The sequence below is a fragment of the Beta vulgaris genome, chromosome 7, assembly GCF_026745355.1.
Source record: "Beta vulgaris subsp. vulgaris cultivar EL10 chromosome 7, EL10.2, whole genome shotgun sequence".
Classification (NCBI taxonomy): Eukaryota; Viridiplantae; Streptophyta; class Magnoliopsida; order Caryophyllales; family Amaranthaceae; genus Beta; species Beta vulgaris.
The window spans coordinates 27,162,583-27,234,671 of NC_079208.1; the positions used below are offsets into that span (position 1 = coordinate 27,162,583).

At 38.6% G+C, this 72,089-nt stretch overlaps 3 protein-coding genes across 5 annotated transcripts in view; 2 read left to right on the forward strand and 1 right to left on the reverse strand.

Moving 5' to 3' along the window:
- The window catches only part of LOC104899080 (probable E3 ubiquitin-protein ligase BAH1-like 1), an 8,167-nt gene extending 595 nt beyond the window's left edge, over nucleotides 1–7,572 (forward strand). The window contains exons 2-7 of one of the 3 annotated variants that reach the window (XM_048648116.2): nucleotides 1,882–2,120; nucleotides 2,229–2,483; nucleotides 3,602–3,739; nucleotides 5,225–5,283; nucleotides 6,604–6,701; nucleotides 7,164–7,572. In XM_048648116.2, coding sequence (XP_048504073.1) covers nucleotides 1,882–2,120; nucleotides 2,229–2,483; nucleotides 3,602–3,739; nucleotides 5,225–5,283; nucleotides 6,604–6,697 — 785 coding nt within the window. In that variant the 3' untranslated portion in view covers nucleotides 6,698–6,701; nucleotides 7,164–7,572. The remainder of the gene's footprint in view (nucleotides 1–1,881; nucleotides 2,121–2,228; nucleotides 2,484–3,601; nucleotides 3,740–5,224; nucleotides 5,284–6,603; nucleotides 6,702–7,163) is intronic. The other 2 variants (XM_010686214.4, XM_019250846.3) reach the window with 2 other exon arrangements.
- Nucleotides 7,573–22,544: 14,972 nt separating this feature from the next.
- LOC104899082 (nucleolar protein 16) lies at nucleotides 22,545–30,139 on the reverse strand. The gene is made up of 3 exons (XM_010686216.4): nucleotides 29,721–30,139; nucleotides 23,152–23,273; nucleotides 22,545–23,065 (listed from the first exon to the last, which is right to left on the reverse strand). Exons 1-3 carry the CDS (start codon nucleotides 30,061–30,063, stop codon nucleotides 22,949–22,951), a joined length of 582 nt encoding a protein of 193 aa, XP_010684518.1. The 5' UTR covers nucleotides 30,064–30,139; the 3' UTR covers nucleotides 22,545–22,948.
- A 30,725-nt stretch (nucleotides 30,140–60,864) lies between these two features.
- LOC130589514 (uncharacterized) lies at nucleotides 60,865–61,532 on the forward strand. Its single transcript, XM_057390781.1, has 2 exons — nucleotides 60,865–61,106; nucleotides 61,151–61,532. Exons 1-2 carry the CDS (start codon nucleotides 60,865–60,867, stop codon nucleotides 61,530–61,532), a joined length of 624 nt encoding a protein of 207 aa, XP_057246764.1.
- The last annotated feature ends 10,557 nt before the right edge of the window (nucleotides 61,533–72,089 follow it).

The window sequence follows — 72,089 nt, forward strand, 5'->3', positions numbered from 1 at the left end:
TAATTAAATAACGCATTAAATTTTTGTATGTATATGTTTTTAAATTATAGATCTAATTCACATGAATTTTAATGAAGTAAGATTATAGGCATGCAAGAAATTTACTTTTTTTTTTTGGAATTTCATGTAGCCTTCATATTTTTTAATGCATGCATAATATCATTCATCTTTTTTCTGGGTTTCGCTAGCTGGATATATTAGCCCAGATTTTTATTGTTTTCTTGAATGTTTAATTATTTTTTTTACAGTTCCTAAATTCAAATGCATTTTTACTTGATGGACGAGAATATATTATAAATAATAAATGGAATTTTCAGGTGCTTTGCAATGTGAAAAAGTAATTCTGTATAGTTTCTCGAGCCTCCCTTTATTTGTCCTTTACTCCTTTTGTCCTTATCCTTTAGTTCATCTTTTTGTTGGAATTACCAGGTGTTTGGTTGAACACATAAAGTAGTATTTGCTAGGAAATTGGTCTTTTGGTTGTTTGGTTGTTTGGTTGGTCATAGATTTCCATGAGAACTTCTAATTACCTTCCCTTATGTGAAGAAGTTTCATTTCCCATATATTTGATGTCAACTAAACAACATCTAGGATTATAAAGTATTTTAAGTATGAGAATTAGGACGAATATAAGTTATTATGAACTTGTAGGATTTCTTTTACCTTCCTCCCTAGTTGTGTCTACTAAAGAAAATTCTTCTATCAAAAAAGTAGGACCCCCTGGATTATTACTAGGTGGAATTGATGGGTTACATGCTGCGGCTGCCCATCTAACATAATGCTATTGAATGTTTAGTGTCATAATTGTGTGCTCATTGTAATTCAATTAACTAATGATAATCTAAATTATGGTCGTTTACATAACTAATGGAAATACTAACGTGGGGTTTGAGACACATGTTAAAGATTGAGGTAATTCGATAAAAGTTGGGGTACAACATATAATACCAATCGGAAAAAAAAGAAACAAGGGTATATCATAGAAAATACGCAAACTTTTTTCAGCTAAATGAATTTGGTTCAACAAAAAAGTTAAGGTTTAGCAGAAATGAACCAAGACTAGTATGAAAGTTAATAGTTATTTCAACAAATAATAGAAATTATGAAATTCGAAAAAAAAAGAACATCTTTAAAAGATAATGTGCTAATTTCGGGTTTACAAGTGTAAGATGAAAATTTTCACTTTTTTCTTTTTTTCTCATAGGATTTCGTTGATATCGTATGGAGCCACCGTCGTGAGCTGTATAGCATGTGAAGGGGGTCTCAAGCTTATAAAGTAAATAAAATTTAACTACCTCAAAAATATGTTGAGGAGAACAAAGCGTTAGGAATGACATAAAGGGTTTTGCTAAACGTTATGTGCATTGTTATAGCAACAAAGATTTTGAATTGGTATTAGAAACTTTGTGATGAACTCATAGGCATCTCGGCATTTTTAAATGCTTCTGTTCATTCTAACTATATTTCAGAATAGGAGAGAACACGGAGAAAGAAGGGAATGGCTTACAAGTACATACATGTTTACGCTAAGTCAATTGTTTCTTTAAGCAAAATTTTTAAATGAAGTTGGTTTAAATGCTAATTGGAATTTAGGGCTGGTTTTATGTAAAATTTGCACAAGATCCTTCTCGTAAGAAGTCTGCTTTCTTTTCTCCATGGCCCTGCTCATTGAAATATTGTTCTTAGATAGGAAAGAGAATTTGAAAAACGAACAGTTCTCACAAGTAAGACTAGATGTGGGTTTTTAAGTTAATTTCATTGATGATTGACTGATTCTGTTAAAAGATGTTGATTTAATGCAAACTGGAAGGTAAGGGTGGTTAGCTACTTAGTGTTCCATGTTATTGTTGTTTGATATCGATTGATAATTTATTTTTGCAGTATGCGATGGCACATTTTTCCCATCACTTCTCAAAGAAATGTCTGATGTAGTGGGTTGTTTCAATAAGCGTGCTCAGAAGTTGCTCGAGTTGCATTTAGCAACTGGATTTAAGAAGTATTATGTATGGTGTAAAAGCAAGCAGCACCATATTTCTCTTATACGAGAGGGACGAGACCTTGTTACTTATGCCTTGATCAATGCTATTGCAGTTAGGAAAATTTTGAAGAAATATGATAAGGTAGAATCTTCTCATTTAAGAGATTCTTTGGGATTCTACAGCATTAATTTATTATTAAAGAATCAGTTGAGTGTCTTATAGTATAATGCTGATGTGATTTCCGAGCAGGTTCATTACTCTAAGCAAGGTCAAGCATTCAAATCACGCGCTCAGAGTATGCACGTTGAGATCCTCCAATCTCCATGGCTCTGTGAGCTAATGGCTTTTCACATCAATCTGAGGGATAAAAAGGCAAAGACAATAAAGGGGTCTTATTTCTTTGATGGCTGCTTTCTCAAATTTACTGATGGAAAGCCATCTCTGACTTGTGAGCTCTTTGATTCTGTGAAGGTCGATATAGACTTGACTTGTTCTATCTGTTTGGTGAGTAATACTCTTGTATATAGTAATGCTTTTTTTTTTGTTCTTCATTTCCACCATGTCTACCGTGCAATTCTAAACACTTCCATGTGTATGCCACTGAGATTAGCACAATATGATAAACATGCAAGTTGTGTTATATAATCATAACTAGCTGTTTGATTTCTGTCTTCATTAATATAAAAATACACCATTGGCATATTCAATCAGCGTCGTCATAGTTGACTCATGTAAATACTCTTTTATAACATCAAAACAAGAAAAACACTGCAAGGGCTAGCCTTGTGTGCTATTTCTTAGGTGGCTGCCCTTACAACATTTTGAGTCATAACAGCCTACTTTGTTATCGTTATCCTTTGATACATATTTTTATGTCGCTTTAGTGTTTTGACTTTTTAAAATCAGCTTGGTTTTGTGACGTCTTTGTAATTTAATATGCATTTTGGTGATCTTTGAACAGAATAGAAGTCTTTATGGTCGAATTTTCAGGTTATCCGCTAGGTTATCAGCCTCTATGGTCGTCATAAAGACATAAACTACCTTTTATAGCAAATTCCTTTCAAAATACTACCACTCAACGGTTTTAGTTAAGTTTTACCGTTAAAACGAGGTTTGACCATCACCGCATCACGTGAGCACATTACCAGAAGTTTCCCTCCCTCTCAAATGACCCAAGACCTCATCGGAGTACAATTCTCATCCCTCCCGAATGACCCCCATCCTCGTCGTAGCCCAATTACAATCCATTTAAGTTTGGTAACGTGCTAACGTGCTAACGTGAAAAGCACATAATTGTCAAACCTCGTTTTAACTGCCAAACATAACTAAAACCGTTTAGTAGTAGTGTTTTGAATTTATTTTTTAAAAGGTAGTTTTATGAACTTATTTTTTAAAAGGTAATTTTTTGAAAAAAGTTTGTTATAAAAAGTAGTTTTTTGAAAATTTTCCAATTAAAGTTTTTTAGGTGGACACCATATTCCTCAAGAGTTGGCTTATATTATAGAGTTTCTAGTCTTTAATGCTATATTATCAATACTATTAATCCTGAAGCTTTTCCTTTTTCCTTTTTACAAAGCTGATTGGGGATATTGATATTGCTGTCTTTTTCTTTTAATATACAGGACACAGTGTTTGATCCTGTTGCACTTAATTGTGGTCATATTTTCTGTTATATGTGCGCTTGCAATGCTGCATCAGTGACTATAGTTGATGGACTGCAAGCTGCATCTCTGAAGGAGAAGTGTGCTTTGTGTCGAGAGGTAATGATAAATTTTCTATCAATATCTCTTTGTGTTGTCTCTTCCTCTCTTTACCTGATCATTCAGGATACCCACAAATTTTTGAGCTTCTGCATGTATGACTTAGTTTGAGCTGTCAAGTATATATGGCGTTGCAGACAGATTAATGTCTTTATCATTCTCGCAGATTCAGAATATATGATGCTTTTCGGCCCTTGGTGTGGTGATAAATGATAATGTCGTTTTTTTGCTTGGACTCTTATCCTAGTATCTTACCCCAAGTACAAATCTATATATATATCTAAAACCCAAGACAAACAAATGTCATGCTGCCATATGTACTCTCCCCCTCCCCAACACAATCAAATGAGACATTAAGCTATAAAAATGTGTGTTTCAAGACTCGAACCCATGACCTCTCATTTGATATGCTAATGCACTAACCAAATACGCTATAATACTGATGTTGGTTGTTGTGAGGGAAAAAATCATTTAAAGACAAGATATTATTTCTATTTTTGAAGACTTAAATACACGGTAAATATTTCGGGACGTATCGCCCGGGACAAGTTACAATCCCAAAATCAAGACATGAGTATGGACACTTGGCACTTCATTTTGGACCAAATTCATTATACATCTCTACATAATAGCTGTCTTACAGTTGGACATGTACCAATGTCCAACAAGATACCAAGTTTGAGTAATATCGTTAATATGTGCTTCCGATTTGATGTTTGATGTGTGACCAAGCTAATCTTATATCTTGTCAGCGGCATATGTTGTATGCCATATTCGGGCTTTTCATAACACAAGTTAGAATAACTGTTTTTGGCTTTATCATACTTTACGCAGTTTTGGCTGGCATGTTTCCATTGTTCAAGTAGGATCCTGACATACTAATTTTTTTTGTTTTCGTTGTTCTATTTTTTAAGTTATGATTTGAAGAGTTATAAACAAGATGGGGAGTAGGTACCATTCTTGTTATTCCTCAAAATTGAACAAGACACGACTTAATTTCATAATTTGTGAGTTGAGTGAAACTGGATTAGTTGGTGTCTTTTTGGTCGGATACTATCAACTTAATTTTAGCTGTATAATGAACTTGGTAAAACCTTATCTAAACTGATTAACCCTTATATGAATTTCTGTCAACTGAAATTTAATATTTAAGCCGGAAACAACTAATGTGAGCAAGTCTATAATATACTAGATAGAATGATGATTGTATTTGAAATTCTGTTGACATTGCGGAAGATAATTGTTTTCTCTGCACTTGCAAGACACTACCATATTTAATTTTCATTAGTTTGTTGCCCCTTTCCAGTAATATATTTTTTAGTTGCTATGAAAGGCAAAGGTCTCTTAGACCACCTTCAACCCATGTAGGAGTATTCTTTAGTTTTTGTCACACGGCAAGGATATAGCATTATGTATCATCTGCACTAAGTAATACTTGGAACAACTCACTTTGATGTTTTCTTTTTCATTTGCCATTGATTTCAGTTGGGAGTCTATGTGGGTGCTCTACACTTAGAGGAGCTTAATATTTTATTGAGCCGAAGGTATGCTCCATTATGAAATATTATATTTGATATTGATTATTAACCCCTCACCACCCACCAAAAAGGTGTTAGTAATATGTATCGTAAGCTCTAACAAATCAAGCAATTCAAGTATAATATATGGAGGAATTAAGAAATAAACAATAAAGACCACACAAAGATTTAACGTGGAAACTCTTGAATAAGGAGAAAACCATGAATATTGTACTAGGACTTTGAATATGAGATGATGATATAAGGAGAATTCTCTAATCACTCTAGACTCTCTAACCTTTCTCTAGGTTCTATAGTCTCCCTAGATCTAAGAAAAATCTCTCGTCACATTGGCATGACATTAATAAACAATAAACGACTAACAGATTTATACTAGGGTTATTATTAGGACTCCTAGCTAAACAAGGAAAACAAACTTAGGAGTAAAAACCGTGTAGCTGCAACAAAGCCAGAGACTAGCGCTCAATCTCACGGGAGAGCTGCTGCGCACTATCGACAACAGCCACAGGAGCAGGCTGGATCCCCCGGGCAGGCAGACGCGAGTGTGCTAGCTGGACTGCTAGGCTGCGGTAGCGGGCATGAGTCCTAGCCAATTCCCACGGGCTGTTGGCCTACCATCTCCATTTACCATCTCCACACAATATACCCTACAATCTCCCACCTCGAGATCAGTAAACGTGAAGAACACACTCCCAATAAATATGTAGCCACAATCTCAACTTGTCATCATCACTCTTCATACATCACCTAGTGCATAATCACTTTCTTCTCACACAGGAAGGAAGCAACACCGAGGTCTCACTCGACCCCCCAAGTCTCTATCATCACAATTCACAACACGAACCATAAGGACTTGTTATAGTTCTACGAGCATCCCAACAATGCTACCACCCAAACAAAACATCCGTCTCTAGGCTCGATTTCTCACGCATCACACTCATGTGTGCCTTCTTCACCTTGTTCCTTCCACGATCCACTTTAGCCGAATAGACACTGACTTTACGACCACAGATCTTCTTCACAGGCCTACGGTGTACAAATTTTTTAACGAATGAGACTCTTTGTGAATTTTTCTTCATCCTTTCCTTAGTTACCTTTGTCGTATTTCCCATGGGGTACGTTGTTCTGCTTGCACCTTGAGCTACTACAGGAACCACCCTCGAACACTACGTTGTAGCCGGACTTGTCAAGTTGACTAATTGTTATCAGGTTTCTTCTTCAAATCAGGAATGAACTTGACATCCTTAACTCAAACATATCCTCACTTGCAATCTTCATGCTCATATCTCCCTTGCCTTCAACCTCTAATGGTTTATCATTTGTAAGGTACACTTTTTCGAGTTTCTCAAATTTCAGATTTTTGAAACAATTCCTTGCGGCGCGAAGAATGAAACGAAGAACCAAAATCCAAGATTCATGAACGAGTTGAGCTCTTTAAATATTTTGTTTTAATACCACTTCAATTTATATCCACTTTAATAAACATAAATACTACTTTAATTTATGTTAAACCTCCCATTAAAACTAATGCCACCCATTGTACCCTCAACCCCCCCCCCCTTCCTTCTGGTGTTAAACATAAAGGTTTGTTTAATTAACAAATTTACTCTTCAATTCTCCACTGGTCACTTAGGGTATGTGCTATAAATTTTCCAAACCTAGGGTTTATATCTTCAGAAAATAGTTTGGGTCATACAGAACATTCTTTGAAACCTTAGTATATGGTGAAAACTGAAAACTCCCAGCTACAGGAAAATAAATACAAAAGCCTTAACCCTGAAAGACAGGTTAAAAATCATAATAAGAAAAAGATTAGATACGTAGGTTTTGATGCATCTTACAGATCACAAACATCTTGTAAGCTCTTATTGGTCACTTCTGTGTAGGTGTCATGAATACTGGGAAGAAAGACTTCAGTCAGAGAGGCAAGAGAGGGTAAAGCAAGCCAAGGAACATTGGGAAACTCAGTGCCGAGCTTTCATGGGTGTCTGAACTCAAATGCAGCTTCTGGTTTCGTTAGCCTTGTTTATGTGGTGTGTCCTTCGGACTCTGATTCGGACTAACTTAAATTTGATTGATGGAATTCTGGTGCTTCCCCTTGTGCATATTTTCCAGTAAAGTTCCGTTTGTAAAATAAACTTTTTTTTTAGCAATTTAGATACTGCATAAACTTGTCAAACAGATTTTTCTGACTGAACTTTGGAATGCTTTAGGCAATCTTTATTTTTAGATGTTCTGTAAATCACTCGCTTTCAGCGTTTCAGGTGTTATGAGAATCATGTTGTTTTTTAGAAATTTGGGGAAAAACCTTGTTTACCAATCGGGTAGTCTACTTAGTAAGATAGACATTAATTATTAGTGGAGTTCAACTCGGTAGAATTAATTATATTTTAATTCCCTATTTCTAATGAGTATTTTACCCAATGGGTAGATGTAGCAATCTCCAAAAATTTGGCGTGGAGAAGAACTTTTAAGTGAAACCCAACATTAATGAGCTTTGAAATGGTAGAAAGACTATCAACTTAGAAAAAGTTGTCTGTAGTCTCTTCGATCTCCTCCCCAAAGCTAACAACCAACAAGATAAGCAACCAATATCCTTTTCCCGGGTATCCCATATCCCCAACGCCAACACAAATAAACACCATTTAACAACTATTTAATAACTTATTAAATTGACAACCATTCAACTATTCAATTCTTCATCCTATAGTCCAGAATTAAAGGTGTGTATTTTCGAATATCGGATTGAATCTGATCAGAAAGTTTGGATATCTGAAAATTCGAATCCCAAAAAATGTGAATTTGTATACGATCTAAAAAAACTAGATATCCAAAAATTTGGATATTCGAGTTTTCAGATCAAATAACCGGATATTTGAATTCAATAAGTACTTTTTTATTGCGGAAAATACCAGAAATGGTATTGCTAAAGTGCCCAACTCATATACCAATGCACCGTATTTAAATTCCCAAAGTATATTTTGAAGCAGGTCAACTCCTTGCTACTAAAATTTTGGTGGATGGCAGAAAGCCAATATACTGGAAGAAAAGGACTCTATTGGAGAAACATAAATCAAGTGGAGGCTTGGGCTTTCGTAACATACAATACCTAAACCAAGCCTTATTGTTTAAATGAGCCTGGAGAATGGAAACTAAACATGACTTGCTAGTTAGCAAAATATTTGGTGCAAAATATTCAAGTAATTAGTTTGGGAAGAGTTTAAAGGGGGTTCTGCCAAAGGTTAGCTCTAAGCTCTTGGGGGAGCAGGAGCATAATGAGCTTAGTAGTAACCTGGGAAAGCTCATTGAAAATGGGGAGAATACAGAAATTGAAGACGTTATTTGGACAAGCGATAAAGTTAGAGTAGGGTTAAAAACAAATATAGACTTGAACAACATGGAACGACCAAGATGGGTGAGGGATTTGATAACTACTGCTGACACTTGGGATACGTTGAAGGTTAGACAATGGTGCAACAAGGATTCCGTGCGAGATATAATAGCGACGCACATCCCTCACGAAGAGCATATGGATCAATTTATTTGGCTGAAAAATACCAAGGGGGAATATACGGTTAAGTCGGGGTATTGGGCACAACAAGTAAAAGATGGAGCAGACAATAATGAGGAGGAATTTTGGAAACAAAAAATTTGGTCGAAATGGAAGTACTTCTATTGGAAGCTAGTTCATGGTGCTTTAGCCACCGGAGGCAACCTTAGAAAGGAAAATCCTAAGTGAAAGGCCCTATTGTTTTTTGTGGAGAACATATGGAATCAAATACTCACATTTTCAACGATTGTGAATTGGAAATGCATATATGGAAAGCTTCGAACTTAGGAATCCATGCAAAAAAACCAAGGGAATGCACTGTTGCAACATGGTCAAGAAATTGGCTTTGGTTCTTTATGCAAAAATATCATGATGGAGAACAATATGTGGTGGAGTTCCTAGCCACCTTATGGAGCATATGGACATACATGAACAAAATAGTTTTTAACCTAGATACGCAGATACACCCAAGCAGCATTATGGAACAAATAAAACTCCGGAAAGGTAGATGGCAAGAGACCTATGGGACAAAGACAGACAAGGAAGGAGGTAAGATTAACACATGTAATCATGCTCTCACATATGGGGAAAATTGAAAGGAAGAACACAGAAGATGGTGCTTGAAAGTTGATGGAGCCTATGGCTGGTCTTTATTGGACAATGGCCAGGAGGAAGCGAGTAGGGAGAAACCATCCAAACAATCAAGCAGAGGTGAATGCTATTCTAAAAAGTCTACAGAGTATCATGCACAAGGCCATACAAAACATAGAAATTTGGACTGATTGCAGAAATATCGTTACAGGATTGAGAACTCCGGCCGAAGCCCCGCCACAAATCCGTACAATTCTCTGGGACATTCTCGTTTTACTTAGTAGTTTTGAAAGTTTTAGTAGACCTCATGACCTTGCGGTGAAAGCAAGGGCAGCTCCTAGTTAACTTTCTTTGTTTTTTTATGCCACTATCAAAAAAATAAATATATATATATATACCAATGCACCTTGTCCAATCTCCTTCTCTCTTCTTCATCCTCTCGCCAGTGTTGGGGTAATGGTAATTTTCTCTCCTCTTCATCTTTTATCGGATTTTTGTAATTCGATTTCATTTTTTTTCCAGCAAAGTTTCGTTTTCATATAGATCAAATTTGCATGGATTATTGCTTGATTTTGCTAGAAAAAGAAAACGAATTCTCTCTTCTTCTTTTTTTTTTTAAATAATATGTAGCGATACAAGAGGAAAGAACTGAGAAACCATTTCATACAAGATTAGATGCAAGAAAACTGAGAAGAGTTGATTAGCCATGGAGATTTACTTGAAAAAAAAGTTATGAAAAGTGGAGAAGAAGAATAGAGAAGAACATTTCAATTATACTACAGTATGTAGTAGTGTGGCGGCCGTGAATGATGTTTAGAAGCTTTGCAAAAGGAAGTATGGGCTCTAGGCTCTAGTGCATAGGTAACTGAAGCCCAGTAAGAACAACTCATATATACCGGATAATTCGAATTTTAAAAAATTTTATATGCTGTGCATAGTTCATTCTTTGGTTTCTTTATTATTAGGGCCTGTTCTCTTCGGCATAAAACAGCTGGACTGAACTGAACTGAATTGAACTGAAATGAATTGAACTGAATTGAATTGAACTGAACTAAACTGAAATGAATAGTGATATGTGAGAGTAAAAGTATTGTCAAGAGCTGAACTGAACTGAACTGAACCGACCTGAATTGAACTGAACTGATCTGAACTGAATTGAACTGAACTGAACTGAACTGAACTGAAAATAAGCTGGGGAGAACAGGCCATAAGTTTTAAGATAAAGCATATTGCTAGGGCATATGGTCATGGGTGTGTGATCATAGTTGAGTTCTATTATAGCATCCTTATTCACAAGTGAGAAATAAGATCAAGTTGATGATCATGAAAAAAATGCTCTTAATCACAATTGAGAATAAGATTGTGAGGTGAATGGAGGTGATTGGGGAAAAAAAGACGGTTGGGTTGAGTGAAAAGATGATCAGGCGTGGGAGTGGGACCCACTGCCTGATCTGACGAACAAAATTACGGTTTTTTCACCATATACCCATGACAAATTTTTTTTTGCACCGTATACCCTTTCAACTTTCCAAATTCACCATATACCCCTCACTTTTCCAAAAATACATTCACTTACCCTTAATGACTAACGGCGTTAAACTCCGTTAGTCATTAACCCTTAAACTCCCCTCTAATCCTAATTAACTAACTTAAATCTAACCCTAACACTAACCCTAACCTCTAATCTAGTATTCTAACCCTAAACACCCCTAACCCACCCTAACCCTAACCATCCCTCTCCAGCGCCGCCACCACCTAACCCCACCACCACCTGACCCCCACCAACCCTCCCTAATGCCACCACCTGACCCCCACCAGCTCCCTCCCCCGTAAACCCGCCTCCCCCTCCCCCTCCCTCTCCCCCTGAGCCTACGCACAAAACACACACTCTCTCTCCTCTGTTTTTCGCCGGAAAAACGCACACTCTCTCTCCTCTGTTTCACCGATCAGTTTTTCGAAGGGGAGGGTCTCGCCTCTCTCCCCTCTATTTCGCCGGTCTGTTTTTCGAAGGGGAGGGTGTCGCCTCTCTTTCCTCTGTTTCGCCGGTCTGTTTTGCGAAGGAAGGGGTCTCGCCTCTCTCTCCTCTGTTTCGCCGGTATGTTTTTCTAAGGGAAGGGGTCTCGCCGGTTTTTTGTTCGAAGGGAGGGGGTACCGCCGGTTCTTTGTTCGAAGGGGAGGGGGGTCTCGCCGGTCCTTTGTTCGAAGGGGAGGGGGGATGTGGGAAGGGTGGTGGAAAGGGGGGATGCAGGCTGGGGGTGTGGGAAGGGGCAGGCTGGGCATTGTTGGGAGGGGGGATGTGCGGCAGCCTGGGGTGGGGAGAGGGATGTGCGGCAGGTAGGCTGGTGGTGGGGTCAGGTGGTGGTGGCGCTAGGGAGGGTCAGGTGGTGGCGCTAGGGATGGTCAGGTGGTGGTGGGTCAGGTTGTGGCGCTAGGGATGGTTAGGTGGTGGCACTAGTTAGGGTTAGGGTGGGTTAAGGTTAGGGGGTGGGGTGGTGGGATGAGGGTGGGTATGGGTTAGTGGGCTTTTAGAGTTAGGTCTTTTTTGGTTAGTTAGGTTTAGGGTTGAGGGTTAGTATTAGGGTTTAGGGTAGTTAATTAGGATTAAAGGGGCGATTAGGAGTTAATGACTAACGGAAGTTTAACGCCGTTAGTCATTAAGGATAAGTGAATGTATTTTTGGAAAAGTGAGGGGTATATGGTGAATTTGGAAAGTTGAAAGGGTATACGGTGCAAAAAAAAATTTGTCAGGGGTATATGGTGAAAAAACCGTAATTTTTTTTTGGCTTTCCCCCAGCCAAAACGACGTGTTTTGGCTAGAGTTCAGCCAAAACGCATCGTTTTGGCTTGGGGAAAGCCAAAAAAAAATATCTTTAGTCAGAATTCTGGCGCATGTGTTAGATTTTCTGACGCGCAAGTCAGAATTTGACACTTGTCAAATTCTGACAGGTGAGAGAAATAATACAATTATAAATACTAAAAATGCAATATCTTAAAAAATACAAAGCTAAAAAATAAAAAAAATACCTGTTTGGGCCCATTCCTTGGACCGGCCCATCTACGACGAAGTTACTAAAATACCCCTAACATCAGGGGACATAATCCTCCACCAGCTGGAGCCGACTAAAATGCCCTCATTCATTACAGGTCTCACCCTCTATAAATAGGGGTTGTCTCATCAGACAAAGGTATTCAATTCTCATAACAAAACCAGAGCATCTCTCTCTAGATTGGATTACTTTCTCTCTCTACCTCAATCTCAACTGACTTGAGCGTCGGAGGGGCTTTTCCGGGAACACCCCCTGGCCAGTTTTTCCTTCTTTTGTAGGATTGGAGACTACGAGACTCGGGATTCTAACCTAACTCGGGATATGACTCTCACCCTAAACTTATTACTCTTTTGACTAGTTTCTAGGCAGAAACAGTTTGGCGCCGTCCGTGGGGATACTACATCTCAAAGTCACGTACTGAGAGCAACATGGCACCCCGAAGGAAAACCACCCGAGACTCACTAACTCGTCTGCCCACACCTCTCCAATCTCACCTAGGCCTGTCAATCAGGTCGGGTTGGGTCGGGTTCGTGTTCGGGTCAAGTAAAAACGGGTTGAAAACCCCCCAACCTGAACCTGATCTGTTTTAATTTTCGGGTCAATGTCATCAATCATAACCTGATCTGAAAATTATCGGGTCAACCTGACCTGATCTGTTTGACCTGAATTTTTTTTAAACGGGTTGTAAATGGGTCAACCTGAACCTGTTTAACCCGGTTTTTTCAGGTTGACCCGACCCATATAACCTGATTTTTTTTTTCAAAACAATTGCATAGTTCATAATTGGCACTTGGCATTTGGGCCTTGAAATTTCATCAAAGTATTAGGCTATTAGCTAACCAAGTTTATACTTGGCAATATTACAAACCAATTTAGCAAAGTTTTATAACATAAACAACATTAATGTATCCTTAATGTTTTAGACTTATACAACCACAAGTCCACAACTCAAACAAACATTGTTGAGGTTTCACAGCGTTTGTAGGAGTGGAGTCAATCTCCTCCTCTGCCTCTGATGAGAAAACAGGAAAAAAAAAACAGAACATTAATACTAATTGGTAGGAAAAATAGCATAAAAAAATAAACAGAAAATAAATAACATTAAACTGGAAAAACATCATAGAAAAATTAAACAGAAATAAATTACAGAACATTAAACAAAAAATTAAACAGAAAAATAGCATAAGAAAATTAAACAGATAATAAATAACAGAACATTAAACAGAGAATTAAACAAAAAAAACAGAAAATTAAACAAAAAAAAGAACATTAATACTAATTGGTAGGAAAAATATAAAATAATATAGAAAAATAACATGAAACAGAAAAATAGCATAAAAAAATAAACAGAAAATAAATGACATGCAGAACATTAAATAGGAAAAAAATAGAAAATTAAACAAAAAAAATAGAAAATTAAACAAAAAAAAAAGCAGAATACTAAACAGAAAATAACATAGAAAACTAAATGACAAAATACGAAAAAAAACGAAAGACAAAATACGAAAATCACATAAATAACAGAAAATAAATGACAAAATACGAAAAAAAAGGGTCAAAATACGAAAATCACATAAATAACAGAAAATAGCAAAAAAAAAAACGAAAGAAAATAAATGAGAATAAGAAAATAAAGGACAAAATAAGAAAAAAAAATTGACAAAAGAAGAATACCTTGAAGAAGAGCAACGAAATTGCGACTTTTCAAGACGAAATTGAGAGACTTATTGCGACATTGCGAGACGAAGAACATCAAATGTTGAAGAAGAGCATCGAAGAAGACTGAGAGAGAGAGTGAAAGACTGAGAGATTTCACTATGAGAGAGAGAGGCGTTAGAAATTAGGGTTTAGAGAGAGAGACTGAGAGAGAGAGAGAGAGAGAGAGAGAGAGAGAGTGTGAGAGTTGAGAAAGAAAGGGGCTGGGGAAATCTTTTAGGGTTAGGAGTTAGAAGACAGAGAGAGAGAAAGACAGTGTTAGAAATTTAGCTATTGGGCTGGGGAAATTTTTTCGGCTGGGAAATCTTTTGGGCTGCGCAAAGTGGCAAACACCAATTTTTTTTTTTTTAGTTCAAGAATTCGGGTCAGGCGGGTCATTGTCAGGTCAGAAAATTCGACCTGAACCTGACCCATTTATCTTTCAGGTCGACCCATTTAACTAATCAGGTTGAAAACCTCAACCCAAACCCGGTATTTTCAGGTCGGGTTCCGGTCGGGTTCCGGTCGGGTTATCGGGTTGGGTCAGCTTTCCCCGTGTCTTGGTCGAATCCCTGGCCCTAGACGACGAGGGATCAACCCCCCGGCGATGTCGAGCTCTCTGCATCACGGGACGACCCAGTCCCAATTACCATGACCGACATTGAAGGATAGCCCGACAGCTGAATAATAACATGCAAAGGAGTATGCAGGAACTCGTAGCCGGGATCCCTCGGTTCAATCAAGGGGGAAACAGAGAGTTGACTCGGGGAGAGTCTCGAGGCAGGGAGGATCCCCAAACTCACGTTCCTAACCGGGACGGGCAGCGAGTGAGGGGAGAAAGGTCCCGGCAGGCCAACTCTCCAAGGACCCAGAACTCAAATGCCAAGCGCATCATTGAGGAAAATCGCAGGCGCAGAGCGGAACAGGACGCTCGGGAAGAACCAGCTCATTAGGAGGATGAGTGATCTACCTCTTGGGATAAGCAGAACAGCCTTAACTCTGGAGCTAATTTCCTCTAAAGCCACCCGCCTCCACTCAAAGCGGAAAGGAGGATGCTCGGGAAAAAAGGACCGAGAAGGTATTTCACATCACAAATCCTCATAGAAAATGTGAAGGGACCCCTCTCGGATCCAACAAGCACAAATAAGAAAGATGCGACTCGGGCCCTCAACAGGTGCTCAGGATTCTTCCTAGATATCATCACAAATTGCCCATCACTCGACACTTCAATGTCGAGCCGGCGGCACATAAGCCTATCGGCGAGAAATTACGGAAGCAAAAGGAGAGGCTCCCTCCTGAGAGTCCACCACCAACAATCATAATGTGAACGCTCATTAATCAGAGGAAAGCTGAACCAACTTATCCAAAAAGGGCTAAGTATCATTTATTGTGCCCTACTTGACATCCGAGTAGCGGCGTTCCGGCGAAAAGGACCTTTTCGGGAAGTTGAGGCTCATTAGCCTCCCGAGTCGAGAATATCTCCAATGGCACCCCCTCGATCGTGAGAGGAGTGCCCCAACCAACTTAGCCAAAAAATGGCTAAGTATCGCTTATTAGGACCTACTCGGCATTCGAGTAGCATCGTTCCGACAAAAGAGACTTCCTCGGGCAGCTTGAATCTTATTGGCCCCAGCAGGGGGCTCGACACTTAGCCTAAATTTGGTAAACTAGCTCAACACCCAACTCGGGATCATCATGGAGGGCTCATTGGTCCCCCGAGTTGGTGCTCTATTCTTCTCGACCTCAACAGGGGGCTCAACACTTAGCATTAATTTGGCTAAGTACCTTAACACCCAACTCGGGATCATCATGGAGGGCTCATTGGCCCCTGAGTTGGTGCTATATCCTTTTCGACCTCAGCAGGGGGCTCAACACTTAGCATTAATTTGGCTAAGTACCTTAACACCCAACTCGGGATCATCATGGAGGGATCTTTGGCCCCTGAGTTGGTGCTTAATCCTTCTCGACCTCAGCAGGGGGCTCAACAATTAGCATTAATTTGGCTAAGTATCTCAACACCCAACTCGGGATCATCATGGAGGGCTCATTGGCCCCCGAGTTGGTGCTCTATCCTTCTCGACCTCAACAGGGGGCTCAACACTTAGCATAAATTTGGTTAAGTATCTAAACACCCAACCCGGGGTTACTACGGGGGGCTCATTGGCCCCCGAGTTGGTGCTCTATCCTTCTCGACCTCAACAGGGGGCTCAACACTTAGCATAAATTTGGCTAAGTATCTCAACACCCAACCGGGGTTACTACGGGGGGCTCATTGGCCCCCGAGCTGGTGCATTATCCTTCTCCGCCTTGCCAGGGCGCTTAACACCCAACTAGGGATCATTAGAGCACCTAGATAGAAGACGAAATCTCGAACCCTTCCCCCCCCCCCCCCCTCCCGGGACTGATATGGCGCTCCAGACAAGGAATCTTTCTCAGGTTCCGCTAGACAATCGCTTCGGGAAGGAATGAGGCTACCCTATCCGTTCGTCCAGCGTGGGGCTAATTGCTTGAACCTCCCGAGTCGAGCATACACCTCGCGGTATCTCCTCGGCCATTGCCAGGAGTACCCCATCACTTAGCGAAAAAAGCTAAGTGCAAACGAATCAACCTCCTCGGGAAACATGGGGCTCATTACCCCCGAGTCGAGCGTACACCTCGTGGTACCTCCTCGGCCATGCCAGGAGTACCCTAACACTTAGCGAAAATACTGCATACAAATCAACCTCCTCGGGAAATATGGGGCTCATTATCCCCCCGAGTCGAACATACACCTCGCGATACCTCCTCGACCATTGCCAGGAGTACCCCATCACTTAGCGAAAAAAGCTAAGTGCAAACAAATCAACCTCCTCGGGAAACATGGGGCCCCTTAGCCCCCCGAGTCGAGAAACTCATTCATTGGCACCTCCTCGGTCATAAGAGGAGCGTCCTATTAACTTAGCTGAAAAACGGCTAAGTATCGACAATGGACCTACTCGGGATCCGAGTAGCGTCGTGAAACCTCCTCGGGAAACATGGGGCTCATAGCCCCCCGAGTCGAGAAACTCATTCATTGGCACCTCCTCGGTCATAAGAGGAGCGTCCTATTAACTTAGCCGAAAAACGGCTAAGTATCGACAATGGACCTACTCAGGATCCGAGTAGCGTCATGAAACCTCCTCGGGAAACATGAGGCTCATTAGCCCCCCGAGTCGAGAAACTCATTCATTACACCTCCTCAGTCATAAGAGGAGCGTCCTATTAACATAGCCGAAAAACGGCTAAGTATCGACAAGGGACCTACTCGGGATCAGAGTAGCGTCGTGAAACCTCCTCGGGAAACATGGGGCTCATTAGCCCCCCCGAGTCAAGAAGCTCTTTCATTGGCACCTCTTTGGTCATAAGAGGAGCGTCCTATTAACTTAGCCGATAAAAAAGTATCAACAATGGACCTACTCGGGATCCGAGTAGCATCGTGAAACCTCCTCGGGAAACATGGGGCTCATTAGCCCCCCGAGTCGAGAAACTCATTCATTGCACCTCCTCGGTCATAAGAAGAGCGTCCTATTAACTTAGCTGAAAAACGGCTAAGTATCGACAATGGACCTACTCGGGATCCGAGTAGCGTCGTGAAACCTCCTCGGGAAACATGGGGCTCATTAGCCCCCCCCCCCCCCCCCCCCGCGAGTCGAGAAGCTCTTTCGTTGGCACCTCCTCGGTCATAAGAAGAGCGTCCTATTAACTTAGCCGATAAAAAAGTATCAACAATGGACCTACTCGGGATCCGAGTAGCGTCGTGAAACCTCCTCGGGAAACATGGGGCTCATTAGCCCCCCGAGTCGAGAAACTCATTCATTGCACCTCATCAATCATAAGAGGAGCGTCCTATTAACTTAGCCGAAAAATAAAAAAGTATCAACAATGGACCTACTCGGGATCTGAGTAGCGTCGTGAAACCTCCTCGGGAAACATGGGGCTCATTAGCCCCCCCCGAGTCGAGAAGCTCTTTCATTGGCACCTCCTCGGCCAAAGTGGAGCGTCCTATTAACTTAGCCGAAAAACGGCTAAGTATCATCAATTGGACCTACCCGGGATCCAAGATTCAGCATCCACGGGTCGGGAGAGCTTCCATAAGCCCCCTTGCAAATCATAGACTCGGGATTATTCAACATCCCCGGGTCGGGGTTCAGCATCCCCGTGCCCTAAGAGAATGGCTCACCATCCCCCGAGTTGGTCACCTTTCATTGGTCAATCCAAGGGGCTCAACACTTGGCTAAAAAATAGCTAAGTACACTCGTGACTTACTCGGGATCCAACGGTACGGTTCATTTGCCCCCGGGTCGCCCCCTACTTGCCATGGTCCCACCAAAGGGTTCAAATACCCTAGCTACCAATCAGTAGGACCATAATACCAAACTCGGGGCCCGTCCAGAAAAGCTCCTCATACCAAGTCGAGTCCGCACACCCGACAACGCTCGGGGTCGGGACCTCGCACGCGAGATCAAGCGCCAGAGCCGTCGGGGTCTCATTCTGCTATCCTGAATCCTGCCCCATAGCACCATGACATCCCTGAGTCAGGGTAGTCCACCTGAGAGTTTCGTTCCCACTCGAGGCATCGCAGAGGCCATCTATACACACTCGGGGGATGAGGCTACCCGTCGAGGAAGTTTCAGCTCCCTCAGGACTTGCTCCAAACACAGGGAACTCAAAGTGGGTCGGATATACTGAGTCGGGGTAGCCGACGTGAGAGCTCACTCGGGACTTGCTGTATGTGCATACTCGGGGGTCGGGGGTCATCCACCCTCCACGATCAACCTACTCGGGGCCTCGCAAGTGCTGTTAGTGCACACACTCGGGAGTCATCCACCCTCCACGAACAACCTACTTGGGGCCTCGCAAGTGCTGTTATGCACACACTAGGGAGTCATCCACCCTCCAAGGTCAACCTACCCGGGGGCATCTGTGCACACTCGGGGGCATCCACCCTCAAGGGTCAACCTACCCGAGGCCATCTGTGCACACTCGGGGGTCCCCCGTGTTTGGTTAATCCTAGCGCCAGATAGCTAACTCAATATTATTTAACCTCGGAACAAGCATTATTTTTCCGCCAATCAACCGCACTAAGAATGGCAGATCTTTACTCCGATTACTTGGCGTGGGGCTAATTGTTTGGGCCCATTCCTTGGACCGGCCCATGTACGACGAAGTTACTAAAATACCCCTAACATCAGGGGAAATAATCCTCCACCAGCTGGAGCCGACTAAAATGCCCTCAATCATTACAGGTCTCACCCTCTATAAATAGGGGTTGTCTCATCAGACAAAGGTATTCAATTCTCACCTAACAAAACCAGAGCATCTCTCTCTAGACTGTATTACTTTCTCTCTCTACCTCAATCTCAATTGTCTTGAGCGTCGGAGGGGCTTTCCCGGGAACACCCCCGGGCCAGTTTTTCCTTGTTTTGCAGGATTGGAGACTACGAGACTCGGGATTCTAACCTAACTCGGGATTTGACTCTCACCCTAAACTTATAACTCTTTTGACTAGTTGCTAGGCAGAAACAATACCCATGGCTCTATTTTCAGAGATCTACAATTAGAGACCCATTTTGTAATTTTTTTTTCTAGCTATTTACTAATCTTCTATAATTTTGCTTATTTTATATGAAATATCTTCCACTTTTACACTTAAAACAATAAACAACATTTTTGTACATTTAATTTAGTTAATGCTAAAAACGCTAATTATGTATTTATAAATTAATTTTTTATCAATTAGTAATGAATATTTAATATTATCAAAAAGTAAATAGTGAAACTATTGTATGATTGTGGTTGGGTGATGAGAGAGAAAAAGTAGTTGGGTGGGGTCAAAAAGTAAGAGAGAGAGGAAAAGTAGTTGGGATGATTGAAAAATGGTTCATTGTTAAGGAGATGAGTGGAAAAAGATTGTGGGATGTTATTTTTTAGAGAGAGAAAGTTAGAAAGAGAGTGGGATGATCTTTTTTTCAATTGTGAGTAATGATGCTCTTAATACTCTTCATATCTTAGTATATTTCTAGTTAGATTTGGTTTATAAGTTTTTACTATTTCTAGTTCTATTAAGAATTCTTATAGGAGTATGAAGCAGGAATGTCCTAAACTATAGTAGGATTATTATTTGTATTTCTTTTATTTTCATTGAATAATCTAGTAAGTTAATTAATTTGAGTGTTTAACACAAATCATTTGAAGTTGTTGGCTTTGCCTTTATGCTTCGAATCCGTCCTTAAACTACATTGTGGTGCTTTGCTTAATATATTTTGTTCAAGTACAATCCATCATTGTTCCTCTCGCTTTTTGCAACTTATATTTGATCCTCATAAGATTAGATATATTATTATATCTCCATCCGTTACTCAAAGATCTTCCTTGTTACTATTACTACAAATATCAAGGTAAGGAAGAGCGAGTTTTCAAGTAGATCATTTTTGTTTATTTAAATATGTCAGAATATATGATTGTGAGAGTGCAGAATTATATCGGTCTAACAAATAAACAAAGTAATGTGAATAAGGAACCATATTCTACCAAATAAGGAATAAATTAAAACAGAGAAGAACTTGAGGACGGAGGTAAACGAAAGTAAGAAGATCTTTGAAGAACGGAGGAATTAATTATTAAGTATTGTTTCATTTTAGTAGCAATGTTGTAAGAACTAGTGTTGTTATCCTACTTCTACCACCATGAGAACTATTTTTTCAATCTTGACTTGTATGGACCCGATTTATTAGAGTGCACCAAATTAATGTATCATCTTTGAACAATCCACTATATCATTCAAAAACCCACTATGTCATGCACAAACTCGCTATATAATTTAGAAACATACTATATCATGCACAAATTACATCATTTCTAAACAATTCCTTGTATCATTCAGAAACTCAATATATCACGGAGAAATTCAATACACAAATTATTAGAATAGGCGGTCTAATTTTAGCATAAAATTAGACAAATCCAAAACTGAATTTTTCTAACAAGCCTATTCCATTTCACTTTAACCCAACACTATCCTAGTCATCCCTCCTTTTCTCCTTCCTTTTTCTTGATTATCGAACTATAACAAATAATTTCAAAAAAATAACTCGATAGTTTTACCGAACGAATTAAACTAAATATTAAATGTATTAAACTAATCACTGAGTGGATTAAAAAATGTCATTCCTGAATAGATTAAACTGGACACTAAATAGATTAACCTGATCCCTAGATAGATTAAACTAGTCACTATATTGAAAAAAAGTGGCATGTTCTCCTCTTAATAGTGGGCTTGGATCGTGCCTAATTTTAAGTTGAAATCAAGCGGTCTCTTACAAGACCAACTGAATTCAATATATCATGCAGAAATTCAATATATCACTCATACACTCATTATGTCATACAAAAACTACATCCTTTTATATGTTAAAGCATGTGTCACAGTATATATTATATTGCCTACATTTTCCTACATGTTAAAATATTAAAATCTATTCCCGCTAAATCTCTTTAAAACTCACTATATGAGTTAATATCAATTACCAACCCGTTACACACCAAGTTAGTGTGTGCCATATATTTAAGTTTTTTATTTTTATTGTTATTTTATGCATTCTATTAAGGCCTTTTTACAATATAGCAATTTGTATTGTTTAGTGTGTTTATTTTGACAATTTTGTATTAATGTTAAATTGTATTCCCTCTGTATTTTTTTATCTTTCTCACTTAGAATCTTGACACTATTCACAAGTAGAGAGAATCTTTTAGATTTTTCTCAATATATAAGAAAAAATATAGTCATGTGGAGTCTTGTTTGATTCGTCTCAATAAGTACTTTATTAATATTCAATTATTATAATTTTTACTAATAGGTAATTAAAGATAATTAATGTAGAAAAAATGCATTGGCAAACGTGCAAAGTAGGAAAGATAAAAAAATACAGAGAGAGTACACTTATGTGCCGACTATTTAAAAAATTATATACATAAATTAAGTAAAATATAAATTAAAGCTTGAGTATCACTTAATGATTAACTGGAAAATCATAACAAAAAACAGGTTAACCATTTTGAACGGTTACGACTACACTTCACAAAAATGGCAAACCAATAATTTCGATTGCAGAACCAAAATGCTATCTCTAGACTGTTAATCACCCATGAACACCCTTTCAGGTAACTAATATTTCGATTGCTAAAGTCCATCCATTAACACTAACCAGTTGGATCAAGATCCTCCGAATAATTACTAATTTAGAAAACTGTTGTCCAAAGACCCCTACTTTAACGGGAAGATGATCACAGCACTGTTCATTATGAACTTTTCAATTTGATATATGAAGCACAGCCTATTTTCAAAGTTGAAAAATAGAAACACACTATGACAGGAGATCGCACTTTCTAGATTTAACACACTTGATAATACAGGTAGCATAATCATTTATAACTTACAAGTTGAACATAAAAACTTGAAGCTATAACACTTGAAACCTCGAAGTCAAGAGAGAGAACTTAAATGAGAACTACTTGAAGCTATAAAATTGTAATAAACAGTAAACATGATAAAAGTCCCAACGTTCCTAAATTACACAAAACTTTCGGGGCAGTTTTCTTTTGTCCCCAGTGTTAAGTTGATAGACGATAGTGTTGTATAACTTCTAAAAGCATAAAAAGACAAAATTGATTCTCTAAAAATCACCTCATCATACAATGCACTAGAAGTTGAAACTTTGAGGCCGTGCCACCATTTTGGCCGATAAAATGCAAGCAAGATTTCACAGATTCTTCACTTGGACAATATCAATGGATTTTTGTCCTTCCACTGATGGTATCTTTGGCACAGATTCTTCAGTGTGGCAATAGAGTGCTGCATAGCATTAAGTTTTATATCCCGAAACATGCTCTGTTACAAGAAAATAAGTTTGTGAGCACACATAAACATGAAGTTGAGTAGCAGGTATGTAGAAAAGCAAGTACACATGCACATACCTCATAATCATCTCCATACTTCTCAATCAAAGGTCGAAGATGAGCACGCTGCATAGTTGTCAACGGTTGTGATGGTGCACCTTTTCCATCCCTTCGTCTCTTTCCAAGTGCTGATTTAAGATCTATATATATACAGCAAAAAAGTACCACATCAAGTAAAGTATTTGAAGGATTTTTCTCAAACATATGCATGTCTTTCTAGATCCTGATGAAACATTGCAAAATAATAGCATGCTTGCCTTGAGTTTAGCAACAATCTATTTCTCTGTTCGAGACTATGATTCTCTAGCAGCTTCTTGTAAAAGGAATAGTTTAGCCATCATGTTTATCTATGGCAATAAATTAACTCTATTTCTCGTGTTCAGCTGAAAAGAGGAAAGGGAAGTTGTCTGCGCATGTACATGTACCAAAAAGGGAAAGGACTCAAAACAACCATTCCATCTGGTGCTTAAAAAAGTAGTCCTCATCGATCAGCATCCAAAGGCTACCGATAACACATCAAAAAATCATTACTTGAAACCAACTAGATCTCTAGTACAAGTTTTATAACTAAACAAACTTACCTATAACCGAAATTGCCCAATCAACTTGACCCTGAACCCTAATGATATTACAGAAACTTGTTTATTTCACCATAAACATAAAGGCAGAAACATGCAATACTTTTTATAAAGTAAGACAAGTAATCAACATCAAAAAGTGGACAGGCTTGCCATCATATTATACTTCCTCCCATTCTAAAATCAAATGAAACACTTACCATTTAGGCCGTTTAAAAAATAAATGGAACATTATATTTGGTACTTACTTCTCTGTATCTCTTTTCATCACATGGGTCCCTCTATCTCTCTTTTCTCCTAAATCTTTGTGCCAAGGCCCTACGTTTCATTTAAGATAGAACGGAGGAAGTATAAAGTATCAACTCATGGGCAACATGATTTGAAGCAACTTTTTTGTTTGACAAGCACTTTTCTTTTAGTGGGCATATGTAAATTTAAGTCCCAATAACTAAACTAAATGAAAATATGCACATTTCAAGGGTGATGTGTTATATACTTGTATATGTGTGAGTGCATGTATGACGTAACCTATCCATGACAAGTAGCATTCTGCATCTCCATTTGTAACCACAAATCAAATCAGTCTGCTAGCTTATTCTACCCAAAATTAGGGTAATCCAACTCAACCCTTTTTAAATAGTGAGAAAACCCTAGTGCAAGAATTCTCAAATGTTGAGTACAACATCATTTCTTAAATGAAATCTAACAGTCCACAAGCAGCTATCATCCTCAAAATAGACTGCTCGCAAAATGACTAGGACTAGAAGAAAATCAATCGGCATGAGATGATGCTCCCAAGGCTTAGCCGTTTACCTTAAGCTAGAAGAAAGAGTCTGCTATGAACTGATATTTTAGGGGAGGGTAATTTAGGTATTATTGTAATGAGTAGCTTAGGGAATAAGCTAGGTAGTTTTGTTAAGAAAATTACTCTATATATAGGGTTAATTAGAGAGAAGAAAGTATGTTGAAAATTGTTGAGAATATTAGGGAGCTTTTAAGAGTTCATTTGGGAGTGTGTCAAGTCACTCGAATACTTGGCAATCTATCTTTAATTTCTGTAATTTTCAGTTTATCAATCAAATCTTCATCTTCTTCCTCAATTTATGCATTTATTGGTATCTAAGCTATGTTGATTCTTAGCAAATGGTATCAGAGCAGAACAGTTCTGGGAGATTAGAGTGCTGATTTTTCGAGTTTTTCAAAAAAAAAAAAAAAAAAAAAAAAAAATGCAGCAGATTCGAAATCTGGTTAGAGAGGGATTTGCAGAAATTATGTGGAGCTTGAACCCTTGTTATCCAGATTTGAGGAAGTTGCAAGTCATCCGAAATGAGCTTCAACTTCCTTTATTTGATGGACGAAATCCAGAGGAATGGATAGATGAAATGGAAATTTATTTCCATCTTTTCTGGTTCAGTGAAAAGGAGAAATTAGAGGCTGTAATTGTCGGACTTGAAGGCGAGGCATTGTCGTGGTTCCAATGGGAGCACCATCGTCGACCATTCTACCGGTGGGAAGAATTGAAGGCGCTGGTTGCACGACGTTTTCGTACAACGTCGACAAAATCTTGGAAAGGGTGGTCTCATCAGAATAGGGCAGCAGACATGGTGGAGAAGATTCCAGAAATAGGGGCATCTTCAACAAGCTTGCTCGAAGAAGTCAAAACCAGCATATGTGGAGGTGGAGAAGAAATCTACCACAATCAGATGAAGGTGAGATTGGTGGTGAGCCTAAACCAAGCAGCGAAAAATAAATCTGAAAATGCTTCATTTTCCTTCTTTGGTGGATATACTGGCGGTAAACAAGCGGGGGTTGCCTCTGCATTTGAAGTTTATGGGGGTTCTAGTAGCTTCGCAAGGGAAGCAGCCATTGGAACATCATTTGAGCAAGGTGGTGATAGAGGTGGTCCAGAATTCTTGGCCGGAAATTGCAAGTTTGGTGGTAAAACTGCAACATGTGGTGGATTGAATAGGGAAGAATATGGATTCTTCAAGGGCAGATCTGAAGCTAGTGGCTCCGGTGGAGGTCCGGGCTTCGCCGGCAGAGTTGCGGGTGGTCATGCGGGTGGTTCAACCGGCGAAGAAGAGGAGTTTATTACAAGCGCAGCTGGCAGTGGCCCGAGCGGTGGCGACATGGTAGGTGGTGTTGTGCACCGGGAGCTTCAAGAAATTTTTCAGAAGATTTCAGAAGTGGAGATTCAAAAAGAGGAGTACGGGAGAAGATTTGCTGAGTCATTGATCAGCTTGAGGGGAAAGCTAAATATAGATGATGCAATTACTAAGGGCAATACTGTAAGTTCCCAAGAAAGCCCATGCCAGTCAGCCAGAAATCACATGCTAGCAGCTACAATCTGTATAATTAATGAGATGGAGCCCACTTTGGAGGCCCAAATTTCTGAACCCATTTCCCCCCCTCTCCACCTACCTAATCAACCCAACCCAGCTCTAGATGTCAACCCTCCTTCTAATTTCATGCTTACCCCAACTAGTGTGGAACACGTTTTTGGGCCACCACACTTAAATTTCAGCCCAATCATCTTTAAACCCATTCTCTTTCCCAACTTGTCCAGTCCACAAACTCCCAACTTTCTGATTTTTTCTTCCACATCTAAATTCACTCATCTAGAAAAAAAATTCTACAACCAAACCATTCAAGACCGCTTTTACTTTCCTCAACCCACCCCCTTTCCATCTTACCTCTGAAAATCCCAATATCAACCACTCTTTACTTCTACCCCATGACAACTTCAAGGCTGACTTTTTCTTAGCTACACCACCAGAGGAAGAACAAGAACTCCACAATGAAGAGCTTGAACGCCAGTGGAAGCCGGGCATCAATTCTCACACGGACATTGCTAATTGTTGCCAAGGCCGGGAATTTCGTTCTAATTACTATCCACCTTGAGGACAAGGTGGAAGTTTGGGGGGCCGGTAATGCTATGAACTGATATTTTAGGGGAGGGTAATTTAGGTATTATTGTAATGAGTAGCTTAGGGAATAAGCTAGGTAGTTTTGTTAAGAAAATTACTCTATATATAGGGTTAATTAGAGAGAAGAAAGTATGTTGAAAATTGTTGAGAATATTCGGGAGCTTTTAAGAGTTCATTTGGGAGTGTGTCAAGTCACTCGAATACTTGGCAATCTATCTTTAATTTCTGTAATTTTCAGTTTATCAATCAAATCTTCATCTTCTTCCTCAATTTATGCATTTATTGGTATCTAAGCTATGTTGATTCTTAGCAGAGTCATGGCTAGTATATGTCGCTATTTGTCACAAGCAATGGTTAGATCAGCTAATTGTCTTATAGGGGTTTACGGCCTGATCAAGCTTCGGACACAATAATGAAAACCAAGGACATGCGTGACTGAATATCCGGCAAGATTACAGTTGTGCTTTAATCCTCAATTCAACTGAATCTTGTGCAGCAAATTATTTTTCATGTATCACCACAAGAATGTCTTCTATTCAATAGGATGTATGAAAAGCAAAATTTACCATCCTTCATATCCGGTGGAGCTGAAACACTAAAAGAAATACTTTATCTAAGATACTCAATAAATTCTAAGAGCTGGAAATGGAAAGCAAAGAACACAGTAACTGATTGACTTTATCAGAACAACTGAGCATGTAGATGTGTGGAAGAAAATAATTTGCATGCAGAAGAAAGTTAAACCAACCATCATCCTGCAGGCTAGAGGTCGGGTAAGCATCTGTCGTCCCACTAGCACAATAATCAAACATTCTTTAGATAGTATTTGATAAAAATGTTGCATCCCTCATGCTTTATTGTGTGAAGTCTTTCCTGACCTACCATCTGTAACCCAGTAATCTCACAGGATTAGAAGCTAATCACAATTGCAGCAGTACCAGATAATTGGAGGCTCCATACATTATTTTCAATGATAGAGCATTCTCTCTTTTCATGTCGAAAGTATTGATGCCAAAATCACCATTAATAAATAAAACCACCCTCCATTCCGAACACGAACCCTCCCCAATCACTTGCACTCTGATACGACACCTCTTATTTATGAATTCACCAGAACATCCTAAAGTCACCAAACTATAAGAGAAGACACTTGTGTGACCACATAACAGTAAGCATAACAGACTACATGATATCGAACATAGACTAGTAAACTTTATGCAAACCAACTATCTTAATTTGCTTTCTCAGGGTTGTTGCATGGTTATACTTTACTATTAAAGACAAGGTTTTACATGTAACTAAAAATATACCTTTAAATTATTACTTAAATTAGTTGAGTTGTTTAATTAAACAAATGGCGTATAAAAGGGTCTAAAAATCTGATATTAATTCGGTTCTTAAGAGTCTTAGTTGGCATGAGTTGTAACTAAGGCAAGTAGATAAGAATCTTTCCAAAATTAGTCTAAGAGTAGGCGGCAAGCTTAGTTTTAAAAGGCGCAAGGCACACCGAGGCGCAAAGCGCAAGTAGGCAAGGCGCACCTTTGATGTCAAAAACCTTAATAATCAATGATAAAACATATTTTATGCTCAAAACAACGAATTAATTGAAAATATATAATGTATTGTAATTTAAAATATATAAATTACTGCTTATACTTTGAATTAGCTACTGTAAATTTTTGTATTGCATTTTCACTTAATTGTAAATTTTAATTGAAGAAAAAAAAAAGCAATCTGGTCAAACATAGAAGCAGTGTTACTCCGACACCTTCATTTACCTCAAGGGGAGTCGTGTCATGTCCGACATGACACTTTACTTCGATACTTCATTTGAAACTAAAAAATTGACAATTTCTACAAAATAGCCGAGTCGGACACTTGGACACCTGTATCCGAGTAGACACTCAATATATGTCTGGGTAACATAGCATAGAAGAACAAAAGCAGGAGATAATAAAAGGAAAGGATAAGAAAAAAGAAAGAAAAAAATAAAAAGCAAAAGCAGTGAGGCAGAAAATAAAAAAATAAAACAGGTAAAAGATCGAAGTGATAAAAGGTCAAAGAAGAAAAATTTGGAAAACCCCAGACATTCTAGAGTGAAGATGAAGAGAAAAGAAGATGCAGTGCCTACGAATGCTGAAAAGAGACAGAGGGACAAACTGCTCACCAGCGAAGGACACTGGAGCTACGGTGCCGAGTTCGCCGGCATTCTCCTACAACTCCGATGAGTTGGCGCGCACCAATAGCTACCAAATCGTAAATTAGGGTTTTACTCCCAATTTAGGAATTTCAAATTAAGGTTCAATTTGTGAAATTTAATGCAACTATCAAGGGGCTTTTGCTCGAAATTAGTAAACAAAGCCAAGGTCAATTTGAATTTGAAGAAATTTTGGTTTTTCTTCATTTTTGGAACTTAGATCGGCTCTCTCCGGCGCTTCACCAATAAAGGCGGCCAAGGTGGCGCACCTTGTGCCTCTCACAAGGCGACAAGAAGTGCGCGCCTCCTTGCCCCACTCGTGCTGCACTGCGACTGGGAAGAAAGATGCGTTTTCCAATGCGCCTTTACTCGCCTAGCGCCTAGAAGGCGCGCCTCCTTGCGCCTCTCATGTTGCGCTGAGACTGGGAAGAAAGATGCGTTTCCCGGTGCCCTTCTACTCGCCTAGCGCCTAGGCGCGCTTTTTAAAACTAAGGCGGCAAGCAAGGAGTTTTGCATATCTTTACTAAATCTAATTATTCCTTAATTTTATGCCAAAAACAAGAAGCGACAACCAAATTACTACCCACAATTCGACAAATATCAACCTCACCAAATACTTGATTACCGAACAAAATCTTAGTTTGCACTAAGAAATTTTTTCCACATAATCGAACTCCTAAATTAGGTTATGAACCAATTCCTTCATCTAAATCTGGAAAATCTATCGCCAACCTTGCAAAATAATAATAAAAATTCACAGAATGAAAAAAAAAAAACAATGAGAGTAATGAACAACAAAATAAGAAGCTTATTTACAAAAAAAAAAAACAAAAAAACAAAAACAAGAAGCTATCCATTAAAACGAGCTTAAACGGAAAAACTAACCGTCTTCTTCGAGGTCGCTACCAGAATCAACAGCCTCAAACTCATCGACTATGGCATCGGCGGGATGTTTAGGGAGAGGAGGAACTTGAAGAGAATCGCTCTCGATGATATGCGCAGTGCGAGCACGAACTCCGAGAAAATTAGGGTTTGAAACGACACCAAATTGCTTGTAATTGGCGATAACGCTGCCATTTTCGTCCCATTTGGTGCCTAATGGGTCGAGAAGGGCACGTAATTTAGGGGGAAGATTGAAGGATGGTTTTACAATTTTAGGGTTCTTCTTTGGAAGCCCTACTTTCACCTTTGGCCTTGAGTTCTTGTACTTTCTTCTTGATCCCCCCATTCTTTTGTGGGTTTTGGAGGTGAGTTTAGCAATGAGACGGGAATATGGGGGGGTTTACAGTGTATACTAGGGCAAGTGCCAAGTTGGGAACGAAAACCTGTTAGGCCTGTTTGGTTCATAAAACTAGAATGGAATGGTATGGAGATACATACCAGGGTGGTATGGATTCATATACCCATACCCATTCTAATGGGGCGTTTGGTTCATATAATGATATAGGTTTGGAATCAGGAATAAAATCAAAGTGGTATGGGTTTGGAACTTGATACTTAATAGCTTGTGTTTGGTTTCATTTAGGAATGAAAAATCTTCTTTTATTTGATACCTAGAGGTAAGGTATGAGTCATACCCACCTCCCTCCATGGGTTTCTAAACCCCATACCTTATGGGTTTGAGGTATGGGTTTAAAATTTAGAAATAAATTAAACAACTAGATATGAGTTTTATTCATTCCAAAACCATACCTCATACCTAAAACTAGTGAACCAAACATCCCCTAAATTGTTTGGTTCAATCTTGTAATGGATCATATGTCCATTCAATGTGTTTGGTCTAATATTGGAATGGTTTCTAAGTCTAGTTTAAATTTTTTTTTTTTTATTTTTAACTGTAAGAATATTATGAAGTATGAATTTAGCACTAAAAATATACAGTAATTTGCATACATGTATAAGAAAAAAAAATAGTCATGCTTGAACTAATACCCAAAAAAGAAGAAAAATATCCAAAAAAAAAAAAGACCCAGAAAAAAAAAGACCCAGAAGAAAAGAAAATGAAAAAAAATACCCAAAAGAAAAGAAAATGAAAAAAAATACCCAGAAGAAAAGAAAAAGAAAAAAATACCCAGAAAATAAGAAAAGAAAAGAAAGTAGAAGACGAAGTAGTATCAGATCATATATAATATTAAAGCAAGAAAAAATTAGCCTACGTGGCAGCCTCATAGAAATTCTGCTCTCACAATTCACCCCACATTCATAGAGCAATGAAATAGATGCCACGTGTCACATTCCATTAAAATGATTATGTTTGATTCTTTTATTATTAGTTTCCCAAATTTTGAAAATCAATCATTGAATGCTTTAGGAAACCTCCAATTCCCTTAAGTTGAAGATATATTCGTGATTTTGGGCTGTAAAAGAAAGATTCATCACTAGAAGGAAATCTCCACTTAAGCAAATCTTTCAAGGTTTTTCCTTTCCTGTCAAATATTCCATTCAACTACTCTTTTTGAAGTTGAAAAATATTTGCACGATGGTTTTAGATTTAATACTGAAATTGTTTAAGGAAATTTAGTTACACACAATTGAATGACCGTATTATAAATCCGTGCAAGAATATATACACAATTCAAAGCCACGTGTCATTCCTATTAAAATGATTTCATTGATTTTTTTTAAATTCTTTAAGGAAATTTTAGTTACACACAATTGAATGACTATATTATAAATCCGTGCAAGAATGTACACTTGCATGCAAAGATGTTCTACTCTTTTTCTCTCTTTTTTTTTTCTTTGAGATACATGTCTGTGCTGAAGGATATTCAACAATTTTTCTAGATCATTTTATGAGAAGTTTTTTTTATCCAATAGTTACCGGTTTTATATCCACTAATTAGGTAATTGATTGTTTTATAATTGCTATAATTTAGGCAAAGAAAGGACTAATACCAACTTTATAACTATAAGTATTCACAAACAGTATGTTAAACCCATTAAATATTACATACCCACAATTTCAAAACATCTCACCAAATTGAGAATCCTCAAACAGAGAAAATTATGATAAAAAAAGGTGAATAATCAAAGATCGGAGAAAAATCGAACCAAAAGCAAAATAAATGAGTCGGCCATGGACATGAGCATTTAGTAAGTTGAGACAAGTGAGTCAGGTTTTTTGTTGTAATTCATCCAAAAATGAGTATCAAATCAATCAATTGGAGTAAGAAAAAAAAGAGAGAGAGAAAAACTCCTACAAAACAACAATTCATACAACTTGCACAACAAAATGGCAGCAGCAACTGGGAACCAAACAACAGAAAGGAAAGAGAAAAACTCCAACCCCAAAACCGCCATTAGATGAGAGAGAAACGAAAAACCCTAACAATTAAAATTTCGCCAATGAGAATAATTTGATCGACGTGACTAACAATTTTCTCACTTCTCTAGAAATGAGATAAGAGAGAGGAAGAAGAGATGGAAGTATTCAAGTATTCTCTTTAATGGGGAGATCGAAGGATTTGGAGGAGAGCGAAAGAAAAAATGGTTTATGCAGGGGGTTTGAGTTTGAGTGTGGTGTTTTCTTTTTCTTTCTTCATTCCTTCCTCTGTTTACTCTTTTACCTTTTTCGCAGTGTTCATATATGACATAATCATCCTATTATATATCATACTTTATAAAAGAATTATAAAACAACTCATGAGTGATGGGTTGAATGAAAAAATTGCAAATGTGAAGTAGTATAAGATATCCTGATAATATGTTAGCCACCTAATTATTTTTCTTTTTTCTTATTCACTTTTGGTAATGAATATAATGAGATGCTAGCCCTTTCAGGAGGAAATGCAAATGCAATAATAATAGTCACACCATGACTATGATCAGAGGTTACATATAACAAAAACAATAATAATTCAATCTTTAGTCCCAAAGTGGTCTAAGGTGGGCTAACTCAATCCTAAAACTTAAATTTATAAAATATTCCCCCGCATTTTAATGTGTTTGTTATTTCATTTACGTACCTATTTATAGATGTATATATCACGACTAAAAAGATTGTTTAAAATGTTGTAAAAAAATGATTTGTATATATCATGAAATATAATTTTATATTTTATATTATTTCAACCTTAAATGCATGAAATTTGATTATTATGGATTTAATAAATTTGGAACAAAAACAACTACTTAAAAAAAAACAATTCCCGTGCATTATGCACAAGTCCAAATCATATCTCAAACGTATAACTTCTTGCCATAAAGTAGAAGGGACAGGTGAAAAAAATATAAAATACAGAAAAATTATTTTGTTGGGAAAAAATTATAGTACGAAGTGAAATGTGTTTCTTGTGTAACTTTTAGTAATATCATATAGATCGTAATCTACATGATATATATGACTTTACACAAGATACCATGAAGTACAAAAACAACTATTAGATGTAATTAAGTATACCTAAAATAGTAGTGAACTTCAAACATATTGAAAAAAAAAAAAAAAATTATGCGTACAATCTACAGGGTCTAAAGCAATATGTTCAAAATGTAATTTTTCGACAAGTTAAAAATAATTGTTTCCAACTATTATATCTAGATGAATAATAAAATTTATTGGTAAAAGCGGTAACTTTTAATCTTAAATGGATCACTTCTAGATTGAGAAAACTGATGTATTTATGACAAAAAGTTACCCTCATGTAACAATAACTTATTGTATATTTGTGGTACTAAAGAATTTGTATAAATAAAAAAGTCAATCGATAATTTTTTTAGTTTTCTAATCATTAAAAAACTTCCCGTACATTTTATCATGACATTAGTTACATCAGTCAACACACGGGTCATAAGTCGGTTTAAAATATATTTTTAATTACACGATATTGTTATAATAATTCATGAGCTAATATTCAACCATGATTTTAGGAGAAACGTACTAAAATCTTAAATTTATAAAATATTCCCCCAAGGTGGAGTGTTGGAGTATTTATATTGATCGGTCATATGGGCCCGGGTTGGACATCCAATTGCTTTGATTTGAATTATCCGGAGGATACCTTATACTTAAGATGTAAAAAGTAGGTCCAATTTTATTGCCAAATAAGAAATAAAGAGATGTTTTGTTAAAAAAAATATATGTCACACCATGACTATGATCAGAGGTTACATATAACAAAAACAATAACAACTCAATATTTAGTCCCGAAGTGGTCTAAGGTGGGCTAATATGAAGCATCTTAACAAATAATATCCACGACCAATACATACTAATTTTTTTTTTTTTAAAAAAAACAGAGTTAGGGCCTGTTCTCTTTAGCGTAAAACAACTTAACTGAATTAAACTGAACTGAATTAAATTACAACTAATAATAATGATAATAATTTAGGAATTGAACTGAACTGAAAATAAGTTGGGGAGAATAGTACCTTAAAGTGAGAGAAGTAAGACAAGAGACAATATATGAAACAAGAAATTAAATAAGGTAAAAAAAAAGTGAAAACCAACATATAAGGGTCGGTTCACTTCAACTTATTTTGACAAAACTATGACGATATAAGTTCGAAAAAATTTAGATGATTACGTGATCCAACGGGTTGTCAGCCCTCTAATTATTGAAATTTCCTTGGCCAATAGTACATTCAGACATTAATTTTATGATTGTTCTCTCTTCAGTTTATTGCATATATATTAATATTATTATTTATTGTGTCTAAGAGGGTTTAACCTTAGGATCACTCAAAATTTTCCCATGCTCTTACATTCAAATGAAACAAAAATTATAAATACATCCACTTATGAACTTACGCTTGATATTAATATCATTTTTAAAGAAAATGTACACTTTGAATTTGTCGCATTCTATATAAAAATTCTAAAATAAAGGATTAGCAAAAAGAGTGAAACATGGCCCAGTGTCTTAAATTATAAAATATAGTTTTCTTTAATGAGCTTCGAGACACTAATTGAGAAGGTAAATCAACAAAATGAGTTAATTATATATCAAAATAGGGGTTTATAAGTATTCAATTTTAGTTGGTCTATAAGAGAGTAAAATTGTTGTTGATAGATCAGAAGTTATCGAATTAGAAAAGTTGTTAATTTGCTTATGCACTTTATTTTGACAGCTTCTTTTTTCTTTGATGTAAAAGATAATATTGAAATGTAAATCATATGGAGAACTTATAAAACACACATACATTATACAAGTACTGTGTATTTATATTTGTTTACTATACAAAATTATCATTTTCTAAATCATTCTTAATATTAAAATTGTGGTGGCTTAATATATTCTAAAACTGTTTTTAGGAAGAAACTAATTAGTAAGGATTATTTCGAGTAGCAACAGGGAATAAGGTATTTAGGCAAAAAAGTAAAGTGGGAAACCACGTATGATACTCATTACGTCAGATGAAATGGGGAATAAGGTATGATACAATATATCATCGAAATTGTGGTAATTTCAGGTAGTAACGGGGAATAAGGTTTTTACACCCCATATGGTACTTATTCTGTCAGTTGGAACAAAATTTCTTATGATGTTTCAAAAAAAGACAGTTTTTTCAGCCATGTGTTAAAAGTCAAGGACAATCCATATCACATATCACATGATAGGTTTATATCTCCCGAGACCAGTTCTTAGTCATGGCTAATTTTATATAGCCATTTATCAGTCACGAGTAAAAATTGCTTAATAGTACTAATTTATGAGAAAGAACATGGGAAGTCTAACACTTTAAGGCCATTTCGAGTAAAAAATGAAGATTGTAATGTGGAGAGGGTTTCTAAGACAATTGACCCCTAAGTGGTTAGTGGGATAAGACCAAGTTCGTGCAACTTTTCTCCCTTTTTAAAGCAGTTGAGATCATTGATTTACCTTTGTCATCTCAACCCTTAGATGATGGCTTTGTGGGGCTATGCCAAAATTAGTATATTACATTAAATTATGTCATCACTTTATTAATTTTTCAAAGAATTCCCATACATAAGTTATTAGCGGTTCAATTGTATCGAAAGTGTGGAGAAAATATAGAATTCAAAAGTTCCTCTTAAGGTGTTGTTGGCTTTGCTTATGACTATGTTATACAGCCTCCGTTCTTTTTCTACTGCATCAATTGAGTACTTTTCACGTTTGCCAATGCACTATTTTAACTATTAATATCTTTAATTACTTTTTAGTAAAATTATACAAAATTAATATTCTGAAAGTATATATCGAGACGATCTAACAAGACCCCAAATTACAATATTTTTCCTTACATAAAAATCATAATATATGGTGAAAGGTTATGATGGTGAATGGATAGTGTAAAAATCTCATTTTGCAATATTATAAAAATAGAACGGAGGGAGTATCTTCTTAATAAATTTTGTTTTGCACTAAAAAGAAGTCTTCCAAAACATATGAGTATATGTTAAACAACTTTATAATTAATATAAAGGTGTATATCTCTTAAACACAAAGTTTTTTTTATCAAGTTAACGTACGAATCGTTTACACGTTTTCATTGTAGCTGATATATAAACATTGTTATTATACAAAATAGTTCCCGTGCATTATGCACGGGCCTAAAACCTAGTTAAAGCAATAAACAAAGAAGAGTTTTGACGAAGCAGCATTATTCAACCAACACGGAAGGAAGCATGAGAGAACAATATGCCACTAACTAGAAAATTAGAGAAATTTTCCAAAAAATAAAATTAAAAAACAAATAAAAAATCCTATTATTTACAGTTGAAAAAAAAATGAAAACACCCATTATAATGGCAGTCGCGGAATAAGAACGACGTCGAAGTAGAAAACGGCACTAAAGGAGATGAACAATGCTAGAGTAGAAGAAATAAATAGTTGAAATTTCTCTTCCTCTACTTTAGGGTTTGATACTTGTAGGAATGGAGTTAGAAACTTTGGGGGGTTGGTGGGTATGAGATTCAGGGGATTTGGGGTGGAATTAGAATCCAAGGAGTATGAGGTTCCATACCAAATTACCTCAACCAAACACTTGTATGATTTTTGATAGTATGACATCCATTCCAATCCATCCAAGTAAGCTCAACCAAACACCCCCTTAGACTTTGGAAAGTAATTTTAAACTCTAGAATAGTTTTTTTTTTAAAAGAAAATGGATCAAATTACCCCCAATCTTGACTCGTTGGCTTTTAATATCTTATTAGGCCCGGGCTATATCCCGAGTAACAAAAAATTTCATTTATTAATATAATACTTTATGATAATAACACTAAATACAACTTAATTTAGTGGTTAAAACTTTAGTATATTTACTTGAGGTCTCAAAATCAAACCCTATACTACGCAATTTCTTAATTTTTTTATTCTACATGGATTACATAAACTAAAACTCCCTAGGGAGAGCGCCATGTGACACATTTTCTTATTTTTGCATGCCTTTTAATATATTTGTATAGATAGATTATGAGTTATTTTTAAATACCTCCAAGTATTGAGGAGGTCCGCCAAAAATGCACTATGACCTAAAAGAACCGATTTAGCAGGTTAAAAATGTCACGTGTCGTGCTCTTATTGGTTCAACTTAATTTTTTTGTTTTGCTTTTTTTATCACCCTACTTTTACCATTTTCTACCCCACCCCACTGCCACCCCTCCCCATCCTCAACCACCAGTCCCCTCTCCCCTTCCTCCATCTCTCTCCTCTCCCACCTCTTCCCACCAAGAAACCCCTCCTCCCCACTCCTCCACCACCCACTGCCAATTTCCCTCACCCCCACTACCACCCTTCCCACACCCCAGCCCCCTCCCCCACCACCCCATCGATTTCCCCCCTCGCCAAACCACCGAAACCCCCTCCCCTAACCCATGTCGTTGTTGTTTGGTTGCTGATTGGGGTGATGCTCCATTGCACCTCCCGCAACCCTATATCATCCGATCGCGTATTTACCGTCGGTGTTGCCCGTCTGCCACTGGTGATGCTACCACTACTGTTTGGCACCGCGTCTTGGCAACATTGAAGAGAGAAAGACTACAGTATGCAAGGGTGTTGATTGAGGTTGATGTATCTCTAGCATTTCCTGATGAGATTATATTCGAGAATCAATTGGGACAGGACACTTATGTGAATGTAAAATACGACTGAAAACTATTTTTTGCAATGTTTATAAGGTGTTTGGTCACTATGAACAATAGTGGGGGAAGCAGAAACAAGCATGGGTACTAAGAAGGGTGCCTACTGAGCAAAATGTAGCTCTTCAACAAGCCATGATTGAAGCTTAAATGCAAGTAGACCATAAGGGTTTCCAAACAGTTAGTAGGTATGTGAGAATGCCTACTAGCCCAATTGCTAGAGCAGTAATCAAAAACTTATTTATAGCACTGGCGGAGGATGATGTTATAACTGTTAATGACAAGGGGGAAGATGGGGTATGCACTGATGCAGGGGGAAGGAATTCCTCCTCATCTAATGGATAATATTTGTTCTTGGAATGTCTGGGGGCTAAACAGCCCAAGGAAGTAGAGGGTTGTGAGGGATTTTCTAATTACTCAACACTCTGCAGGGTTGGTTGGCTTGCTGGAAACCAACATAAAGGTTGTTGGATTGGGCAGTCATTATCAAGTTATGTTTCAATCATGGTGTTTCACTTATAATTTGGCTTTTCACCCTGGTGGAAGGGTCATTTTGGCTTGGAAACCATGTGTCTTTTATGTTGATAGTAGAGGTGGAGCTAGTCAGTGGATTCATTGCTATTTAAATACTAAAAATGGAGCTAGGGGTTTTGAGTGCATTTTTTGTTTATGCTTTCATGAGAGAAGAAAAACGGAGGTGTTGTGGGAGGATCTTAAGCACTTGGCTCAGAAGATAGAGGGTCCTTGGGTAGTTAGTGGATACTTTAATAGTGTGTTGAATTGTGATGAACGAGTGGGAGCTTCAGTTAGGCAGTGGGAGATGGAACAGATGAGAGCATGCCTAATGGAATGTGGTTTACATATATTAGCCGCTTAGGTAATAGATTAACCTAGACTAACAAGTAGGAAAGTGGTGCTAGAGTTTTTTTGAAAATAGACAGGGTGTTGGTGAATGTTCATTGAGAGGATACTTATGCCAATGCAGGGGCTACATTCTTGAACGAGGGAGAATTTGAATCATACTCCTTGTCTTATATCCTTCCATAAAGGTAGTGCTCATTGCAAGAAACCCTTCAAATATTACACCATGTGGAAGAGCTCTACCAGGTTTGTTAACATTATTCAAACTTACTGGCTTGATGATATTGAGGGTAACAAGATGTTCAAGGTGATTGAGAAATTAAAAAGGGTGAAGAAAAAGCTAAAAGATTTGAATAAATCTGGCTTTTTATAGATTGAAGCAGAGGTGATTAGTGCTGCAACTGTTATGAGTGACATCCAAACCAGAATGCATGTTGATCCAGGCAATGCTGCTTTAGTATATGAGGAGATTAAGGATGCTAATGAGTATAAAAACAAACATAAAGCCTACATGTAGTTTCTTAAGCAAACGGCTAAAGCTACTTGGTTGAAAGATTGTGATGATACTTCTACTATCTTTCACTAGAGCATCAGACAGAGAAGAGTTAAGAATTTTGTTTATGGCATCTATGATATGGCAGGGTGTTGGTAGGACATAAGTGACATGGTGAAGGATGCTTTTCTTATTTATTACAAAAGATTGCTTGGTGAAACTAAGAGCAATATCACTCATGTCAACTCGGAGGTTGTGAGGTCTAGTGCAACTCTCACTCAGGGCCAGAAGGATGATTTAATGAGACCTTCTCCATAAGAGGTAAAGCGAGCAATTTTTTCTATTGATGGTAATAGAGCTTCGGGGCCTGATGACATTAGTAGCTTCTATTTCATGGACACTTCGAGGATTATTGGTGATGAGGTGACAAAAGCTATCCTTGATTTCTTTGAACATGGTAAGAGGCTGAAAGCCCTAAACACAACACTAATTATTCTTGTTTCGGGTAAAAACTTGTATTATGTGGGATGGATCAAAATTAGGACTAATGAGGGCCAGATGCTCGAAGACTGCTGGGAGACCTGCACAGGACGAGAGTTACACTACCCCGGGGGTGGATCCGGGATCGCCCCTCCGACGATCAAGTCAGTTGATGTATATTAATTAATTGGGATATGTGAAGTAGTTTGTCTAGAATTCATTACCTCAATAAATGGGGGTCTACCTAGTATTTATAGGTGTTGAAATGTGTGAATAATGTCTCTGCCATGCTGGCACAGAATTTAAGGCAGGTGGGTCCCACTGGAGGACTGCCACGCTGGCGAAGAGCTTTGGAGCATAGGGCGGCCCACTAGGCAATATTGGGCCCAAACATTAACCCCACGAGAAATATGTGGGAGGGGCCACTGTCCATGCCGCGTGTTTTGCGTAAGTTATTAGGACGTCCCTTCATGGCTAAGTTTATGTTTATCTCGAGGGGATGGAAAGGCCTAATTCGAGGCTACCTAGGGGCCTATGAGCCCTAGGTAACTCGAGGAAGTGAACAAACCTTGCTTGAAGTTAAGAGACCTCGCTCGAGGTTATCCAGGGGCCAAGGGTCCATAGGTAACTCGGGGGAGTTAAGAGACCTCGCTCGAGGTTACCAAGGGGCCAATTAGCCCAGGTAAATCGAGGAAGTCAAGTTACCTCGCTTGAGGTTACCCAGGGCTGATGAGCTCCAGGTAACTCAATGAAGCTAAGAAACCTCGCTCGAGGTTACCTAGGGGCTGATGAGCCTCAGGTAACTTGAGGGAGTTAAGAGACCTCGCTCGAGGTTACCCTGGGGCTGATGAGCCTCAGGTAACTCGAGGGAGTTAAGAGACCTCGCTCGAGGTTACCCAGGGGCTGATGAGCCTCAGGTAACTCGAGGGAGTTAAGAGACCTCGCTCGAGGTTACCCAAGGGCCAATGAGCCTCAGGTAACTTGAGGGAGTTAAGAGACCTCGCTCGAGGTTACCCAGGGGCCAATGAGCCCCAGGTAACTCGAGGAAGTCAAGAGACATTGCTCAAGGTTACCCAGGGGCCAATGAGCCCCAGGTAACTCGAGGAAGTCAAGTTACCTCGCTCGAGGTTGCCTAGGGGCTAATGAGCCCCAGGTAACTCGAGGAAGTTTAGAGACCTCGCTCGAGGTTACCCAGGGGCTGATGAGCCCTGTATAACTCAAGGAAGTTCTGAGACCTCGCCCGAGGTTACCCAGGGGCCAATGAGCCCCAGGTAACTTGGGGAAGCGACCTCGCTCGAGCTTATCCAGGGCCTCTGGTTTACCCGAGGGGTATGACACCGTAGCTCTTGACGGGTGTCGATCTCAGCAGCGGTGGTAGCTGAGATATCCCCCACTCGATCTAGGTGAGGTGCCTAAAGGTAGGTCTTTTACCTCCGTCTGGGCGTGGATTGCCCAAGGAGTTAGAGCTCCGGCAAGGTGAGGTTCTCATGGTGGCGCAGCTGTACTCCAACACTGGGTTCAGCTAGATTCCAGTCAAGCCCTAGGGGAGTTAGTGGAGATTAGTCCAAGAAGCTGGTGCCATTGGGCCTTTTAGGAGGCCCAACTCTTGGCATTTTGAGGGATGTCTATGCCCGTCGGGATATTAACCGTCCTTTTCAGGCGCATCTCGAGCTAGGGCTGAGATTTCCTTTGGACCCTTTCATAGTCGAGGTGCTATCCTCCTATGGCCTGGCCCTTTTTCAGCTTATGCCCAACGACGTGGGCTTGATGGTGGGGTTCCTGGCTATTTGTAAGATGATGGACGTCAGACCCTCCTTAACTCTTTAGAGGAACATAATGAAGCTTGTCGTCATGTCTGCCACTTCGAATGGGGAAGGTTGGTGGAGCTTCCAGGTTCGCTACCCCTACAAGGTTGTTGGCGCTATGTCCACAAACTAGTAGTTCTTTCGTACTGAATTCATGTACGTATATCGAGCCGAACAATGGGACTTTCCTGTGGTCCCTCTACTTGAAGGCCGTAACCTATGGCTGAACAGATCTATGCCTCGAATGACCGAGGATGAGGCCAGGGTAGTCATATACTGTCAATGTGTTACCGTCATCGAGAGAGGTGACCGGAAGCAAGTTCCTCAATTCTGGAATCCCGCTGCGGACGATCTGAGCAACGAGCATTTCTTGTCAGCGATGAGATTGAGCCCTGTCTATCCCAAGGTAGAGACTTTGTATGCTTAAGGCACTCGACCACCATTCTTTATTCTAAAAAATTATTCTAACTGTTTTTTGTATTGTTTTGCAGTTATAGCCCGTCGAGAGCTGAGCGACGAGATGCAGAAAAGACTAACCGCCAACCAGAGGGTCCAGGAATAACTCAAGCTGAAAGTATCGAAGGGTGATACTAAGGTTCCTCGAGGCCCAAAGGTAAATGTTTATTTTTAATGCGATGATGCCTCTTCCCCTTTATACTGCCTCTAACTCTCCCACATCTCAGGATCCCTCGAAGAGGCCGAAGGTGGGCCCCCCAACCAAATTTGCTATCGTTACCCCTCGAGGGACGGACGAAGCGAGGGAGGTGGTGATGGAGGATGTCCCGAGGGGGAGAGGAGACTCCTCTAGGTCCAAGGGAAAATCTGCCGAAGTGCCTGAGGTAGGGGATGTGCCCCCTACTCGAGAGGAGGAGTCTCCTGCTCCGAAGAAGAGGAAGGCGTCCGAGCCCGAGGACGACACCTGGAACTTCACAGAGAAGTCCACCCTTGAGAAAGCCTTCCTTTTCGATTCCCTGGCCAAGCGGCTCATCTCGAGACCCGACCTCAAGCTTATTCGAGGCCTTACCGAAGAGGAAGAGGTCGAGCAGCTTCATTCCTCTTGGGTCTACGTAAGTTAGCTTTTTGGCTTACTTATTGCTTATTTATATATTGTGATCTAGTACTAACTCTTTTCTATCCTTCAGCAATCGATTCGCATGGCGGTGATGAGCCATCAACATACCGCTGGCTTTCGAAAGCTGAGGGATGGTTTGAAGTAGCAAACAAACCTGGCCGCTGATCGAGGTGTGGAGATCGAGAAGATGAACAAAGTCTTCGAGGAAGAGAGGAAGCTCTAGGCCAAGGAGAAAGGGGTTCTAGTGCAGAAGATCCAGGACCTGACGAGCCAACGGGACAGTATCCTGCGCAATCGAGACCTTATTATCGAGGAATGGAAAACCTCGAAGGTGGGCTTGGAGTTTGCAGCGGACATGGGCCTAGAGGCATCCGAGGTTGCTGCTCGAGAGGCCGTGGGGAGGCTTCAAGAGGCCTTCAAGAAGGTATACCCCCAGGCTAACTGGTCCTCGGTCGAGGCGGAATACAATGCCTCTGTTGATGCGGCCTTTCAAGAGGGCGGTGATTCTGACCCCGCACTCGAGGTCGATGACGCCATCGATATAGGGGACATTCTTGGAGAGGACGCCCAACACGTCGAAGACCCCTTAGCCGCTGGGGCGCCTGCTGCTCAATGAGAGGAAGCACACGAGGAGAACTCGAATGCTCAAGAAGACTTGAGTGACAACTCTTCTTCTGAGAGCGGCGATGACGAGGTGGTGTCTGAGACCTCGGACAGTGATACCTCGAGCAGCTCTTCTTAGCCTTTGTAGTTAACAGCTGTTTTGTCTTTTGTCTTGTTTGTACTTAGTTGTGCCCCGTGTGGCCTTTAGGTTGCTGTTTTTGATAAAAATGAAGGTTCATTTTTAGGAGTGGCTTTTAGGATGTACTTTGGCCTTAATGGAAATGAAGATTCATTTTTTGCATCTCCTTGTGCCTTGTTTTTCTATCATTCGATGTCTTATGCCTGTCGAGACTTAAGAGCCTTTATGATCGAACCAGGATACCAACGAATAATGTGAGCGTGGGGCGCATGAGGCCTTCTTCTGGGCCTTGACACGTGGGAGCCCATTAGGGGCGAGTAATTAATGCCTTTTTTGGGAAATTGTAATCAGTTCTGCCTATAAGTACGGACAATTCGCCCTGTAGATTTCACAACTTCATTCTCTTTTCTTCTCTCTCTTCAAACTTGACTTTCAACTTCTTTCTTAACCTCGACCGATATGTCTCAGCCCTTGATCACTATCGAGGCCCTTCGAGCGGCCAAGCGTCGAAAGCTGGCCAAGGCCGTCTCCAGCTCGTCCTCGGGCTCAAGGGCAGTCATGGGGACTCCCTCGGTGAAACTCGAGGCTGATCCCTCCCTTGAGGAGGGGAAAAGACTCCTTTCCTGGTTCCAAAACCTGAGCCGAAGGACGTTAAGGCCGAGGCCTCGGCTCCGGTTAAAGTCGAGGACCCCCGCCCCTTCAGCCCCTACCGCCTCGAGTGCTGCCGTAGCTACAACGGCCTTGAAGAAGTCCTGGCCTGACAAGGCTACCCTTCTCGGCCCTCTCGAGGACCGAAATGGCTGCGAGGTTTGACAAGGCGTCGGAGCATCTGATGACAAAGCTGGATGAGAGGGCGTGCCTGACGCCTGACGGGCAAGAGGTCGAAGCCGTTAAGGCGACCATGACCGAGGTATGGTGACCTTTGTTCATGTTACTTAGAATGTTTTTAGCTTTTGATGGTTTGCTTACTAACGTATTTTCTTTGATCAGCTGTCGATCAGGGTGCTGGCCCTGGCTCGAAGGTCTGCGCCCGGGATAACCGCTGGAGCTGTCTCGGGAGAGATGTCTTGGGACGAGAGAAATACTCTCGTGAATTGACCGCAGCTGGCTGAGATTCGACTCTCGAAAACCCAGGACTCGATGGCCAAGTCCCTTAAGGCTTTCGAGGAGAAGAAAGGGGAGCTCGAGCAGGCTCTTGAGGATGCCATCTCGCAGAGGGACTCCACTAGCAGAAGGCATAGGGCGGCTGCCAAGGACTGCAAGAAGGTTGATCAGCGAGTCGAGAAGGCTCGAAAGAGTGCTGAGGAGGCCATTGCCAAGGCTCGGGAGTGCCGGGAGGCTGTGGTCAAGGACTCTAATGAGGGGAGGACCTTCCTCGAGGACGTCTCTTTGCAAGCCTCTGAGATAGGTCAGACCGAGGCTCTCCGCAAGGTGCGGTTGGTCCTTGAGAGGCTTGCCCCCAATCTTTCCTGGACCGAAGTCGAGGAAGGTGTCAAGGCACTTTCCCAAGAGGAAGGGGCTGTTGAGGCAGGCCAGGCTGAGGACCAAGTTCCTCCCCCCGCCAATCTCGACAGGTGAACCGTGGCTCCTCTCCTTTTCTTCACGGCTTCCCGCAGTTCGAGGGGTGAATCGTGGCTCTTCTCCGCTTTTTCACGCCCTTCCTTTTTCCTTGTCTTCTTTCCAGGCTTTTCTTATGTCTCCTACTAGAGTTAACAATGGACCCTTAGGCTTTCTTGTTTGATCTAAGTTTTTTCTTGAACTTGTATTGTAGCGACTTCGATAGCTTGTACTATGATTAATGGAATAAAACTTCGATTATTTATTGCTCATTTGTTTGTCCCTTCGAGCTTATATGCCTTATATTTTGTTATGGAATTAATGTTGTGCCTAAGTAATCTCGAGGCCTTTTTAGTTTATGTTCGATGTATACTAGCTGAGTGAGCTTAAAGCTCTTTACATAACAAGTAATTCACAAAGGCAACTGTTATAAATAATGTCCAAAAGACAAAAGGCAAGTGACTTGCGATGTTTACAAAAATCGACATGCTTTTCAGTGCCTTACAAAATGATTACAGAAGTGCCTATATGGTATGCCCCCAAGCTCGAGGGACAAACCATTTAGACATAAAATTTTCGAAGGTTGTCCACGTTCCAAGGCCGAGGGAGGGGATGCCCCTCCTGGTCTTCGAGGCAGTAGGTGCCTGGGTGGACTATCGAGGTCACGCGATATGGTCCTTCCCAGTTGGGCTGCAGTTTGCCCAAGCTAGGCTGTCGTCCCGTGGACTCAAACTTCCGGAGTACCTAGTCATTGACCTGAAAGGGTCGCTGCTTGACTCGGCGGTTGAACAACCGGGTGAGCTTGAGCTTATAAGAGATGGCCTTAAGGGGGGCTGTTCCTCGAGTCTCAGGAAGGAGATCGAGGTTAATCCTCTTTTCTTCATCGTTGATGTCATGATCATAGAACGTGATCCGGGGTGATGGAATGCCCAATTCGACCGGTAGGACAGCTTCGCTTCCATATACTAAGTTGAAGGGTGAGTGACCTGTTGCTTCTCGAACGGTTGTCCTAGTGGACCAAAGAATTCCAAGTAGGTCATCGATGCACGAGCCTTTTGCTCCTTCGAGCATTGTTTTGAGCCCTTTCAAGACCACTTTGTTGGCCGCTTCAGCCTGCCCGTTAGTCTGAGGTCGACTGACAGCAGAGAACCTGGTTTCAATTCCCAATTTCGAACAATAGTCGCGAGTGGGGCCACTGTTGAACTGTCGGCCGTTGTCTGATATAAGGATTCGAGGGACCCCAAACCGGGTGATCAAGTGTTGCCAGATAAATTGTTGAACTTGCTTGTCAGTGATGGAAGCCAGAGGTGCCGCCTCGACCCACTTGGTGAAGTAATCGACAGCGACCAGTAGGAACCTCCTCTGCCCCGATGCTGGAGGGAAAGGTCCTAGGAAGTCCATGCCCCACATGTCGAATGGCAAGGGGGCTTGGATAGTAGTTAAGGTGCTTGCAGCTTGATGAGGTAAGTTGGCATGCATTTGGCATTCTTTACATTTTTGAACCATAGTTGAGGCATCTTCCCTCATGGTGGGCCAGTAGTACCCTGCTCGAAGTGCCTTAGCGGCAATGGTTCGCGCCCCTTGGTGGCTTCCACATGCCCCTCGATGAGTCTCTCGAAGGACGTAATCCCCTTCTTTGGGGGTGAGGCAACGGAGGAGGGGGCACTATTAGAATAAATGCTTATTGCTGCGGTCAAAAAGTGGCCTATTGTTGCGGTTTTGGGCGCGCAACAATTAAGGGGGCAGCAATACATAATAATTATATTGCTGCGGTTTTAAACCGCAGCAATATTTGAACATATTGCTGCGGTTTCTCCCAGAAACTGCAGCAATACTATTATTTTAAATCATAATAATACATCATTTTGCTGCGGTTTCTAGGGCAACCGCAGCAATATACTCTATTCAATAATAAATAATGAGCATATTGCTGCAGTTTTTACCAGAAACCGCAGCAATAGGTCAGGTGTAGGTCAAAATTTTTATTTTTTTACATTTTGCAATTAAATTTGAAAATTAAAAAATTCCTATTATAAAAGTAGCATGTTTTGAGCTACATAAACGGTTGAAAATAAAAAAAATCCCCTCAAGTAATGGCGGGGCATAACATTGCGCTTACTTTTCAATGTCAACTTCAATACTACATAACCTCGCATGTTCATACACTTTACCAACTACATAAGTCCATTTGCTTTATACAACTTTAAATTAATTAGTAAAAGAATCGTAGCAATAGAGGATCTTATTTATACCCTCAATACATAAATCTGAAAATAAAAAAATTGTAAAACATAAATCTGAAAATAAAAAAAATTCTGAAACAAAAATCTACAGACCTAAAAAAAACGAAAAAACTAAAAAAAAAAGGAAAATTAATAACAGAACCCAAAAAAAGAAGGAAAATTAATAACAGAACCCAAAAAAAACGTAAAAAATGACGCGCGAATCGTGACGGTGAGGACGAAAGAGGAGAAACACCTCAGAACTAGATCTCCGTTAACATCCTCGCCTACGTCTCAACCACCAGATCTCTCACATCAATCGACGCGTCTCAACCACCATCTTTCGTTCGTCATTTGCGTCTCACCACCACGCGTCTCAACCACCATCTTTCGTTCATTATTCACGCCTCACCATCACGCGTCTCAACCACCATCCTTCGTTCGTCATCGCGTCGAAGATGGAGCGCGCTTCGCCATGGGTGAAGGTGAAGGTGAAGTGAGAGAAGAGAACCGGTGAGGGTTGGCCATGGGTGAAGGTGAAAACTGGTTGAGAGGAGTGAGAAAAGATAACCGATTGAGAGGAGTAAGGGTGAAGGGTGAGAGGAGTGAGTGAAAACGGCGTGTGAGATGTTGAGAGAATACTGGGAAAAAAAAAAAAACCAAACCCTAGCTGATTCACGCCTTTTTATATATTTTTTTAAGATATTATTGCGGTTCTGGTCAAGAACCGCAACAATATATTAAAATATTATTTTAATATATTGTTGCGGTTTTTGACAAAAACCGCAGCAATACGTCTAGTCAAAAAGTCAACTTTTTTTTAAAAAATAACCTTTCGATACCATATTGCTGCGGTTTTTCTCCGAAACTGCAGCAATATCTCTATTTTATATTTTACCTTTTATTTTTTCGTGATATATTGTTGCGTATGGGTAAAACCGCAGCAATACCACCGCAGCAAAAAGCAATTATTCTACTAGTGGGGTGAGTGAATGTTTCTTTATATAACTGCCCTTCGTGATAGGCGAACCAACGAGCTCGCCTTCGAACTCGCTCTGCCTCGAGCTCATCTTCAGGGAGGACACCATATCGAATGAATGCTATGATTTTGTCCATCCAAGTAGGACTTCTGTCGAGAGTGGTTACTCCTATGTTAATGTTGGGCGCCTTCAGGACTTCCCACATGATGGTCGAGATGAGAGATCCGCTGCCGAACTCGCCAATCTTGACAAGGCGTCTGCTTGTTGGTTCTCTAATCGAGGGATGTGAGTTATGGTGAAGAGGGATAGGCCCGAAATTTCTTCTTTCACCTTCCTTAGATACATCCTCATACTATCTTCCTTCGCCTCGAACTCCTCTGTTACCTGTCCAACGATTAGTTGGGAATCAGAGTGGGCCTTAAGTTCTCGAGCGCCAGCCGCTTTGCAAAGCTGGATGCCTAAGAGCAGTGCTTCATACTCGGCCTCATTATTTGAGGCGGCAAAGTCGAACTTAACTGCATACTCAGTTCTGTTAGCCTGCGGATCGAGGATCAGGAGCCCAGCGCCACACCCCACTTTGGATGATGACCTATCGACGAAGAGGTTCCAGGATCCTTCTTCGGTGGGCTCGGGCCGGGAGGTGCATTCTGCTATGAAATCAGCGAGGGCTTGTGCTTTTATAGCACGTCGGTGCTCGAATTCTATGCCAAAGTATGATATTTGGTTGGCCCGATCAGTCACCCTGCTCGACTGATTCCTCCCTTCGATCACCTTTCGCATAGGCTGAATTGTGAGAACCTTAATAAGGTGAGCCTAAAAGTAAGGCTTAAGCTTCTGAGTTGCTAGAACCAAGGCAAAAATCATTTTCTCGATCGGTGGATACTTGGACTCTGCGCCTCGGAAGGCGTGACTCAAGAAGTATACCGGATGTTGGTTCTTCTCGTGCTCGGCCACGAGGACCGCACTAAGAGCGTGCTGAGATACTGAGGACCGCACTAAGAGTGTGCTGAGATACTGCAAGGTAGACGAAGAGCGTTTCTCCAGGTAAAGGTGAGACTAACGTGGGAAGGCTTGCTAGATGGTTTTTGAGTTGTTGGAATGCTTCTTCTGCTGAAGCATCCCATTCGAATGTTGACTGTTTTAAAGCTCGAAAGAAATGGAGACTCTTGTCAGTAGATCGAGAGAGCAAACGCCCTAAGGCCGCCATGCAGCCGGTTAGGCGCTGGACTTCTTTAGTCTCACCTTTACCAGGAGAAAAATATCGAGGAAAGATTCTTTGAAGTTTTTGATGAAAACTGACGTATTAGAGAAGCTTTTGAAAATGCTAAAAATGAAAATTATTTCTTGAATATGGAGATGGCTGAATTGAGACTATTTGTTCCTGAAGGAACCAGTTCCTCTATAAATACCAGATCCGAGTTCGAAAAATTAAAATTCGAACATGTTAAAGTTTTAAATGAATATCTGGTACTTAAAGGGAAATTGGAATCTTCAAGAACAAAACTTCCTGATCCAGTGAGTTGGATACAAAAGTAAAAAAATGAAGGAAGGAATGGATTAGGTTTCAATACAAAAGAAAAACAAAATGAAAAAATATGTTGATCTTCCAAGCAGCCGATATGCGTCTTACTGTGGGACCAGTGGTCACTTAGTATCTGACTGTTCCTCCAGAGAAGAACATATTGAGATGAACACTTGCTTAGTTAAGGAAGTGTGGAAAGTTAAGAGAAATACAAGCCCGACAAAGGAACCCAAGTCAGACTGGGTTCCTACCACTGACTAATTGTTTGGATACAGGCTAAAGTGAGGGGGAACAACCTGTGGTACCTCGATAGCGGTTGTTCTAAGCACATGACTGGAGACAAAAATAAATTTCTCTCGCTTTGAGCCTATGATGGAGGAACGTGATATTTGGAGACAATCTTACAGGTAATATTGTAGCTTAGGTAAGGTAGGAAAGTCTAAGTCACATTCCATAGATAATGTATTTTTGGTCGAGGGTTTGAAACACAATCTACTTAGTATTTCTCAATTTTGTGATAAAGGGAACAATGTGAAGTTTACTGATGAGTGTTGTGTAGTAAGTGATACAGGAACAGGCACCAAGATTCTGGAAGGAACCAGGAAGGGAAACACTTATGTTGTTGACCTAAACCTGGCTCCTAGGAACAATCTACTTGTTTAAGTGCTGTCGACAATGAACCACTTTTTTGGCATAAAAGGTGTGGTCACGCAAGTATGACCTTGCTCCAGAAGCTAAGTGGTAAGGACTTAGTTGTTGGTTTACCAACAATCAAGGTCTCAAATCATGAAGTTTGTGGACCATGTGCAAAAGGAAAATAAGTTAGATCCTCGTTCAAACCAAAGAAGATGGTAAGTACAAAGTCCTTTGAATTGATCCATATGGACTTATGTGGCCCTATTTGAATCCAAAGCAGATCTGGTAAGAGATATGTACTTGTTATAGTTGATGATTTTTCAAGATACACTTGGGTTATTTTTCTTCATAGCAAAGATGAACTTTGATGAATTTGTAAACTTTGCTAAAAGAATACAAAGAATAAGTGGTTTTAAAATTAAGCATTTGCTTCTGATCATGGTAAGGAGTTTGAAAACTCCAATTTGATGAGTTTTGCAGTAATGAAGGACTTAGACCACAACTTCTCAGCTCCTAGGACCCACAACAAAATGGCGTGGTGGAGAGGAAGAACGTACTTTGGAGGACATGGCAAGAACAATGATAATAGCCAGCAATCTTCCGAAGAACTTCTGGGCTGAAGCAGTGAACACGGCGTGCTATATCATTAACAGAGTCATGGTGAGACCCATTATCTTGAAGACCCCTTACGAGCTACTTAAAGGAAGAAAACCCAATATCTCATACTTTAGAATCTTGGGTTGTAAATGTTTTGTACACAACAATGGTAAAGACAATTTAGGAAAGTTTGATGCTAGAAGTGATGAGATTTTTATAGGATATGCTTTAAATAGTAAAGCATATAGAGTTTACAACAAAAGAACAATGTGTGTTGAGGAAGGTGTCCATATTATTTTCGATGAAACTAACTCCATGCAGGAACAAGTCATGAAAATGACTTTGAAATAGGACTAATCATTCTGAAGAGTCAATGAACCTTGATGAGGAACTAATACCTGCAGGTACTGACAAAAAGCATATCCTGAAGAAGAGATAATGTTCCTGATCCTGTCATCAGGAGGAACAGGCAGAAGAAATTCATCAGAAAATAAACAATGAAGATCCTCAAGCTGAAGGAGCAGAGACAAGGAGATTTGAACCAAGACCATGGAAACACCTGAAATCCCATCCCTTAGATTTAATCGTAAGTGATATCGAAAAGGGAACTCAGACGAGATCCCAACTTAAAAAATTTGTGCTTTCCAAGCCTTTTTGTCCATAACAGAACCTCGAGATCACAATGATGCCCTACTGGAGTCTGAATGGATCAATGCCATGCAAGAGGAACAAGGTCTGGCATCTTGAGACCAAGCCTAAAAACCAAAAGGTAATTGAGCTGAAATGGGTCTTCAGAAACAAGCTGGATGAGCATGGAACAGTCATAAGGAACAAAGCCAGACTCGTAGCGAAAGGGTTCAATCAACAAGAAGGTATTGATTTCGATGAAACTTTGCTCCTGTAGCTAGAATATGAAGCAATAAGAATTTTGATTGCCTTTGCTGCATTCATGGGTTTTAGGTTGTACCAAATGGACGTCAAATGTGCCTTTTTAAATGGGTATTTAATAGAAGACGTCTATGTGGAACAACCTCCTGGATTCGAAAACCCTGATCTTCCTAACCATGTCTATAAGCTAGATAAAGCTCTTTATGGGCTGAAGCAAGCTCCTAGATCATGGTATGAAAGACTCTCAAAATTCTTACTTTCTAATGATTTGTAAGAGGAAAGTTGATAGAACCTGTTCCTTAGATCTAAAGGAACAGACATTCTAGTAGTTCAGATTTATGTGGATGATATAATTTTGGTGCAACTAACGAATCTCTTTGTAAGGAATTTGCTGAGTTAATGCGTAGTGAATTTGAAATGAGCATGATGGGAGAATTAAACTTCTTTCTCGGCTTGCAAATCAAGCAAACTGAAAGAGGAACAATGATCCATCAACAAAATATGTGAAGGAGTTATTGAAAAAATATGGCTGGATCAAGCAAAAACCAACCATACTCCAATAGGAACAGGAACAAGGTTAGATGAGGATCCAAGTGGTAAGTCCATATGATCAGAAACTCTACAGAGGTATGATTGGTTCCTTACTTTATCTAACTGCTAGTAGGCCTGATATTTCCTTTAGTGTTGGTTTATGTGCTAGATTCCAATCAAATCCTAAGGAATCTCATTTGACAGCACGTCAAAAGGATCCTTAGATATTTGAAAGGAAGTAATGATCTTTGTTTATTCTATCCTCGAAGTGACATCTTTGATCTAGTTAGCTACTCTGATGATGACTATGTTGGAGACTTGGTGAATCTAAAAGCACTTCAGGTATTGCCAGTTCCTAGGATCAAGCTTAGTTTCTTGGAGCTCAAAGAAGCAAAACATGTTGCTCTTTCAACAGCCGAAGCTGAATAGTGGCAGCGCTGCATGTTGTTCTTAGGTATTATGGATCAAAAACAGGTACGGACTTTGGCATAAAATTTAAGTGTGTTCCTATACTCTGTGATAATACTAGTGCATATGCATTTCCAAGGATCCAGTTCATCACTCTAGGTCAAGCATATTCACATTGTCATCATTTCTTAAAAGACAATGTAGAAAAGGGATTAGTCAAAGTTGATTTTTGTCCAACTGAAAATCAAATAGCGACATATTGACTAAACCTCTCTCTAAGGACAGGTTTGAAAAGATAGTCGGAACTAGGAATGATAAGAATTGTTTGAATGTACCAATGATGTTAATTCCCCAAGAATTGTTTCTTACTAAGTATGCCCTGCAACTTTCATGAATAAATTTCATACACCTAGGGTCAAGTATAAGGACTCACATTTGTCTTTGAATATTACCCTTATTGTCCTTGCACATAATTTGGTACGTAAGTAGTTTGTACAATGTGGACAAATTTTATTATATGCAAGATTAATTTTTCCTTTTTCTATTTTTTTTCTTAATTTTTCCTCCAAAATTCCTTGATTATTTTTTTCTATCTCTCCTAAATTATGTACATAAATGCGTTAACATGTATTATGGCCACAATTGCAAGTTCGGTTAATCTGAGTTAAAAGAAGAAATTTCACTAAATTCTTCCCAAAACCCCATAAACCATTTCATTGGACCTACCCTTTTATTTACTTTCACACGACTTCATCATTGCTTTTGAACCTCAACACATCACATCATTGACCCCTCACAACTCTCTACTCTCACATCAATTCATCTCTATCTCATCTCTCATCTTCAACCTTTCTCCAAAATCTTTTCACCATGTCTTCCCACAGCGAAAATTCCGGTGATCAAGAAAACTTTCCAAGGGAGAAAACACCATCACTTGACGACATTAGCGCTCAAGAATCATCAAAAAAAAAGAAGATTCAACTGGGTCAATATCCGAATCCTCTGCCCCAGTCGCTCTCTCTCCTAAACAAGAAGAAGGTGAAAATGAAGTGGAAAGTGAACAAGAAAAGGAAATTACTATTCCTACGAAGAGAGGTAAGAAAACAAAATCATCCCAATTTCTTGTGGGTTTCTGTATTGATGTTGCATGGTGCAAAAAGTCCAAATGGATGGAACTGCTGAACATTTTAAAATTTCACAAATTGTGGAAAGTTGTTAGATAGATGATGGATTATATGAAAAAGAAATGCGTGATTTTTGTTCCAGTTTTAATATCACTAAGGGAGTCTGTGTGAGTATTGTAAATGGAAGTGTTGTCACCATAACTGAGAAGAAGTTGGGGGGAGTGGTTTGAAGTTCCAATTGAGGGTTATAAAGAGTATGTTAAGGGTAGAGCAAAACTGAAGCTCAATGGAGTCTCTACTGACAAAGTTCTTGCTTTCTTTAATGGAAATTTGAATGCATTGTCCCTAGATCAAAAAGAACTTTCCCCCTTCCATAAGCTGTTATTACAATTTGTGTGGCGTTTTATTTTACTCCACTCCTCAAAAAGAACCCAGGCTAGTTTAATGGATCTCTCTATTATGTACTGCCTTGCCAAGAACATCAAAACCAACCTCCTTTCTTTGATAATTTCTCATATATCTCATTGCATTTCTCATAATACAAAAGTTGGCTATGGAAACCTTCTCTCTGCCATCTTCAAAAATTGCAAAGTAAAATTGCCTACGAGTCCCTCCTTCTGTCTTGAACCTGAAAATTACCTGACCAAGGACAAATTGTCAAGACTCTGTTTAAGGTTGGTTAATGGGAAGCTGGACTTTGAGAGGGAAGAGACACCTGTTAAGATGGAAGTGGGTGGTAAGAGGAAACTGGGTGAAGAGGGAGTTCCTAGTGGGTATGTGAGGAAGAGTAAACGAATTGCTGGGTCCAAGTCTCTGAAGGAGCATGATCAAGGTGAAGCTGTGTTTATTCACCTAGACTCGAATCCAGTTCCTTCCACAACTGTTGATTTCCCCTTGCTATCTACCACTGGACTACACAGAATGCTCCGGGAAATTCAAGACTCTTTGACTCTCCTGTACTCAAGGATCAATGTCATAGAGGACACTGTCTCTAGTCTGGATTCTCAGCAGCAGCAAGAACTGGTGGCCATTAAGCAAGCTGATACGGGGATCAGGAACAAAATAGATGGTGTCGTCTCCAAAATTGATTCTGCGGGCGCCACCCTCTTCAAGCGCCCCAAGCCCTAATCTCTTTTTAATTATGCATAATTGGACAAGTTTTTGTGGCTGTAATATTTGTTAAACAATCTCTTTCTTTTTTTGTTATCTTTTTATGTGTCCTTTTAAGTCACATGAAGCACTTTGATCTCTACTATTTTCTGTTTACTCTTGTGCTTTGCATATTGATTATTACATGCTGTCCATATTGTTGCTTTCTACTTTTCGTATTTTTTTTGTGTGCTTGGATGGCTAATATTATAAGATACATATTTGAGCTACTTGCTTGCTGCCTAGACTGTTGACTCTCTAGTGCCGCAGGTTCATATCCTTAATTTTGATAATGACAAAAGGGGGAAGAGATGTTATTGGTATAAGTCAATTTTTTTTTCCTTAGTTCCTATGCATGTTTTCCTCATTCCTATTCCCAATAGATCCTAACCTTGTTTCCAGTCCTAGTTGTTGAGTCTAGTTACTTAGGTTGTGTGTTATTTTTTCTGTATTTATTTTCTTTTGCTAAAAACGAAAAAAATGAAAAAAAATACCAATTATTTTTCATCATCAAAAAGGGGGAATATTGTTGTATTCACTATTTTGATGATGATAAATATTTATCTTTGATTAATTTAGTTTCTTTATTTCATTTCGTGTGTTTTATTTATTTTATTTTGTGTTATTAGATTTATTTATTTTATAATTTAGGTTTCTTATTTTCTCTTAGGTTTATTATTTTATATCACCAATATCATGTTTAATAACTTATGGAGAATTGATTAGGAGTTTAATCAAAAATCAAGTTATTAACTGTATTTGTGTTTTTGTCAAATAATTAATATTATGGATGTTAATTTGTGAAAATATATGAATCTATAATGCGCTTGGAAGTTAGTATATGCGCAGAAATTGAAACAGTTAATTGATGAGAAGATTTGTGAGGCGCTAACTTCCAGTACTGAAAAAGGAGGGTTGTTGAAGTAGTTTCTAGATTTTAGGAGCTACAACAACCCACAACAGCCCACCTACTTCTAAGGCGTGTAATCATGGCGGAAGATTTGGAACCATAACAGCATAACTTCCAACGGATTCACTAACGTCTAGAAAGTGGATGAGTGAGGCTGAAATTCAGCTCCCACTATGTTCGTGGAGAAGATCATGGGAAAATCTGTTATCTACAAATGTTGTGTATAACGAACAAAATAGTTAAGCTTTCATAATTTTATTGTAATATTTTCTGTGAAAGTATTCTCGGTTTCATCTCTTCTTTCATTATTATTCATTGTCTTAGAGATTGGGTTGTGTGACACAAAATCTGTAATCATTTCGACAGAAAAAGAGAAAGAGAAAGAAAAGAGAGAAAAAGAAAGACTTCGAGTGAAGTCAAGAGAGAAAGTCACTTGTTCAGGGGGTACAAGGTAACAGGGAACAAGTTCCTAGAGGAACAGAGAAGGTCCAAGATTAGGTTGTACAAAAGAGAGTCTTTTGGCCTAAGTATATAGAAGAGAATTGAGTCAAAATCCCTAGTGGTCAAGGTTTTTCTTCCTACTGGGCCTAGGAAGTTTTCCTTGTAAAAATTCTCGTGTTCTTATTTCTTTCAAGTTTATGTACTTATCTCTTTCTTAGTTAAAGATTGTTTTATTTCCGCACAAAGTTAGAAAATCTCCTCAACTACAATTCACCCCCCTTCTTGTAGTTTCTCAAGTGTTTGTACTCGACTAACATTATCATTCCTGGGGTGATTTTTGTTGGACTTCCATGGGTGTTTCTTGGACTTTTTAGTCCCACTTGATTGCCCTTCTTGATACAAGAAACGGGACCATTTTTAGGGTCCTTAGAGACATCTTGAGACCGGATGCCCTCCTCAATTCGGAGATGGGCACCCAAATCTACCAAGGACATAGTCTCCTTCTTATGTTTCAAAGAATTCCTAGTGTCCTTCCAAGATGGGGGTAATTTGTTAATGATGGATGCAACCGAGAATGATTCATCCATCACCATACCTTGCTGTCTAATTTGGTTCAACATATGTTGAACCTCATGAAATTGCTCCATAACGGAACGACCATCAATCATTTTGTAAGAATTAAAATTGCTAACTAAAAATTTCTTACTTGATGTGTCCTCCGCGATGTACTTTGCCTCAAGAGCATCCCAAAGTTCCTTGGCGCTCTCCACGTATTGGTAAGGATCGAACAAGGTGTCCGACATGGCGTTCAAGATATGGCCTCGGCAAATGTGATCATCATTTTCCCACTTTGTTCTTGCACAAGTTTCCTCCGGGGTTTCGATTTTCCCCTCTTCCGGCAATGGTGGCATAGGGGTGCTAAGAACATACACCACATTCAATGTGGTGAACAGAAAATGCATCTTCTTTTGCCAACGACGATATCCAATCCCTTCAAACTTATCCAATTTCTGGTAATTTGTAGTCATCTCTTTCAAGGAAGCCATCACTCAAAGGTTTAAAATTCTTGTAGATTGTTATAAGTGTAAGTTATGAGTATCTTGTGGGAAACCGGATGGTACTTCCAAGCACGTAATTATACGCTTTCACACAAGAATTTTACCGACCCACTATGATCAACAAGGTTCATGGTAAACTCCTGTGAGATACGAAGAAGGTTCAATGAAGTTTGGTTGATGAACTTCATTCACTACAATGTGTTTGAAGGATGAGTTTTACTTTGAACAAGGAGAGAAATCTAGAAAAATCTCCTTAGGCAAGTTTGTGAATGAATATCTGCATTCCAATATGTGACATCTTCATATATATACCTTAGAAGATTTACAAAAGAAAAGCCTGAAAGCACGCAACTATTTAGACGAAAAGACAAACACCCATTCGCAAAACGAATCAGTTTGTTAGAAAACTGACGAACCGGAGCTAGCGCTCCTCTTTGGAGCGAGCGCTCCTCAGTGGAGCGGGCTCTCCAAGGAGGAGCGAGCGCTCCTCACACTTGCAGTTTGGAGTTTCTCGCAATTCCAAATCCCTGCCGGATTTGTGCGGACGCTCTACTTGGAGCGAGCCCTCTCCAACGCCTTTTCGTTATTTCCTTCTAACTAACTACGTTTCATTACGCCACAACATCGAAACGCAAACATCACATATTAACAACGAACACATTTAACTATAAATGTTCTAACAGAGCATGACACAAATGGTCCACACGGAGTTGTGGATAATGAGCTCTCGTGAATTAGAAGGATTTTTGGCTAGAAGGAATTAATTTACAATCTATGTTACAATTTTTTTCTTTATAAATACCTTTTTATCTTTTTTTTAGCTCACAAGTAACTTTTACACGTATGTTGTATTTCAAGTTGGAAAGAGGAGGATGGTAAACTAGAAGGAAGAATTCTTGAAGCCATTCAAGTGAATGGAGCTGTAGACCCACAACCTAGGGAGAACCATACAAATCACCATCATGAGGTGTAATACTCTGTTTTTTTTAGTAAGTTATTATTTATAATTATTTAAAAAGATTTTATATACTAAAAAGGCTTTTATCAATTATTAAGGTTTTAAATAGGCCTTTATATTAAATTATGAGTTTTTCAAATAAATTCTAGCCCAAATTATATATTGGGCATAAGTTCACAAATAATCCAAGTAATTGGCTAATAAAATTAAAAATACTTTAAAATGGAAAAATTCAAAAAGGAATTACAAAAGATTTACAAAAAGAAAAGAAAAAAATATTTAAACCGATTCGGTGCAAACTCACGCCAGAGAGTTTGTATCCAAATTGGTTACTTTGTTTTTATTTTATTTTATTTTATTTTATTTTATCTTTTGGATAATTAGCATCTAGACTATTTGTCTTATGGAATATTCCTGTATTCTAACTATATGAGCATAAAAAGATAGGGTATCCTAGCTAAAATTAACTATCTTTTCTCAAAAATCTATCTTTTAGTTTCTTAATCCTTTTCCGATTCTACTTTTCCAACTAGCATAAATAGGGGTCTCTACCCATCATATTCTTCACACCAAATTTGAGAAATAAATCTCTTTTCTCAAGTTTAAACTCTCTCTCCCTCTTAGCCTACCTTTTCTCTTCTCCTTAGTAGTTATTATTATTCAAAGTGCGTGTATATGTAGATCTTTAAATATTGTTCTGCATACGTAGTATCATGTTTCTAGGTTTGTTATTCTAAATTAAAATACATGTTTTATGAGTTTTATTATTACTGTTATGAGTTTATTATTAACTTTTTATGATCATTAGTAGCTTACAATTACTTGATAATATGATTTGATTCCCTTTTGTCAATAACGTCATGTTGAAGTGTGAGATTTCATAATATACAATTCGACCTTAAGCGCAATATTGAATCAGTTTTTTTTTCCAAGTAATTACGCATCCACGCATGATTATTCAAGTGTTTCTTTGTGGTGTTGTTTGTTATTTATATAAAATATATTATTTCACATACCATAGAAAATTCCCTAGATGATTTTATGAACACGGTATTTATATCATAATTTCATATGGCTAAAGTTTTATACAAGAATTATTAGTCTTTTTAAAGGAGTATTATTTTTGAAGGATTTTTATTAGTTATATGATCTTTTATGATCACAATTATAAAGAGGCCACTGCTTGTTATTTATTAGCAAGAATGATAGCTATTATATTTCACCCATGTACTTTTTGCATAAGTCATGTGGACAAGGTAGTTCCCCTTGTAATAGACTCATTAAGGAATACTAAACTTGGGGGGTGTGCACACTTTAGGAAAGGTACCTAGGCAAGGAAAAGGAGTTTTATTAAAGTTATATACTTTATATTATATAAGTTATTACAAGTATCCAAGGAAGGTTTATGTGAATATTTTTGAATGTTTAATAAAGTATTTAAATTTCCGCATATACATGGACTCAGTATTTTTACTGACACGCATTTTGTTTTGTTTGTTTTATGGCTTTGTCCCTGTGATGACCTTTTGGTGAGCAGATTTTACAGGTTGATTGATGCATACTTCGTATGGGGGAGCTAGTGAGGAGTAATACGAGCTTAGTTTAGTAGTTATTATTTTTATATTTCCCTTTGTTATAGTAGAAACAATAATTTTTATTTATTCAATAAAGAGAAGTTATTATTATTGATTCCGCTGCATTGTTAAATTAGTAGTTAGTAGTTTTAGCCTTTAAAGTTATCACGTGGTGGTAATACTCTCAAGTTTCTCAAGTGTTTTATATTAATATATATTCTTCAAAAAGAGAGAAATTTGGGGGTGTTACAAAGTGGTATCGATCAAGAGCCTTTAGGTTTATCAATGAGAGTTTGGGTAGATTTAGGAAGGGCATATAAGTTAGAGTTTCGCATTTTAGTGCATAAATTTTTTGCAATTTTATTTGCATAATTTTTTTTTCTATACTGCTTAAAAAGTTATATTTCCAAGTATAAATATTTTTCAATTTATATATTTTGAAGAAAGGAATTAGTGTGTGGGTTTATATTTCTGAGGAAAGTTCTGGCTAAGGAAAGACTTGGTACTTAAGTTGGCCGTTTGTGCCGCACCTCTCTTTCCTGGGAACTCCCTCGATTAATTTTTCCATACACGAAAAACCTAGTATTCGAAATAAAAAATTATTATATACATTTATATATACTCAAATTTTTTTCAAAAACACAAATAGTTTGATTTTTTTTTGTTTCCTTATTTACACTCGCATTATTGTTCTTATGAATAATTGTACGACATTCTGCCTAGCAAAATATGAAAATATTATGAAATTTTCATAAGGATGGAGATTTTTTTTTAGTAGCTTGAATAATTAGTAGTTATGTAATTAGACTACTACTCCTTATAAATGTTGGCATTCCTTTTCAAGGATTAATAAATAAAATTCTAGTTTGTTCTTTTTATGTTATGTGCAATTTGTCAATCATGTTATGAATCTTGATTGTTGTATGAATTATAAATTTAATAGGATAACTTAATAAGTAGTTTTTTCTTACCCAAGAAGAAATGGCCAGTAGACCCGGAAGTAGATCCAAAACTCGAGCAACTCTTAAGGAGTTGACCTCTCTGACCAAGAATTTGGCTAAGGCTATGACTTCTCAACTGAACCGTCAACAAGATCCTGACCTAGCTGGCGAGGTGTTTAAGAAAGTAGCCTCTAGGAATCCACCTGTCTGTGATGGAAAAGAGGACCCAGTCAGTCTTGAGAACTGGATTAGGGAGTTTGATAAACTGTTTACTGCTGTTAGGTGTGATGATGAGTTAAAATCAACAATGATACATACTACCTAAGAGAGGAAGCTGATTTATGGTGGTCCGAAAGGAAGGAGTCTTTGGCGACTCAAGAGGATTTTGGTTGGGAGCAATTTAAGGAAGCCTTGAGAACCAAGTTTTACCCACCTCACTTAAGGAAAAAGCAGTGCCTAGAGTTTACCAACCTGAGGATGGGGACCATGACTATTAATGAATACTACTCTAAGTTCATAGAGTTAATGAGGTTTGCACCTGAAATGGTTCCAACTGAAGTTTTGAAGGCTCAACGATTTGAGCAAGGGTTGACCTTGTCCATTCAAGGGAAATTGGGAGGGGCTAACTTTAATAGCCTTGATGAAGTGTATGGGAGAGCTGCCCATCTATTCGGGATCAAGGGAGAGCTAGAAGTGAATCCTAGATAAAAGGAAGGGTCTAGTAATGGGTTTCAAGGTGGAGATAAGCGTCAAAAGATAATGGGGATTCAAGCAAGGAAAGGATGATAAAAGTAATGGGAATACAAAATCATAGTCAATCTGAAAATGGAAAGTCCAAGAGAGTCTACTACTGTAAAAGATGTCCAAGAAACCACCCAGGGAAGGACTGTGAAGGAAATTTGGTAACTTGTAGGATCTATAGCAAGTTAGTCCATAGAGAATATGAGTGCTTCCAGAAAGACTCGACATCAGCAAATCCTAAGCCAACTCAGAATCGGGGAGGTAACGGAGAAAGGACTCAACAAATCAGTGACCCATAATCGTGTTCCTCCTAAGAATGGGAACGGAGGAGACAATCAGGCTAAGACAAATAATCAAGGTCGAGTGTTTGTCATGAGAATCGTGAGGCTGAAACGACTGCGGGCTAGTGACTGGTACTTTCTTCATCTCTTCTATTCCAGTTAAGATTTTATTTGATTCAGGAGCTTCTCATCTTTTATTTCCAAAACCTTAGTGGAGAAACTTAAGTTGGGAAAACCCGAATTATAAGCATGATATAGTCATACCTTCTGGAGATGCATTAAGTTTCTAAGCATATAGAGATGTTTTAGTGACTATGCAGGGGTAGAATTTCCTTCAGACTTAATTGAATTCGATTAGATGACCTAGATTGTTGTTATGGAATGGATTGGTTGGGAAATTCAAAGCCCAAATAGACTGCAGAGCCCAAAAAGTGACTTGAAAGGCCAAAAGGAGTCAAAGTAACCTATAGAAAATCAGTCAGAAGCCCTAGTCCAAGAATGATTTCTGCTATGAACCAAGAATGTATAGAAAGGGTATCCATTTATTGTGTAGTATACAAAAGTTGGGAGTAGAAGGAGAGAAGATGGAGAATATTCCTGTAGTTAATGAATTTCAGGATGTCTTTCCGAAGAAATCCCTGGAATGCCTCCAATAAGGAAGTGGAGTTCACCATAGACTAATGCTGGAACTGGCCCAATATCTAAAGCACCATATCGTATGGCTCCAGCTGAAATGAATGAGCTTAAACCCAATTAGAAGAGTTATTGAAAAGGGCTACGTAAGGCCAGTGTATCCCCATGGGGTGCGCCTGTCTTGTTTGTAAAGAAGAAGGATGGTAGTCTAAGGTTTGCATGACTACCGTGAGTTAAACCAAGTGACCATCAAGAATAAGTATCCTCTCCCAAGGATCGATGATTTGTTTGACCAACTGAAAGGAGCTGGAATTTTCTCTAAGATTGACTTAAGGTCAGGGTATCATCAGTTAAGAATTGCTGATAAGGACATTGCTAAGACCGCTTTTAGGACACGTTATGGCCATTATGAGTTTACAGTAATGCCTTTTGGATTGACTAATGCGCCAGCAGTATATGGATCTCATGCACGAATTTTTAAGCCATACTTAGACCAATTTGTGGTAGTATTTATAGATGATATATTGGTTTACTCTAAGAATAAAGAAGAGCATGAGAAACACCACCAAATAATTCTGTCAACCCTCCAACAGAAGCAATTGTATGCGACTTTTTCGAAGTGTGAGTTTTGGTTGGAAAAAGTGGCATTTCTAGGCCACGTCATATCTAAGGAGGGTGTTATCGTTGATCCATCAAATATTGAAGCCGTTAGTGAATGGCCTACTCCAAAGAATGTGACTGATATAAGAAGTTTTCTAGGTCTGGCAGGTTACTACAGACGTTTTGTTAAGGATTTCTCGAAAATAGCCCAACCAATGACCAACCTTATGAAGAAGAGTCCAAGTTTTTTGGAGCCCAGAATGTGAGAAAGCTTCACCATCCTAAAGGAAAGACTAACCACAGCCCCTGTGTTATCCTTGCCTATGGGAGTGATACTTATGAAGTATATAGTGATGCATCTAAACATGGTCTAGGGTGTGTTTTAATGCAAAATAGGAGTCATTGCTTATGCATCAAGGCAACTAAAGCCATATGAAGTCAACTACCCTACTCATGACTAGAGTTGGCCGCAATAGTCTTTGCTTTAAAATTTGCGTCATTATTGTATGGGGTGACATGTAAGATATATACAGATCACAAATTTGAAATACATTTTCACCAAAAGGATTTGAATATGAGGCAAAGGAGATGGTTAGAATTCATAAAAGACTACGATTTGGATATCCAATACCATGAAGGGAAAGCCAATGTAGTGGCAGATGCCTTGAGTAGGAAGACAAGTCATACCTTAAGCATATGGTGGTGGCAGATCAACTGTGTTTAGACTTTCAAAAGTGAATCTTGAAGTTATGCAATATGGGGAAGTAGAGAAAATGTTTAGTGCATTGACCATCCAACCCTCGATGTTTGATCAAATTAGGGAAGCTAATTAAAAGATGAAAAGATGGAAAAGATAAAAGAAAAGGTGAGGGAGGGTCATGCTGGAGACTTCGAAATTCATGAAGATGGAAGTTTAAAATGGAAGGAAGGTGGTGTATACCCGAAGCTTGGAAGATTTAAATTGAAAATCATGGAAGAAGGCCATAATTCTCCATATTCGATGCACCCAGGGGGTGATAATTGTATAAGGATTTAAAGAAGAATTTCTGGTGGGCTCGTATGAAGTTGGACATAGCTGAATTTGTTTCAAATGCTTAACATGTCAAAAGGTGAAGAGTGAACATAAAAGACCCCAAGGAAAAGTCCAACCTTTAGATGTGCCAGGATGGAAGTGGGATTCTATTTCGATGGATTTCGTTGTTGCTTTACCTAAGGGTAAATCTGGAATGATACGATATGGGTAATTGTCGATAGGTTGACCAAGTCTGCAGTGTTCATACCTATGAAGGCAACATGGTCGATGGACCAACTAGTAGGCCTAATCAAGCATGTATTGAGATACATGGAGTACCGAAAGATATTGTGTCTGATCGAGATTCTAGATTTTTGTCTAACTTCTGGCAGAAGCTACACAAGCCTTTGGTTCGAAGCTATTGATGAGTACTGCTTTTCACCCAGCCACTGATGGTCAGACTGAAAGGACATACAAACCTTAGAAGATATGTTAAGAGCTTGTGTCATGGAATATCAGGGTTCATGGGAAGATCATCTAGATTTGATAGAGTTCTCCTACAAAACAGTTATCATTCAAGTATAGGCATGGCACCATTCGAGGCTTTGTATGGTAGGAAATGTAGAAGCCCATTATGTTGGAACGATATAAGTGAAACAGTTATACTTGGGCCTCAATTGATTGATGAGACCGTGCAGCAGGTTAAGATGATCCAAGGAAAGATTAAGGCAGCCCAAGATCGTCAGAAAAGTTACGCTGATCTGAAGCGTAGGGAAGAAGAATATGAAGTGGGCGAAAAAGTGCTTTTGAAAGTATCACCAATGAAGGGTGTGATGAGGTTTGGAAAGAAAGGGAAGCTCAGTCCTAAGTTTATAGGCCTTATGAGATATTGGATAGAGTTGGAAAAGTGGCCTATAAACTAGCCCTACCCACTGAATTAAGCCGTGTTCATAATATGTTCCATATATCTCAATTGAGATGGTATATCCCAGATAAATCACATGTGTTGCAGCCTAAAATAGTTCAAATTGATGAGAACTTGTCTTATGAAGAAAGGCCTATTAAGATTTTAGACAGTAAGGTTAGAAGTACCTGGAATAAGGATGTTAAAATTGTTAAGGTGGTCTAGTCTAATCAGAAGTCCGAAGAAGCAACATGGGAAGCAGAGGCTGAGATGCGAAATAAATATCCAGAATTGTTTGCAGAAAGTTAGTAGCAGAGTTACGGGGGCATAACTCCTTTTTAAGGGGGGTAGAATGCGATAGAGTTTCACGCGTTGACTTAGAACCTATTTGTTTAACCTATTTTTGACTTATTTAGATTATTATGTGAGTCAACTTACTTTTATAGAAAGTTGGTGGAATTTATGTCTTACTTGCTTTGTCTCTTGCATTGCTTGATTTAAGTTTCGAGGACGAAACTTCTTTTAAGGGGGGTAGTCTATAATACTCCGTATTTTTAGTAAGTTATTAGTTATAATTTTTTTAAAAAGATTTTATATACTAAAAAGGCTTTTATCAATTATTAAGGTTTTAAATAGGCCTTTATATTAAATTATGAGTTTTTCAAATAAATTCTAGCCCAAATTATATATTGGGCCTAAGTTCACAAATCTAGTCCAAGTAATTGGTTAATGAAATTAAAAATACTTTAAAAGGGAAAAATTCAAAAAGGAATTACAAAAGATTTACAAAAAGAAAAGAAAAAAAAAATAAAAAAATCTTTAAAACCGATTCGGTGCAAACTCACGCCAGTGAGTTTGTATCAAAATCGGTTACTTTGTTTTTTTTAATTTTATTTTATCTTTTGGTTAATTAGCATCTAGACTATTTATCTTATGGAATATTCCTCTATTCTAGCTATCTGAGCATAAAAAGATAGTGTATCCTAGCTAAAATTAATTATCTTTTCTCAAAAATCTATCTTTTAGTTTCCTAATCCTTTTATAATTCTACTTTTCCAACTAGTATAAATAGGGATCTCTACCCATCATATTCTTCACACCAAATTTGAGAAATAAATCTCTTTTCTCAAGTTTAAACTCTCTCTCCCTCTTAGCCTACCGTTTCACTTTTCCTTAGTAGTTATTATTATTCAAGGTGCGTGTACATGTAGATCTTTAAATTTTATTCTGCATACGTAGTATCATGTTTCTAGGTTTGTTATTCTAAATTAAAATACATGTTTTATGAGTTCTATTATTACTGTTATGAGTTTATTATGAACTTTTTATGATCATTAGTAGCTTACAATTACTTGATAATATGATTTGCTTCCCTTTTGTTAGTAACGTCATGTTGAAGTGTGAAATTTCATAATATACAATTACACCTTAGGCGCAATATTGCATCAGTTTGTTTTTCCAAGTAATGTCGACATCCACGCATGATTATTGAAGTGTTTCTTTGTGGTGTTGTTTGTTATTAATATAAAATATATTATTTCATATACCATTGAAAATTCCCCAGATGATTTTATGAACACGTTATTTATATCATATTTTCATATGGCTAAAGTTTTATATAAGAATTATTATTGTTTTTATAGGAGTATTATTTTTGAAGGATTTTTATTAGTTATATGGTCTTTTATGATCACATTTATAAAGAGGTCACAGCTTGTTATTTATTAGCAAGAACGGTAGCTATTATATTTCACCCATGTACTTATTGCATAAGTCATGTGGACAAGGTAGTTCCCCTCGTAATAGACTCATTAAGGAATACTAAACTTGGGGGGTGTGCACACTTTAGGAAAGGTACCTAGGCAAGGAAAAGGAGTTTTATTAAAGTTATATACTTTATATTATATAAGTTATTACAAGTATCCAAGGAAGGTTTATGTGAATATTTTTGAATGTTTAATAAAGTATTTAAATTCCACATATACATGGACTCAGTATTTTTACTGACACGCATTTTGTTTTGTTTGTTTTATGGCTTTGTCCCTGTGATGACCCTTTTGGTGAGCAGATTTTACATGTTGATTGATGCATACTTCATATGGGGGAGCTAGTGAGGAGTAATACGAGCTTAGTTTAGTAGTTATTGTTTTTATATTTCCCTTTGTTATAGTAGGAACAATAATTTTTATTTATTCAATAAAGAGAAGTTATTATTATTAATTTCGCTGCATTGTTAATTTAGTAGTTAGTAGTTTTGGCCTTTAACGTTATCACGTGGCGGTAATACTCTCAAGTTTTTCTCAAGTGTTTTATATTAAAATATATTTTTCAAAAATAGAGAAATTTAGGGGTGTTACATGAGGATCAAAGGAACACAACTTTAGGTGCAAATGAAGGTAAGCAGCTAAACTTTTTTTTTTTTTGAAATGAGATACAGGTAGTATTCTACTTTTTGCAAAGTGTAAAATCTAGCATTTTGTTGTACTTACATTGTTATTTTTGGCTAGGAGAAGTTTCAAACTTGCTAGATTTACTATTAATTATATAGTCCGTTTTTTGTGCAACATGCCACATGAAACAAAATGGTTTCGCCACGCTTCATTTTCCTTCCTCACTCCTCCCTCTAACTCATGCATCTAAATATACAACCTAAATATACAGAACCAAATCTAACTACAAAACAAAAAAAAAAAAAACTAGATCTGGAATTACAACAAAGAAGATGAATGAAGCAGCTTTGAAATCTGGTTGACCGGAGTTCTTCGAGCGACAAGCGACGAAGACGGTGGATGGTGCGGAGTACGATGAAATGGTGCGTAATTCGACGATGAAATTGTGTATTAGGGGATTCGAACGTGAAACCAAACCCGATTTCAGAAGACGAAGAAGGTTGAAGGTTAAAGGTTAGCGTTCGCATGGTGGTTTGTTGGTGGTTGAAGACGATGCTTGGCGGTTGGCGGTCGCGTTGACGCGGTTCAAGAGATTAGAAAACGAAGAGGGTGGGGAGGGAGGAGATCCGAAGAGGGAATTTAGGATTTGAGGGGGTGTGAGGAGGAAGGAGGTCCGAAGAGGAAAGAGAGAGGAGTGGGGGGTCGCATAGGTAAGAGAGGGAGAATGGTGTGGTAGCAAAAAATGCAGTAGCACCACCACTAGCAGCAGAAGCACCATTTTCTGAGGTTTTCTTGGGGGGGGGGGGGTTTGGTTTGGGAGCGTAAGAGACGGGTTCGATTTGTGGAGGTTGTGGAGAAACAGAGAGGAGATTTGAGAAATAACCCCTTATAATTACAAAAAGTAACCTCTATTTACTGTAACCCTTTATAATTAAAAAGTAACCCCTTATAATTACAAAAGTTACACCTACTTTTAGTACAAGTAACTCCTTAACATTACAAAAGTAACCCCTAGTTATAGTAAAAGTAATTCCCTTACAGTTACAAAAAGTAACTTATACTTTCAGTAAAAGTAATCCCTATTTATAGTAAAAGTAACCCCTATTTTTTTAAAAAGTAACCCCCTTATAGTTACAAAAAGTAACCTATACTTTCAGTAAAAGTAACCCTTTAGCATTATAAAAAGTAATTCATAGTGTCAGTAAAATAACCCCTTAGCATTCGATAAAGTAATCTCTAATTCACTAAAAGTAACACCTTAGCATTAAAAAGCAACGCGTTTTACTTTTTATGAATAAATGAGATTACGTTAAATATATAATGGGGATACTTTTTATGAACTAATTAATGAGTTACTTGTACCTTTCTTATGATTACATTCTATAAACATTTCAAGCTATTATATACTAATTAGAGTTACTTTTGCGAACATATGAGGTTACTCGAACAAATAAATAAGGTTACTCAAACATATAATTAGGGTTACTTTTATTGACTAATGAGGTTACTTTTATAATATAATGGGTCATTTGAAAAATATATGAGGGTTACTTGTAGAATAAATGGGTTGCTCGTATGATAAAATAAGTGTACAAATAATAATAGTTACTTATTATGAAGTAATGGGTTCCTCTTACATATAATAAGGGTTACACGTACATTCAGATAGGGTTATCCGAAAACGGATTCACGCTTGGGCTTTTTTAAAGGGGACACGAGCATCATTATAAGGCCTAGCTTGGGCTTATTATTAGCTGGCCATGTCCTTATCTATCAATGTGCTAATGGTAAAATTCTAGAGGAAATAAGAGGAGAGAGAAAATAGGAAAAAAAAGGGGAAATAAGAGGAGAGATAAAATGAGGCAAAAAAATAAGAAAAATGAGAGAGACATTAAAGAGAAAAAAAAAACAAAGAGTTTTAAAAAAAAAGAATGAGAAAAGGGGGGGTGGCCACACCATTAGTTGAAGGTGTGGCCCGCCTCTTTCAAAAGTTTGTGTTAATTATATATTGCTACATTACTATACAGATTCTAAGTGAAAGGAACTCAAAAAACCGATTGTTGGACAAAAGAGTTATTCATACCATTCGAAATTTAGCTTTTACTGAAGTTGAAGATATATTGGTAAGACATAACCTATAAGATAGCTATAATATTTAATTTATGTTTATTTTTAACATTCAAGTTATGTATTGAAAACAATTATCGTGTGCTAGAGAAAGAAGAACAACAATGTGAAGCCTTCTGCAGATGTGGTGTGGCTTATTGAGCACACACGTAAGAATGATAAAGGCGAACTTGAATGGACTGACACCATACAATGCAAAAAAAATCATGTATGTCATCTAGTTTTAAGGTCTAATATATTTTATTATCTTCTTTAAGATCAATTAAAATAACCTCTTTGCACTTCTTTTTGGAATAGGATAAACTCAAACATGTAGTTGCTGAAATTGGTGATACAATGACACAAGAGGATATTTGATTCAAGTTTTGGAAAGTGTAGGAATCTATAAGTACTATAAAGCGGAATTTCATGAATCTAATTCATAAGCACTTAAATCAGGATCACATGCATATACAATTAAGGATCACATCACAAGTTTAGAAAATAACCTTTGTAGCGTGAATTCCACAAAGCTTGAGTAATCCAGATAAAGAACCTCAGATGCGATTCCTCTACTTGGTCCACCAACCCGGATCAACACTCCACCAATACTAGTTGGAATGGAAGAAAACTTCTTCTACGTTTATGGAGTATGATGTGACTTTTGAGAAAGAGAATAGGAGAGAGAAAATAATGATAGAAAACTGATGTATTTTCTTTTCTGCCTAACCCAATATATAAAAGTATTTAGGTCAGAATTTTCTCTCCTTTTCCCTTCTCTTGGCCGGCCACCCTAGGGCCTCCTTGGGCTCTAGGTTATTTTGTTGATCCAAGTTTAATGTGTGACCTTGTAGGATCCGTTACATTGGGCTTCGGGTTTATTATTTACTAATCCGAAGTTCTATAGCTTTCTCTAGCAAGACGTATAGACGACCCAATATAACGAATTTATTATCTCTTAATACAATCCATTATATATTAGTAATTGCATTTAAGTCGAGAACATAAATCCTTCAATCTCCCACTTGTCCGAGACGAGTGTGCAATGTTTTTATTCCTCAGGTCTCTTAATGTCTTAATTTGATAGATGATCATATTTATATCATCCATACTAGTTTCAAATTATTCCTTGAAATCCGAGTTCAAATGTCAAACAAATGATCATCGAATGATCCATTTGAGCACGGCCATGCATTTTCAATTTTTCTCTTCAAGGGGCCAAGACACCTATCCTATCTCATATAGGAGACTTTTCCAATCTTGTAGTAACCAATACTCCCACTCAACTTTTAGCACAACCTGAATGCTGCCTTTATAGTCCCCTTTTACGGCATGACGTTTGACATATCAAAGTTATACCAATCATTGGGCTAAGTAATGTTCTGCTCATGTCTCAGGAATCTACTAATATAATTTCGAAGTTACAAAACTTCTAAGTAGGTCTGTTGACTATGTATCAACTATACATATCCATATGATTGATTAAACATCTCTATGTTTCCATAGCCCATGAAACAGCTATCAATCAATCTTATATGCTAATCCATTCAATAAGTCATTTATGTCTAGTTAAATGACTTAGATTAGGAACTTTAATATTCTATAAACTCTGTTCACTTATGGTGTTTCATTCATCAAATCACATATTTGACAAAACCATAGAATTCAAGATATATTTTGGACATTTTATTTAATACCAAACCAATAATTAAATAAGACAAAATTTATTATCATAAACATAAATAGCAAAACCATGTCTTTACATTGTAATAAGTTTCTCTAAACCTAGTACAATCTAAAGCCACTCTAACATTTGCTTCAAGCCTATAGCCCTAGCGTGACACTCATGCTTGGGTTGAGGTAGCGGTTTAGTTAGCGGATCAGCCACGTTCTCATCCGTATGAACTTTGCAGATTCTGACATCCTTCCTGTCAACTATCTCTCGAATGAGGTGATACTTCCTCATCACATGCTTGGACTTGTTGTGTGACCTTGGCTCTTTTGCTTGCGCAATAGCACCATTGTTGTCACAAAACAACTCAATTCCTTCCAGAACACTAGGTATGGTATCCAGCTCTGTCAAGAACTTCTTTATCCAAACTGCTTCCTTAGCTGCTTCAACTGCTGCTAAATATTCTGATTCTGTCGTAGAGTCTGCTACAGTGCTTTGCTTTGAGCTCTTCTAGCTCACTCTCTCCATTCAACGAAAACATACCCTGACTGAGAGCGGTAGTCATCTTTGTCGGTTTGGAAGCTTGCGTCCGTGTAACCTTCAACAACCAACTCACTTTGTCCCCCATATATTAAGAACATGCCTTTAGTCATCCTAAAGTACTTAAGGATGCTCTTAGTTACAGTCCAGTGTGCTTCTCCTGGATTTGCTTGGAACCTGCTACACATGCTTAAGGCATATGCAACATCAGGTCGAGTACTTATCATGGCATACATGATAGACCCTATAGCCGAAGCATAAGGAATGCTACTCATTCGCTTTAACTCATCAGGCTCAGTCGGGCACTGACTCTTGCTAAGCGATATGCCATGTGACATGGGAACGAAACCTCTCTTCGATTTTTCCATGTTGAACCTTGTAAGAAC

Bases quoted from the DNA above. Each gene is read 5' to 3' on its own strand.
- LOC104899082 (XM_010686216.4), bottom strand. From the start codon at position 30,063: ATGGGGGGATCAAGAAGAAAGTACAAGAACTCAAGGCCAAAGGTGAAA. The intron at 23,274-29,720 runs GTTAGTTTTTCC...GTATATATATAG, and splicing joins TAGCGACCTCGAAGAAGACG to ATCTTAAATCAGCACTTGGA. The intron at 23,066-23,151 runs GTATGTGCATGT...TTCTTGTAACAG, and splicing joins AGTATGGAGATGATTATGAG to AGCATGTTTCGGGATATAAA.
- LOC130589514 (XM_057390781.1), top strand. From the start codon at position 60,865: ATGGCCAGTAGACCCGGAAGTAGATCCAAAACTCGAGCAACTCTTAAG. The intron at 61,107-61,150 runs GTGTGATGATGA...ATACTACCTAAG, and splicing joins AAACTGTTTACTGCTGTTAG to AGAGGAAGCTGATTTATGGT.